This window comes from Orcinus orca, chromosome 2 (genome assembly GCF_937001465.1).
Source record: "Orcinus orca chromosome 2, mOrcOrc1.1, whole genome shotgun sequence".
Taxonomy (NCBI): Eukaryota; Metazoa; Chordata; class Mammalia; order Artiodactyla; family Delphinidae; genus Orcinus; species Orcinus orca.
In genome coordinates, this window is record NC_064560.1 from 73,357,209 (window position 1) to 73,419,153 (window position 61,945).

At 39.6% G+C, this 61,945-nt stretch overlaps 1 protein-coding gene and 1 long non-coding RNA gene across 5 annotated transcripts; one reads left to right on the plus strand and one right to left on the minus strand.

Moving 5' to 3' along the window:
* Nucleotides 1–16,454: 16,454 nt before the first annotated feature.
* LOC125963442 (uncharacterized) lies at nucleotides 16,455–34,368 on the minus strand. 2 transcript variants are annotated; one of them, XR_007475430.1, is made up of 3 exons: nucleotides 34,265–34,368; nucleotides 25,462–25,691; nucleotides 16,455–21,497 (listed from the first exon to the last, which is right to left on the minus strand). It is a non-coding gene; the product is annotated as an uncharacterized LOC125963442 (long non-coding RNA). The 2 variants fall into 2 exon arrangements; XR_007475431.1 differs by lacking the exon at nucleotides 16,455–21,497 and having other exon boundaries at nucleotides 23,910–25,691.
* ARRDC4 (arrestin domain containing 4) lies at nucleotides 34,286–47,793 on the plus strand. Of its 3 annotated transcripts, XM_049705724.1 has the most exons (9): nucleotides 34,589–34,728; nucleotides 36,577–36,794; nucleotides 38,920–38,986; nucleotides 39,231–39,378; nucleotides 41,839–41,941; nucleotides 42,944–43,200; nucleotides 43,726–43,888; nucleotides 44,498–44,652; nucleotides 45,006–47,793. In XM_049705724.1, exons 5-9 carry the CDS (start codon nucleotides 41,866–41,868, stop codon nucleotides 45,060–45,062), a joined length of 708 nt encoding a protein of 235 aa, XP_049561681.1. In that variant the 5' UTR covers nucleotides 34,589–34,728; nucleotides 36,577–36,794; nucleotides 38,920–38,986; nucleotides 39,231–39,378; nucleotides 41,839–41,865; the 3' UTR covers nucleotides 45,063–47,793. The 3 variants fall into 3 exon arrangements, with proteins under 3 accessions (XP_004271708.2, XP_049561680.1, XP_049561681.1); XM_004271660.4 differs by lacking the exon at nucleotides 36,577–36,794 and having other exon boundaries at nucleotides 34,286–34,728; XM_049705723.1 differs by lacking the exons at nucleotides 36,577–36,794; nucleotides 44,498–44,652 and having other exon boundaries at nucleotides 34,296–34,728.
* The last annotated feature ends 14,152 nt before the right edge of the window (nucleotides 47,794–61,945 follow it).

Below are 61,945 nucleotides of genomic sequence, written 5' to 3' on the forward strand. Positions count from 1 at the left end.
TTCGCTCCTGAACCAAGAAGCCGAAAGGACATTGTGATGGTGAGGCAATGAACGTGAAACAGAAATTAGTGGCTTTAGTTTCAGGAAGTCCAAAGTGGAAAGCAAGTGTTGACATTCTTTAAGACCCATTGGAGGCTGTATTTTGTGCTGTGCAAGCCAGAACTCTGCTACTTACTTGAAGTAAGACCTTGGGAAAGTCCCTTTCCTCTCTAGGCCTCAAATTCCTCATCTGTAAAGTACACGTGGGATTAGTCAAGATCCTTCTGGGCCTGACCTGATATGGCTCTAGGTGGTCCAGTAATCTATCACTCAGAGGACAAAGAGCCTGAAGAATGTGGTAGAAGTTACGCTGGGTGACTTCTGAGGCTCAGTCAGAAGCAGCTTCCACTTGGTTATCTTGGGTCACTCGATCTGAGGAAAGCCATCTGACTACCTGAGACCATCATGCTGGAGAAACCACATGTAGGCATTCCCGTTGACAGTCCCAGCTGAGGCCCACCTTCCAGCCATTTCCCTCAAGGCACCAGATACGTGGATGAAGCTACTTTTGACTCTCCAGGCCAGACTACTGACCAACCTCTCTTGATAACCACGAGGAGGAGAAGATTCACCCCACTGAGTCCTACCCAGATTTCTCATGTAGAAGAATCTACAAAATATAAGAAAATGACTGTTGTTTTAAGCCACAAACTTTGGGGTAGTTTGTTATAAAGCAAAAGGTACTGGCACAGGATGGTAGGAGATGTTTAAAAATATAAGCTCCCTTGCAATGAAAAATCCTTAAAAATGTATAAACAAGACTTTAAAGATTTCAGAGATGTGTGAAATTTCAAATTTAATTTGGAAACCAACTTTAAATTTTGCCTATTAAGGACATTACAATAAAACTACCATTTTCTGTAGGTCACCATATTATATTTTTTTTTTCTTTTTTTTTTTTTTTTTTGGAACACGGGCCTCTCACTGTTGTGGCCTCTCCCGTTGCAGAGCACAGGCTTCCGACGCGCAGGCTCGGCGGCCATGGCTCACGGGCCCAGCCGCTCCGTGGCATGTGGGATCTTCCTGGACCGGGGCACAAACCCGTGTCCCCTGCATCGGCAGGCGGACTCTCGGCCACTGCGCCACCAGGGAAGCCCAATTATATATGTTTACGTATATTTTTATCATGAAAAAGGGAGAAAAGTCACTATATCCCACCTGAATCGCTAAAAGGAAAGAGCTAAACAGTATCAAATGTTGGCAAGGATGTGGAACAACCAGGACTTTAATACATTCCTGGTGGAAATTATTATTTCCACAGTCACTTTGGAAGGAAAATAGCTTGGAAGTATAATCAGAAGCTGAACATATGCATATATTCAATTCCATTCCTATGTATATGCCGAACAGAAGTTTATGTATATTTTTACCAACAGACCTGTATATAAATGTTCATAATAGCACTATTTTTAATAGCCCAAAACTGATAATAACTTAAATCAATAACAGAATGAGTTCTAGTATCATCACACAATGGAATACTGTATAGCAGTGAAAATAAATGGATGATCGCCAGGAAAAAACAAAAAATCTGGAGCTAAAATATAGAGTGTTTTTTAAATAACAGATATTATCAAAACCTGAGTCTTGGGGAGCAGGAAGACAAACAGAAATTTTTAGAAATGCTAAAGGTTTTATTTTCTTCAGAGATTATAAATACTGATGTGACAGAAAAACATAAACTCAAAAAACTTACCAAAAATTAAGGGTAACTTTTTTGGGGAAAAAGTGACTAAAACAGAAGAAGGAACTTTCTGGATTGCTGATTACACAGGCTGCTCACTTTTTGAAAATTCATCTTGCTGTACACTTTTGATTTGAGCCATTATATATATATATATTTATAAATATATTACACTTTAATTAAAAGTTATTTTCAAAAGATTGATCTTAAACCTCAGGAACTTACAACTGATTATAACAAAGTTGCAGAATACAAGGTTAATATACAAAAATTAATTGCTTTCCTATACACCAGCAATCAATAAGTGGAATTTGAAATTAAAAATATAACACCATTTTATTAGTATACAAATAGAGAAATACCTAGGTATAAGTCTAACAAAATATGTACAAGACCCATATAAAGAAAATCACGAAACTGTGATGAACAAAATCAAAGAAGACCTACAGAAATAAAGAGATATTCCATGTTCATGGATAAGAAGACTCAATATTGCCACAAAAATTAACTCAAAAGAGATCATAGACCTAAATATGAAACATAAAACTATAAAACCTCTAGAAGATAACAGGAGAAAACCTAAATGACCTTGGATATGGTGATGATTTTTAGATATAATACCAAAAGCACAATCCATGAAAGAAGTAAGTTAGAGCACATTAAAATTTAAAACTTCTGCTCTGTCAAAGACAGTGTCAAGTGAATGAGAAGACAACTCACATGCTGGAAAAAAATATTTGTAAAAGACATATCTGATAAAGATAGTTTTCCAAAATATACAAAGAACTCTTAAAACTCAACAATAAGAAAACAAATAACCCGATTAAAAAATGGGCCAAACACCTTAACAGTAACCTCACCAAAGAAGATATACAGAGGGCAAAAAGGTATATGGAAAGACATTCTACATCATATGTCATCAGGAATATGTAAATCAAAACAACAACAAACATCTCTACACACCTGTTAGAATGACCAAAATCCAGAACACTGACAACACCAAATGCTGGCAAGGATGTGGAGGCAACAGGAACTTTCGTTCATTTCTGGTAGGAATGCAAAATGGTACAGCCACTTTGGAAGACGGTTTGGTGGTTTCTTTAAAAACTAAACATAGTATACCATTCAGCAATGCACTCCTTGGTGTTTACCCAAAGGATTTGAAAACTTTGTCCAAAAAACCTACACTTAGATGTTTTTAGCAGCCTTACTCATAATTGCCCAAACTTGCAAGAAACCAAGATATTCTTCAGTAGATTAATGAATAAATAAATTGTTGTACTTCCAGACAATGGAATATTCAGCACTAAAAAGAAATGAGCTACTGAGCCATGAAAAGACTTGGAGGAACTTTAAATGCGTATTAGTAAATGAAAGAAGCCAATCTGAGAAGGATACATAGTGTATGATTTCAAATGTACGATATTCAAATACATGATATTTTGCCTTTGTAAAAGGCAAAATTATGAAGACAGTAAAAAAGATCAGTGGTAGAAGGAGAAGGATGAAAATTTTTAGGGTAATGAACACTTTCTGCCTGATGCTATAACGGTAAATACATGTCATTATGCATTTGTCCTACAGCACCAAGAGTGAACCCTAATGTGAACTATGGACTTTGGGTGATTATGATGTGTCAATGTCAGTTCATCTTTTATAACAAATGTACTATTGGAGGGGGGTGTTGTAAATGGGGGAGACCATATGCATGTATGGGGGCATGAGAATATGGGAAATCTCTGTACCTTCCTCTCAATTTTGCTGTGAACATAGAACTGCTCTAAAAATTAAAGTCTGAAAACAATCTCAATGTCGAAACACATGTTTAGAAATTTCAAACTGCTATAGTTAAAGAGAACAAAGAAAGTGTTATCCATCAGTCAAAAGTCAAGAAAGGGACTGGAAGAAAAACAGAAATATAGTAATTAGCAGATTATAAAATAAGGTAACAAAAAACAGTGATCACAATAAATGCAAAAAGGCAACTTCACCTTTTAACAGTAAACAATCCTTTCCAATTAAGTAAAAAAGTAAAACCCAGTTCCATGCTGTTTAACAGAAAAGCACTAAAACAAGAGAGACATAACACAGGAATAGATGAAGATATGTCGGGTAAATACTAACAAAAAGAAAAAAAATGGCAGCGTCCATGTCAGACAAGTTAGAAGGCATGAAATGGCATTTTCTTCCTGTCTAACCAAGAAAATGGAAACCACTGCAAGTATTTTCAATAGAGAGAATTTAATGGAGAGAACTATTCATAGGTGTGGAATGGCTGAGATATCAAAAGGGGAGAGGGTGTGGTGGCACTAGGCTGAGGGACAAAGGAAGGAGGCAATGTTTCCAGTGTCTTGTCTCTAAAACCACTGTGAGCTGACTGGTGGAAGCTGGAGTCACCAGGAGAAGCAGCCTAAACAGAAGGCAAAAAGCAAAGGGGATAACTACCCTAATTGTTCTCTTCCTGCACACTTGCATCTCCCTCCACAGCCTCGCACTGGCCAAACCCACCTGAAAGCCAGGGAGCCTGGGAAACACAGCCTCATACATCAGTGCCCCATAATACAGTGAAGAGCAGAGTTGAGTAAGGAATGGGTATAGGGACAAAAAGGTCTAGGATGAACAAAGAATGTTGAAAGGAATGTTTTTTAATGTAGATAAAAGATATAACCCACCAAAATCATAAAATAAGCATGAATCTCTATGCCTCAAACAAGATAGCTTTAAAATATATATATAAAGTGAAAACCTCCATTGATGAAACAAGTTTGAGGAAACTTTTGGGAACAGAAATCTTTAATACAAACTAGTGTAAACGCTTCTTCCATCCCCATATGGAATCATGAGTAAAGTGCTTTTGTGTGACTGCACTCTCTAAGGGGAACTCAGAGAGATTTTTGAACTTCACATGGGGTTAATATGGTACAGTATAGAGTCATGCAGCAAAGCCACAGCACACAGAGAAGAAAGATACATGAAAGAGAGGTTCCAAAGAATTAAAAAGAATCCTGGAGAGGTTTGGGCTTCCCTAAACATTATACGATAAAATATTCAAGGTTCTGTAGATTGCATGGTGTGTGTGTCTGTATATGTGTGTGTGTTTGCATGTATGTATAATTCTAAAAGCAGGGTGAAATGTATAGAAGGATTCAGACCAACTTTTGATGGTTGTTACCTTGTAGACAAGAGTAGGAATGGATGAGAGATATCAGTCAGGGACCACTCAGAAGACAGAATCATAAAACTTATTTTAAAGAATTTAATATGAAAAAAATGTTAACTAGGTATGAGGTTGTTAACTTGGTAACTGAAAGGGCAGAAAGAGAACTCTGAGGTATCACAGAGGAGCAATTGCAGGAGACCGCTCAGAAGAGGGGTTTTGCGGGCCTGGGGCTCATATCTCAGGAGGAGGTGCTAGCCAGCTGGTGAATCTGAGGGGTGCCGTGAAGTCTGTTCTGCATATATGAGAAAATATGCAAACTTCAATCAACTGCTACAGGAGAAGAAACCAGATGCAAAACCCACAGGGACAGAAGTGAAAGAGCCTGTCAAGTCTCCCTCCATCAGCCCTGCAGGCTCTCTTCAGGGTCCTGATTGACAAAAACCTAACATGAAGGCAGCTGGCAGCAAAGGAATGTGTTTTGCAGAATCCCAGGCACATCCCGGCATCACAAAGCAGGAGTATAGGCAGGTAGATACATACAATTAAACTTAAGAAGAGTTTTCTATTTGAATATAATCACACAAAATACAGTACTAGTTATCTTTAAAGATATTTATTATATTTCCAATACCATTATTGACCCCTGCTTTTCACAGATGTAAGCTGTCTTATCTACAATTTACTTTTATCTGAATTGGCCAAATTATCACAATTTTTCCAATGAAAGTCACCTTTCATATGGTTTCTGAAAATTGTTTATACCTCTTCGAAACCTTTAAAAGCACTCTTTGCTGTTTTGAACAACAAAAATCCCAACCCACTTTGAAAACTCCCTATTCCAAAACATGAATTCAACTTCTTTCCCAGCAGCCCAGATAACATATAGTGAGAAGAGTATTAGAGCCCAAACCTGGGGCTAGGTATATAAATCACATCATTTGTTGTGAGTACAGGTGAGGTTTGAGTACACGGTGACAAAAGATAGAAATAATATGTAATTTTTAAATCAAGAGTTTAAACTAGTATTTTAAATTTACTGTTAACATTTTTGCATTATGTGCCCAACTGAATATTTAATCTTCTACCTAAACTATTCTAAATCAATAAGCCATGCAATACGCCTTTAAATAAAATCTTAATTAAAACAAATGTGAATATTTATTTATTGTTCCAACAGCAAAATATGTCTAAAACTTACCAGTGTAACACTGTGATATATAATTCTTACCACTAAAGTCTTTTGTGACAATTTTTAAATATATCTCCTAATACTTTATGATAAAATTAGTTCATTTTGCATTATTTGTAACAATTTGGATTCCAATGAACTTGCAGAAGATACATGTCTATGGTATACTTTAGCCCAGTTACTTAAGTTTAGTTTAATCAAAGCTGTTCGACTTCTAATGATGGATAGTTCTTATTTCATAATGGCATTCACTCATATTTTGTTCATTTGACAAATATTTGATATATTTATTAAAATATTGGTGATACAGTGATATAGATAGATAGATAGATAGAAAAGAAAATACAAAAATCCCTGTCCTTGAGAAAGTTAAATTAAATTATGTTTTGGAGACAGATAGCGGGAAAAAAAGTAAAATAAATAGCATGTTAGAAAACAATAAGTGCGATGGAGGAAAAATGAAGACAAATAAGGAGATATGAACTATTAAGGGATAAGTTAATATTTTAGATGGAATGACAAGGGATGATCTCTCTGAAAAGGTAAGTGGAGATCTGAATAAAGTGAGGATGGTAGCCATAAGGATACCTAGGGAAAGAGAACACCCTAGGCAAAGGCAACAAGTCCTGCAAAGACCCTGAGGTCAGCATGCCTGATGTGAGAGAAGATTGAGTTCTTCCTCTCAATTCAAAATCATGACTTCTTGGACTCACAATGATAGTTATTTTCCCTTAAGATGATAGCCTGTGAAGAATGTTACATGTAAAATACACGCTGAACACACACACTCATGCACTCACATCAAACTTTAATTTCGTGTCTTATTACTGTATGAGTACACTTTTTGGCATTTTGTCAGTTCTAACAACATAGAAGTTATATTTCTTTTTATTTATTTATTTATTTAATTTATTTATTTTTGGCTGTGTTAGGTCTTCGTCGATGTACGCAGGCTTTTTCTAGTTGCGGCAAGCGGGGGCTACTCTTTGTTGCCGTGCGCGGACTTCTCATTGTGGTGGCTTGTCTTGTTGCGGAGCACGGGCTCTAGGCACACAGGCTTCAGTAGTTGCGGTGCGTGGGCTCAGTAGTTGTGGCTTGCAGGCTCTAGAGCGCAGGGTCAGTAGTTGTGGCGCATGGGCTTAGTTGCTCTGCGGCATGTGGGATCTTCCCAGACCAGGGCTTGAACCTGTGCCCCCTGCACTGGCAGGTAGATTCTTAACCACTGCACCACCAGGGAAGCCCATATTTCTTCTTTTTTAATGTAATGTTACAGTTAAGAACAAAATTAATGGTTAAAACACAGTTTGAATCGTAATTGCATTTTAATGTTACTGTTAGGAATTTATCTTTAAATGAATAAAAATTATAACTTTCATTTTCAAAAGACATGTTAATTATTTCAAACAGGGATTTTAAAAGAAGTTGATTGTGTTTACACATTCTGCCAATGTAAGGTTAATGTTTTCAATTAAATATTTTAATTGGTTGCTCATAAGGTAACCTTTCAAAAGACAAAATTATTTTCAAGAACTTGAGACCTCCAAATACCATCTTAAAATTCAATTAGTTTATAATGCATTTGAATAAATTATGGTTTTAAGGACAGCTCTTTTAGGAGGCTGAATAAGATTGAGTTAAACAATTAAAATTCCATTACCTATATAGCTAGTATGAATGCAAAATTTATTTCGTTTATTTTATTATTATGAAATACTTTATATATCTGAAAACTAAATAATATAAAGGTATAAGGTATAAAAATAATTGTAAAATACTCAAACCTTTCACAAAGGTTAATAGAGTATTAGCAATACTTTTGAAGCCCCCCATGGGTTGTACCCTCTTTCCTCTCTATACCAACTCCCCCCTCTCTCTCTCATCACCTCTTAAGAGTAGCTAGTCTTCTAAAATTTATATGCATCATTTTCTCATTTACTGTCATAACGTGTGAATCCCTCGATAATATATTATTTATACTTTATATGCCTTTGAGCTTCATATAAATGTCTGGTTTTACTGCAACATGATTTCTTCATTTAACACTATCATGAGACTTATTCCTATTGAGATATATAGAGCTGTATTCGACTCATTTTCATTGTTGCACAGGATTCTATTATATGAATATACCACAGTCCATTCATCTTCCTATCAATGGACATTTTCTTGTTGTTAAAACTTTACTATTACAAATGATGTTGCTATGAACACTCTTGAACACATCTCAGTGCACTGCATATATCCCTAGGAATGGGTTGTAGATTATATGCATCTTCAATTTTTTTTAAATGACAAATTATTTTACAAAATGCTTGCATGAATTTACATTCTAACCAGCAAGGTGTATTATGGTTGCTTGATGGTTTTTAAAGCAACATTTTTGTCATAATTGCCCTTATTTGTACTGATAAACTTTGTCTCTCTCATTGATTTTAGAAGGCCTTTCTAAAACCTGTTTTTCATACTGACCCTTTGAAAGTTATATACTATGAAAATAGCTTCTTCCCTGTTTAAACTTTATAATGAATAGGCTTTTTCAATTTGAATTTCCCTGTTTAACTCCCCTATTTCCTTAGTTTTATTAATCCTTTCCTACACAGAGATTAGGGGTGTGTGTGTGTGTGTGTGTGTGTGTGTGTGTGTGTGTGTGTGTGATTTATAAATTTTGTCTGGTCTGAGAATCCCGGTTATTCTAGCTTCATAAAATTAGTTTTTTAGTGTCTTATATTTTCTATTTTATGGGAGAATTCGTATAAGACTACAATTATTAGCTACTTGAAGGTTTGATAGTACTCACTGGGGAATTTTTTAATATTGATTTTTTTTTATTGGTTATAGGGCTATTCATGTATTTTATTACTTCCTGAACATAGTCACTTACCAACTTGCTATTGTTATGACTCTAGTATAACTTTGATTCCAAAACTAGACACAGATTGAATACCCATGTGCTCACATGTGTATACATACATATGCTATCAGCCACTCCCACTTACATAGATTTTAAAATTGTATGTTATTGGCAAGTAAAATTTAATGATTTTTTTAAAATACAGTTTGGCCACTGATGATTTGTTCAGGAATGCAACGTTGGTTCAACATTAGGAAATACATTAATGGAATTAATTATATTAATATATTAAACAAGAAAAAAAATCACATGATCATCTGAATAGACTCCTAAAGCATTTAGAAAGATGTAATACTTATATTTTCACAAAAACATAAAAGAAAAATTCTTAACTTGTTTAGGAATGGTTGATAAATTTTAAAAAATGTACAGCAAATACCATACTTAATTATGAAAGCTTAGAAGCATTCTCATTAAAGTTTGAGAAAAGACCAACTATCCTTTTACCTCTACTATTCATTACTGAACTAAAAGTATTACCTTCTAGAAGAAGATAAGACAAAAACCAAAGTACTAAATTTAAAATGGAAAAAAAAAGTATCTCTTTTTATACTGATATGATTCTTTCCTAGAAAATCTAAGAATATCATTCAGTAAATTTTAGAAACACATAAGAGTCATGTAAGGCACTAGGTTAGAAAATAAATAAATAAAAGTCAATAGTTTTGAGGGTTTTTCAAGACAATGGACATTAGGCAATGAAGAGCAGTGGTCCCTAACAGATGGAAAAGTCACAAGGTAAGCCCTGTGATTTTTGACACTTACAGCCTGAAGAGATTTTCTAATTCAACAAGCAGGGAGAAGGGACCCACAAGAAAATAGGCAAACTTCCTAATTCAGAGATACAGCCAACAGTCTGGGGGACCAAGGTGGCTAGAGTCTGTAGAATAGAGTGACAGAGAGAAGAGAGCAGGACAGAGATGGCGCTATGGGTCTGTAGAGGTTCTCCCTTACGGATTCAGCTGAGTACCAATCAGTGCATGTGTATGAAGAAACTACTTAAGGCTGGGGGCAGAATCACCTGGAAGTATTAGAGGTAACAGGGCTCTGTACTCACATAAGACTGGAAATAATGTCTGTCCCAAGTGGTCAAACTGGAAATGCTCACAATTCTCAAGGTGCTGGGTAGAGTCCAAAGAGGGCTTTGTAGTTGGAAATGATTAACCATAGACTGATCATTGCTTTAGTTCCTCTTAACAAACCCTAAAACTGTGAGATGTGAAACTGTCAAATTCTTTCCAATTAGCTTAACTTTATCCCTGAACAGAGCTCAAGAATATCTATAGGAATACAAAAATATACAGCATCCAAAAGATATAAAATTTACATGGTCTGGCATCTAATTAAAATTACCAGGCATGCAAAGAAGCAGAAAAATACAACCCATAATAAAGAGAAAATTCAACAGAAACCAACCCAGAACTAACATGAATGTTACAGACAGACAAATACATTAAAACATTTATTATAGCTATATTCCATATATGCAAAAAGTTACAGAGACAGAAGATATAAAGAAGACCCAAATGGAAGATCAAGAGATTAAAAACTACAATGTGTTGAGCTAAAAATAAAATAAAATAAAAATATTAAAATAAAATAAACACTAGATGGGATTAATGGCAAGTTAGACATTGAAGAAGAAAAGATTAGTGAACTTAAAGAAATAACAAAAAAAACCCTAAAATGAAACATAGAAAAAAAGAAAGACTCAAAAATGAACAGAGCTTCAGAGGGCTATAGGATAACTTCAATCAGCCTAATATACATGCAGTTGTAGTGCCTGAGGGACAGGGGATAAGCAAAAAAAAAGAAAAAAGTTTGAAAAGAATAATGGTTGAAAGTCTTCCAAATTTGACGTATACTCTAAATTCACTGATCTAAGAACTCAGTAAACCCCACATCATAATCAACTCCTCAAAAACAGTGATAAAGAGAACATTTTTAAAGTAAGCAGAAGGAAAAAACATATTCTGTACAGAAGAACAAAGATAAGAATGTCAGCATATTTCTCCAAGTAACAATGCTAGAAAGAAGGCAGTGGAGTAACATCTTTAAAGTAGTGAAAGAAAAAACTGCCAACCTAGAGTTCTATAACCTGTGAAAATGGCTTTCAAAACTGAAGATGATATGGGAATATATGTATACATATAGCTGATTCACTTTGTGATACAGCAGAAACTAGCACACCATTGTAAAGCAATTATACTCCAATAAAGATGTTAAAAAAAAAACTAAAGATGACCGAAAGGGAAATGTAGGGAGGGATAAATCAGGAGCTTGGATGAACACACACACACACTACTATATATAAGATAGATAACCAACAAGGAGCTACTGTATAGCACAGGGAACTCTACTCAATATTCTGTGATAACCTATATGAGAAAAGAATCTAAAAAAGAATGAATATATGTATATGTATAACTGAATCATTTTGCTATACATCTGAAACTAACACAACATTGTAAATCAACTATACTCCAATAAAATTAAAATTAAAAAAAAAAAACGAAGGTGAAATAGAAACTTTTTCTGGCTTACAAAAGCTAAAGGAATTTATTACCAGTGACCCTAACTACAAAACATGCCAAAGGAAGTTGCTCCAAAGCAGGGAATGTGGATCTACACAAAGAAATGAAGAGCACTATAAACTGTGACTGCATGGATAAATAGAAAAGTGATTTCCACTGTTAAAAGATAATTGATTATTTAAAACAAAACTAATAACAATGTAGTATAGTTTATAATATACAAAAAAGTAAAATGTATCACAATAATAATACAAAGGCTGCAGGGAGAGAAACTGAAGTATATTAGTGTAAGTTTCTTTAACTATATATGAACTGGCATATTAGCACTTTGAAGTAGACTGTGGTCAGTAAAGATATACTCTATAAAACCATTAAGCCAGCAAAGGGGATTAAAAATAAAATCATACTGGATTACATTATATTTGCCCTTATCTCTTTATTTCCTGCTTTAATTTTACTTTGAAACTAAGGGAAGATGTATCAATCTGAATTTTTAAGATAAAACTTAAATAACTATGATTGCAAAAATTATATAGGAACCTTATAGATGAGTAATAACCACGGTAAAGAATCTGACCAAGGTAAAGAATTAAAATCTTGGAGACACTGAAGAGACATTAAAATCTTTGATTTAAAGATGGACAACATCACCTAAATATATAACTAATTTATTTACTTGCATACATGAGAAAAATTATTTTCTATTCAGTGTGTTGAAATTCCTCCAACGTACTCAGAAGTATTGTTATATAATCACTTAGTTGTCTATGTAATGCTGTCCTTTTGAGTTGCATCATAAATGCCAGAACTTCCAAAGCACCAAACACTAATTGAATTCTATTTTTAATAACTGGGGATCTGAAAGGAAGTGCATAAGCAATACCATTATTGACAGATAATGTAAATTCTCTTGTAGCTCATCACAAAACTGCTATTTTCTGAGTTAAAAATCTCTACTTGGAGTCCCTGGAGAGAGAGGCTTAAAAGTTCTTTTCAGTCAGTGTAAAAATATTTTGGTTTTAGTCCATATGCCTACGTGTGTTGTACATAATGAAAAACTAGAGATAAGACATAAATAGAAAAAGATAACTATTTAAAAATTCTGATTTTGGAACAATATAGATTTAGTGATTAATGGAGAACATTAACAACATGGTATATATTAATAAACTACTTTAAATTACACTAATATTATCAACAACTTTCTTAAATAGCAGAGACAGCCAACAAGAAGATATGGTAGAAATAAGAGAAATGCTATTCACTATGGCAAAAAAAAAGTCATCAAATACCTAGGAATAAATAAAAGTGTGGAAGACATACCTGAAATAAACAATAAAACATTAATGAAGGACATCAAAGAATACGTGAACTAATGGAAGACACACCATGTTCCAGGATGCAAAGACTTGTCATTTTAAAGATGTCAATTCTCCACAAGTTAATCAGTGCAACCCCCCAACTAAAGTCCCAACAGGACTTTTTAAATTAATAGACTTTATTTTTTAGAGCACTTTTGGTTTATAGAAAAATTGAGCAGAAAGTGGAGAGTTCCCATATACTTCCTCTCCCCCTGCCCTCAGTGTCCCCTGTGTTACCATCTTGCATTAGTGTCAACTGTTGAACCAATATTGATGAGTCACTATTAACTAAAATCCATAGTTTACTTTAAGGTTCACTCTTCATATAGTACAGGTTTTTTTCAGTGTTCATGAATGTATAATATCATAATTTGTAATGTCCACCATTACAGTATCATACAGAACAGTTTCACTGTCCTCAGAATCCCCTGTGCACAAGAGGAATTTTTAAAACTGGAACTTGATGACCCGATTGTAAAATTATTTGAAAGAAAAAAAAATGTGTGAAAAGCCAATAAGGAATTTTTGAGAAATAGAACGATAAGGGAGAATTTGTCCTATCAATGATCAAAACATAATAAAAAGCCATAGAAATTTAAACAGTGGTGAATAAATATAAAACTATGTGTACTTAGATTAATGGGACACAACACAAGTCCCCAAACTAAGCATACATTTATGAGAATAAAGGTAAGTATTTAAATTAGTGATTAAAATTGTCTAATGAAAAAAATTATAAAATTAGATTCCTACCTCATATCATATCTCAAGTTTACCTATATTTAAATGCTTAAATGAAATGAAATTATAAATAAAACTATAGAATATTTCAATAAAATATATGACAATATCTTGATAACTTTGTAGGTAAGAAAGACCATTACCTAACTCAGAGGAGTTAATTGACAATCAGGAGGGAATTAAATAATAACATTTATTGTAAACCTGTCTGCATCATTTGAGCCATCATTAGGAGCATACTCTTGTAACTAAATATTAATTAGAAAAATAAAAACAGTGAAGTTTCTCGCATGACTATTTTCTCTGATCAGAGAAAAAAATTTAGTTATTTCATGCAACTTTTAAAAATAATGGTGGTGTCATAACAGTTGTTCACTGGTGTATGCAGCAAATGAAAATTTTCAGTTCATATTAAAAATTGTTTGCATTTCTAACAGGAAACTGTAGGGAAAAAATATAATCTTGTGAAAAACAGGGTTAAGGAGACTTTTTTGAAAGTCTTGCATTGCCAATCACTCACCAAAAATAACTTTCATAATTCTTAGTTTTCTCTCCAATTTACTCTCAACTCAAAAATAAAGTTATATTTTTTCATTGTTTCATTATAGACTAAAAAGCCCAGTCATTGATTAAACTGTGAACACTGGTTCTTCTCATCATGGCATAGGACTGAGCTGACCATATAATTTTTTTTTTTTTGCCGTACCCGGGCCTCTCACTGCTGTGGCCCCTCCCGTCGCGGAGCACAGGCTCCGGACGCACAGGCCCAGTGGCCACGGCTCAGGGGCCCAGCTGCTCCGCGGCATGCAGGATCCTCCCGGACCGGGGCACGAACCCACATCCCCTGCATCGGCAGGCAGACCCTCAACCACTGCACCACCAGGGAAGCCCTGACCATATAATTTATCGTCTAAACCAGGACTTATTTTATATCAAAAGGGAGCCCTATTAATAGCATCACTAAGACTGCATGCCTCCACTAAGGCTGTCCTGGGAACCCTAAGATGAATGATCACCTACATGGTGACCTTTTGGTGGTCTGCACCTTTTCTACCTGCTTATGCTGCTTTTCAACCAGTATTTCCTTGGACCTCAAGTTCTAGGAATTCTGAACTACCTCTGGTTTCTAAACTATGCCATCCTGCTTTATACCATTAAGGCTTTGCATATTCAAACCCTTTGAATAATTCAGTAATTAAAACTGAGTACTTCAGAAATTTCTATGGAGCTTTGAAACCCTGCTCAGATGGCACCTCTTAGGAAAGGCCAAGGCTAATGTCCCTCCAGGGATGACCAGTTTCTTCTTTTAATCAAGAGTCAGTCACTTGACATACAGATGGCTAACAGGCCCATGAAAAGATGCTCAGCATTGCTAATTGTTAGAGAAATGCAAGTCAAAACTACAGTGAGGTACCACCTCACACTGGTCAGAATGGCCATCATTAAGAAGTCTACAAATAACAAATTCTGGAGAGGGTGTGGAGAAAAGGGAACCCTCTTACACTGTTGGTGGGAATGTAAATTGGTGCAGCTACTATGGAAAACAGTATGGAGGTTCCTCAAAAAACTAAAAATAGAGTTGCCATATGATCCAGCAATCCCACTCCTGGGCATATATCTGGAAAAAACTATAATTCAAAAAGAAACAGGCAATCCAATGTTCATAGCAGCACTATTCACAGTAGCCAAGGCATGGAAACAACCTAAATGTCCATCAACAGATGAATGGTTAAAGAAGATGTGGTACATATATATATACAATGGAATATTAGCCATTAAAAAAATGAAATAATGCCACTTGCAGCAACATGGATGGACCTAGAGATTATCATACTAAGTGAAGTAAGTCAGAAATACAAATACCATATGATATTACTTATATGTGGAATCTAAAATATGACACAAATGAACTTATCTACGAAAGAGAAACGGACTCACAGACATAGAGAACAGACCTGTGGTTGCCAAGAGGAAGGGGGATAGTGGAGGGATGGATTGGGAGTTTGGGATTAGCAGATGCAAACTGTTACATATAGAATGGATAAACGACAAGGTCTTTCTGGGAACTATACTCAACATAGTTATATTCAACTATATTCAATATCCTGTGATAAACCATAATGGAAAAGAATATGAAAAAGAATGTATATACATGTAAAACTGAATCACTTTGCAGTACAGCAGAAATCAGCACAACATTGTAAATCATCTATACTTCAATAAAATAAATTTTAAAAAAGAGTCAGTCACTTGGCATCCGCACTGTGATCTCCTTCACAGGGCTACTGAAGATAAACATGACAGTTTTGCTCTGGGAGCTTATAGTGTGACAGAAGTCTGGGCCTTGCAATGCTACTCCTATGATTCTTTCACTGTATGACATCTACCTGTGCCATTCCTTCACAGAACTGCCTGCTCTGTGAAAACAGGTAGGTTAGCAGATCTCTGTTTGTGTCTGACTTTCCTTTGGAGAACTAGCCCTCCCTCACAGCATGCAGTCTTAATAAGTGTACTAATTAACTATTGCTGTATAACAAACTATGCTAAAACCTTGTGGCTTAAACACACATTTTTTAACCTTATGTGTCTGCAGGTTGGCTGGGACCTTCTGCTGATGTCGGCTGACCTGGCTGATCCCAGGGGCCTATGCCTCTGTGGTCAGCTGGAGGGGTGACTGGAAGCTGGCTTTTTGTAGTGGTTTCAAGATGTGTCTGGAAATTCTTTCACATTCTTCCTTTCAAAAGGTGGACCATAATTCTCCTCCCTTTGAATACTGGCCAAAGGTAATGACTCATTTCTAATAGAATGTGGCAGAGTTAAAGTATGAAGTTTCTGAGGCGAGCACAAAAGGCATTGCTGCTTCCAACTTGCTCTCCTGGATTGCTTGCTCAGTGGGGGTGGGGCTGGGGGGCATCTTATTGTTAGGACACAAGCAGCCTGTGGAGAGGGGCCCCTGTGAGGAGTAACGGAGGCCTCCAGCCACAAGCAATGCCAACTTGCCAGCCATGTAAGGAAGTCACCTTGGAAGAGAATCTTCCAGCCTCAGATGACCACAGGCCCAGCCAACATTTGTCCAAAAACCTCATGAGAGACCCCAAGCCAGAATGCCCCATCTAAGCTGCAACTGGATTCCTGACCTTCAGAAACTGCGTGAGGTAATAAATGGGGATTGTTGAGTTGAGCTACTGAGTTTGGGGAGTAGTCTGAGGCACAGTGATAGATAATGGATACACTGGCTAAGATGACTCAGCTGGGACAGCTCATCTCCCCTCCACATGGCCTCTCATCCCCCATCATGCTGGTCTGGATTTGTTCTCATGGCTTGACAGTTTCCCAAGGAAAAAAGCAGAAGCTTATGAGCACCCCGAGGCCCAGCCTCAGAAATGGCATGCCACCTACTGTTGGCTAAAGCAAGTCCCCAGGCCAGCCAGGTTCAAGGGTGAAGAAACAATCACCTCCCCTTGACGGAAAAAGCTGTAGTCACATTACAAGGGGCATGGGTAAAGGGAGGGGAATAATTGGGGCCATTGTGACAATCAAGCTACCATAACAGAATTATCAGTCAGTCAAGGTGTTTCCCCTCCTTGGTCCCAAGAGTGGGCTCTTGACTACAGCAAGGAGAGTTTGCTCTCCACCCCAGGAATTTTGACTGTATGACTCAAGAGGAAAAATAAATGGTTTCATCCTGACAATGAGCAGTTTGAAAAGACAGAGCACTAGCTCTTGACACCTAGATTTCTGGAGATTTCCTACTTCCTGTCCCGTCTGGTTCTTCAGCTATTCCTTGTGTAAACTAGCACATGCTTTCTTATAAACGCCCATTCTTTCCTGCTTAAGTTAGTCAGAGTCCGTTTCTGCTGCTTACCATCAAAGAACCCAGCCAGAGAATCCAGTGACCTTGGAAGCACTCAGCTCATGTCCAGACAAGCTCTGGTGTTCCTTCCAAAGCTAGGGACCAGAAGATGCCATAAACAAAGCACCGAAAGATCCCTCAGATGATTACTGGCACTTAAGAAATAACTTCGGGGCTTCCCTGCTGGAGCAGTTGTTGACAGTCCGCCTGCCGATGCAGGGGACACGGGTTCGTGCCCTGGTCCGGGAAGATCCCACATGCCGTGGAGCGGCTGGGCCCGTGAGCCATGGCCACTGAGCCTGCACGTCCGGAGCCTGTGCTCCGCAACGGGAGAGGCCACAACAGTGAGAGGCCTGCGTACCACAAAAAAAAAAAAAAAAAAAAAAAAAAAAAAAAACAACTTTGAAAACTCTTTAAACATACTTAAGGACAAATGTAATAAAAATGCAAAGCAATCACAATTAATGCTATAGAAACTACCCTAAAATGGTATTTTCTGCAAAGGCTACATTGTCTGGCAGCATTTCCATGTGGCAATGCTGCTGTATGCCAGGGATATCACATACTAGGAGAGGCCAAAGTTTCTGGCACTTGGACCAAATATTCATATTCAGGCTATGAAGGTGATGGCATCACACCTCCTGCTTCCCGTGGACGTATGGCAGCTTCAGGTCGCTGCTCCATTCGCTCATCTATTTCAGGTTATTTTTACAGTCACTCCGGGCCTGACATGATTTCCACTTTCAGCTGGTCATGTTTCCTTCCTAATTCGCCATACCAATCGGGGATGACAGAAGGTATCAACTCCCTTCTCGGATATTTAAACTGCAAGCAGTCATCTGTATGCAAAAAGTGTGCCCATGAACTTTTGTGTGTGTGTGTGTGTGTGTGTGTGTGTGTGTGTGTCTGTGTGTGTGTGTGTGTGTGTGTGTGTGTGGTACGCGGGCCTCTCATTGTTGTGGCCTCTCGCGTTGCGGAGCACAGGCTCCGGACGCGCAGGCTCAGCGGCCATGGCTCACGGGCCCAGCTGCTCCGCGGCATGCGGGATCCTCCAGAACCGGGGCACGAAACCCGCGTCCCCTACATCGGCAGGCGGACCCTCAACCACTGCGCCACCAGGGAAGCCCGCCCATGAACTTTTGACAACTTTCCTTATCAGAGGCCAGAGCGTAAAGTTGCAAAATCAGATGGCTCCCGGAAATACTTCCCCCATTGATGTTCAGCAGCTTCTGAAAGAAACTCATTAGTGGTTTTTCAGGTTGAATTTCCAGCAGCTGTCAATCAGGGACAGGCTTGGGCACTTTGCGGTGGAGACACTGTGTCCTAGTGATTAGGAGCACAGACTTTAAACCTGAAAACTCTGAGTTTCAGTCTCAGCTTAACCCTTCTGGGTCCCAGTTTTCCCATTAGGAAAATTTTGCCAAAAATAGAAACTATCTCATAGGGTTCTTCTGAGAATTAAATGAAACAATATGTGTAATACACTTAGTCCATAGCTTGCAACCTAGGAAGCAATCAATAAATGCTAATTGTTACTGCTTCTATCATTATTACTATTAATAATACTACCAATAATAATTTAACATGCCAGCAGCTTCCAGGACTGGAAAAGCAAGGCCCAGTGATTCACCAAGTCGCAGCTGCAGAACTAATGCTGGGCCAGGCAGGATTGGCATCAGCCTCTAAGAGCAGCAACTGGGGAGGTGGGGCAAGATGTTGTGGCTCAGAGTCCAAGTTCCATCACTAGACACTGTCAGCATCTCACTTTCATACTCCATCGGGGTTGGACCAGCAGACAGAAGTAGAGCCAGCCCTCAGAAGAAAGGAGGTGAGAACACATGTAAGTATCAGGGCTGGGCTCCACACCCAGTAGAGAACGGAAGTGGATGCCTGGACCTGGGCAAGAAACAAGACAGTTGCAAGGGCCCTACTGACACTCTGGAACACCCAGGGCTCTGGTCACACTGCAGTACCCGGGGCAGCAGAAACTCTCCAGACCCATCCAATCAGCTGAAGGGAGTAAGTAAGTTCGCATGGTGCTACCAAGACCAGCTCTCTGGCAGACTGAAGGCAGTGCTGTAATGTGAGCTGCTCCTTGACTGTAGGGATAATATGATCTCCCTCTCTGAGCTAAAGGAAGGAATAAAATCAACAAGGAAAAGGAAAGCATGGAGCCCACAGTAATGGTACATCTGCAGCAGCCACAGAGCACTCCAGGCAGGAGCAGGGCTGCTAATCTGAACAAAGAGCTGTTATCTCATCTGTCAAATTCAGGGTACCTCAGGGCTCTGCCACCCCCTCCCCGACCCTCTGGCAATTGTGTGTGGCCAGAGGATCCCAGCCACTGAGTCATTCTCAACAGAACCCTCCAGAACCTTGCTACTCACAGTGGTTCTCAAAGGGAATCAGAATCTGCATTTTAGCAAGATGTCCACAGAATACACATGAGCGTTTCAGTTTAAGAAGTTCTGTGAGGACACTTTTTTTTTTTTTTTTTGTGGTATGCAGGCCTCTCACTGCTGCGGCCTCTCCCATTGCAGAGCACAGGCTCCGGACGCGCAGGCTCAGCGGCCATGGCTCACGGGCCCAGCCGCTCTGCAGCATGTGGGATCTTCCCGGACCGGGGCACGAACCCATGTCCCCTGCATCGGCAGGCAGACTCTCAACCACTGCGCCACCAGGGAAGCCCGAGGACACTTTTATCGATTGGTGGGATTGAGAATGTGAGTTCAAACCTATCAATATTTGCCATTCCTGCTTTGAAAACAGACTGAGATTGGGGGTGCTGAAGGCATGAAGATGTCCCTCATTTCAGAAATGATACCAGAGTCTCTAAGTGGCAATGATACCAGAGACTTTGGGCTCATGAGAAGGTTGCCGTGTAGCCAGAACTAAGACAGTCCCAGCCAAGTGGAGATGGCAGGTTCGAAAGAAGCCAGTAAAGATATCTGGGAAGTGGAACAGACATTTGGAGCTGGAGCATGATAATAATTAGAAGACGCTCCATGGGACCCTTGAGTCTGATGTATCTTGTCATGATTTCCTTCATGTTGGCTCATCTTGATTGTCTGTTCTACTTCATCGTTTGTAGTTTTGAGAAGATCAAACCCACTCAGCTATGTTGAGGTGTCCCAAAGAAAGATGGCTTTCTCTGGGTCAGGACTACAGATGGGAGCTGCTGCAGTCCCCTGGGAACCAGGAAATGGTGACCAGACCAGAGTAATCAGGGAATACGGGAGAAACAGAAGAAAAGTGAACGTTTGGGGAAGCACTCAAGACCCTCCCACCTGTAGGATGTTTTTCTTAAAAACTGTGCATCTTTGTGTGGGTATGAATTTCAGGGAGGTGGTTTTTCCCTTTGTGGCTTCTTCTGAGAATCTTCTGAAATGGATGAATCTTTACCCCTCTCTCCCCATCCACCAAATGTAGAGATAAGCTCAAAACTTGGCACAATTTCAGGGGCTTACAGAACCTGTATGATCTCAGGGACCTCAGGTTAAGAACTCATGCCTGGCACTTCCCATACATTTTTTTTTCTTCTTTGAATCCGTAACTTTAAACCCTGACACCACCATTGTTTCTAAACAAATAAGGAATACCAGGTAGTTTTCCATTTCTAGTGAGAACTAACTCACCTTTCAGACAATGAATTTTGGAGCAGCGGTCCTCACATCAGATGTGCTGCTTAAGCTGGAATTCCCAGGAGAGCTCACAATAAACACGAGTGCGCAGGCTAGAGGCTGTGATTCTATTTGTTTGGGTGGAACACAAGCATCTATGTTTTTAAAGCTCCCAGGCAATTGTAAAGTGCATCCCAAGTTCAGAACCACTGCTCTAGGGTGATTTTGCCTAAACTGGGTCTGGGATAAGCAGTAATCACTACTCTGCCTTCCCCTGCCCCTCTCAGCAAGCCCTCTGTACTGGAAGCAGACGTGCACAACCCAGGGTAAAGTGAGATGAAGAAAATCTTCTATTTGTATCCTTTTCCCTCGGGTACAATCCTGTTTACGTCCTAAACATGAAACCTGAAATAATAAAAATAAATTTTTATTGAAGTGTAGTTGGTTTATAATATTGTGTTAGTTTCAGGTATACAGCATAGTGATTCAGTATTTTTACAGATTATATTCCATTATAGGTTATTACAAGAAAATGGGTATAATCCCCTGTGCTATACAGTGAATCTTTGTTGCTTGTCTATTTTATACGTAGTAGTTTGTATCTCTTAATTCCATACTCTTAAATTGTCCTTCCTCCCTTCCTCCTCCCCTTTGGTAACCACGTTTGTTTTCTATGTCTGTGAGTCTGTTTCTGTTTCATATAGATATTCAGTGATATAAAAACCCAAGTTAACAAACACCTGTCAATAAGCCATGGATCTTCGACTCCACCCCCTCTACACCACGTACAAAAGTCTTTCACAAGCAGGGTGGGGACATGCCTCTGACTTCTCTCAGAATCACCACTTGTGGTTGTGAAATTTCAGGTGAGTCACTTGATGTTTGGTAAACAAACGTCAGTATCCCAAAGATGCCTGCCTATAAGTCTACCTCTGTCTGTATATGCATGTCATTTCCACATGCTTTTGACAAGGACGTGGATTTTCCAGTCAACCTTTCAAGTATGTTACTTCTCTGAAAATCACTGAGCAATAAATTTAAAGCTCAGGAGTATTGGCAACAAATGTGAAGAATTAATTGGCAGTCTTAAAGCTCAACTTGGAAAAAGTTCATTACTTCTAATGGCTTCTTTACAAAATTCTCTATTTGTTTCAAGGCTAGAATACATGGTTGCCACATCTTGGTGGATGGCTAGCATCTGGCTTCGCCTCTAAAATTTCAGCCACTGCCTGGCTGCAGACTCTATCCGGATAGGATACTTTGAAAAAAAACAGTGTCTCAGCAATAAGCTTTCCTTCAGTCAAGTGTTAGTTCTTACACTGCAGCCCACTGTGCCCAATTTTAAAGAACTTCTGACTCAGATGCAACATTTGTGATAATCAGTTATTCCATTTTAATAACAGTAATTGAAATGCCTCTTATGTCAGCCTACATTCAATGAATAAAAGAATGATTTCTACTCTGATGGTCATAGGGGAAGAATACTGAACCCAAGCAACTGAGATGTCTTCATTGTCACCCCCCTCCCCCGCATCAAGTAATCCATGATGGTGTGGCTTGGACATGAAACCAAGGCTGTACTCAGTGTCATTATGTCTTTGAAAAGCAGTGTCCTGTGAGGCTCAGCTTCAAGAGAGAAGTCAGACATGAGGTTTTTGAGCAAATGGCTTGGATGATTACCTTGGATCTTATTACACATCTTTATGGAAAATGGCCTAGCTGAGAACATCTTTAAAACACACACAACTCCAGTCATCCAAAACCCTAAAATTCTTCCCTGGTTACACATAGTATTTGAAGTTCCCTTTAAATATTCTAATTACAAATGTGATTTTAATGTGAGCTAGTAAAATATATTTCTTCTCTACATCTCAACAAGAGCATTTTTTTTCTTGCCTAGAGAAGGAAGACTGTCAGAAGTGACATGACTACCAGCTACTGTCACATGAAATATTACAGTTCACAAAGTACTAACACATACATTTTCTCACTGAATCCTTCAATTATGACCAGTCCAACTTTCTTAAAGAGTCTAAATAGCTCATCCAAGTTCATGCCTTCAGGAAGTGGTAGAGCCAGGGCTCAAAACCAGGACTGTCAGACTCAAAATTCATGTCCACTACCATCATCTTACCAAAGACAACAAGGGCCACCATTTTCGGGGCACTTATTGTATAGCTGGCACTTTTCATGCAGTATTTTATTTAACATGATCCACAGTGAGGAAGGCGTTAACATCTGAAGCCCAGAGAGCTTAGTCCCTTCCTCAACTTTACACAGCAAATGCTAGAAGTAAGGTTTGAATCCTGATCTTTTCACTGCCCCTGTGGCTTCACATGAGGTAGAGATCAGCTCTCCATGTGCCTTTGAACATCACACAACAAGCTCCACTCAGCAGCGAACAGCCCTGAAGCTGACGCTAAAGGCCAGGGGTCCCTCCATCCTGACATGTGACGTGGGACACTGGAAACCTTCCCTGCCTAGCCTGATAGTGTTCCCAAGTGATCAAAAGGACTCAGGGAAGCTAACATTTGACGATGTGAAAGCATCTACCGTTTTAATACCTCTATGTCTTATTTACCCCACTAGCCCGTGATCTACTCGACCCTTGAAAAAAACCTGCAAAGCTTCATGTCTGAGCCCTGTATTCTAACAGGTGGAGAGAGTCCACTGAGTGCTGAGGTGCACTGAAAACATGCCAGACATGAAAATACCAGTTTTCCTATGCACTATCAATAAGCAATCTGAAAATGTCCAGGAGGAAAAAAATCCCATCACATCAAAATAGCAGAGAAAATATATATAACAAACCTCACCAGAAATATGCAAGACACATATGAAGAAAAAGATACAATTTTATTGAAGAATACATAAGTTCCTGAATGGGAAAATTCAGTGTTTAAAACTGCTCATTCTTGACAATTTAACTGATAAATTCAATATTCTCTCAATGCTATCCCTATCAAATATCCAGGTTTTTTAAATGAAAACCTGACAAGTTGGTCCTAAAATTTCTTCAGGAAGATAAAATGTATGAAAATAGCCAAAATAAAATGTTTAAAGAATAGAAATGAAGTGATACTTTCTTTACTAGCTATCAAAGCATACTGTAGAAAAACCTGAAATAAACAAAAGTGTTGATTTGGTGCAGGAATAGACAACAGAGCAGTGCTCAATTCTCTCAGAGAGAGAATTTTTTTTTAAACAGACTGATGTACTTTTTCAATTCGACTTTGTCAATTCATTGTGTGATAAAAAGGAATATTCTATTCAGTGGAGAATAGGAATAAATCAATTACAATAAATTATGTTGGAGGAATTAACTATCTTTTGGGGAAAAAATAAGTATTTTTCCTGACAAGATACTCAGATTATTAAAGAGCTTAAGGTAAAAAATAATTAGAAAATTTTAGAAGAAAATATAGAGAAAGGCTTATAGTTATGGGAAAGGGAAGACCTTTTTATGATTAAAAAAATTGATCACATAATGTAAATGATTTATAAATCTGACTATAGTAAATGAATTTATATTAAATTGAATTTAAATTAAAAGCATTTGTAATTAAAAGACTAAAAATGCATAAGATGAGAGAAAATGTTTGCAATATATAACACCAAGTCTCAATACTCAAAATACAAAAAAAAAAAAAAAACTACAACTCAGTGAGACAAAGGACAAGGTGAATTGCCATTTTGCAGAAACAACATGCCATACGATAATATCTCAATCTCACTCATATTCACTCATACTCATAAAAAGGTAAATTTAATCCCCAGTGAAATACCATGTTTCACCCATCTGATCGGCAAATATATCAGACTGGTTATGTCCAGTGTTGGCAAGATAAAAAATGATGCCATGCACTCCTTAAGAGGATATAATTTTTTTGGAGGACATTTTGGCAGTATCTATTTACATTAAAAATGACACATCCTTTGACCCAGCAATTACACTGTAAGGTTTCTATCCTAGGGGAAATAATTACACATATATACAAAGAGACTTACACAAGATGTTCAGCACTATTATTATTAATAACCCCAAATCTAAAGCTACCTAAATGCCTATTAGTGGGGCTATGATTATACAAACAATGGCGCAGTCACGAAATGGAATCCTATGTTACATAAAGGCAGACCTTTATGTACTGATAAAACCAGCTCCAGGATACTTTGAAGAAAAACAAGGTGTAGCACCCATAAGATAATTTTATGTATGTGTGTGTAAGACAAACACATAAAACTAATGCACATATGCTTGCAAATGTACATACTAAGCTGACAACAGTGGGTATGGCTTCAGACCAGGGAGAAAGTTTCTGGCAGTGGAAGGGTCTGAATGCAACCAGAACAGGGGCATGGGACTTACCCCCATTCACATGCTCTTGGCGTAAGTCCATTGGAAAACAGTCTTGATTCTATGGACTCAGTTCATAAAGTGATTTTTAAAAGTTGTTAGAATTTACATTGCTTTTATGATAATTTTATTATTTAATTTAATTAGAATTCTTCCTGAGCCATCAAATATTTGCAAGGAGGTGTTTTGTGAAATCAATAATAGAGTCACTTATCACGTGGCCATCTCCATCGGAGCAGACCCTGTGGAGAAAAGGGAGAGTAGTGGGCAATCATGTAGAACGAATGATGTTTGGTCACAGATAAGCTTTTCCCATCGAGTCTGCATTCAATACAGACCTAATTATATTTATCTAAGACCCTTAATGGTTACTTATCTCACATGTCTTGATTTCACATCTACCTGTTCAGTTTTAGTAATGGAATGTAATCTACTATTAGTTCATCAGCAGGAAACACTTTCCTGGCTCTGCCTCTTCTGTTGTCATCACAATACAACTACATTAGGTGTGCATAAACCATGCAAGAAGGCAGGACCTTTCTGCTGTTCAGAATAAGATACCTTTAGCAAAAGAGTCCTTGTGCCCTTATATTGACTCCTGTCTCTCCATCAAAATGGAGAATCAAATAAAACTTGTTGGCAGTATTTCTTTATTGAGTTGTGTTTTGTTTTCTTTTGTTTCCCTGTTCTTAGTTGCTTTTTTCCCTCATATGCTTTCTCCCTTCCAACTTTTCTTTAAGTAAAAAAAGCTCATTTCAGTTATTTCCTCTGCTGCTGCCACAAATCATTTTTGGAAGAAAGCAGAGGGTCAATTTAGGCCTGTGGATGGAAAGCGTGCTCCAGAACGGTGTTAACTGTGTCCTAAAGAGCATCACTAACTCAGAGAGGAGCACAGCAGCGTAAACTGTGCATATACCGTGATGGTAGGGAACCCATACCCTACCAGTGGTCAACAGCTGATCTCATTACTTATCAAAATTCTTTCCTTCCTCCTTTCTTTTCCATCCTTCTTCTATTCCTTCCTTACTCTTTTCTCCTTAACTTACACTGAAGGCAGTTTAATGAAGATGGAAGGCCTTGGGTCTGACCTTGGCCCTGCCACCTGCTGGCTGTGGAATAAAGCAAGCTACTCCATCTTTCTGAACCTCAGACTCCTGATCTGTAAATTTGGACCTTATCCCAAGATGCCCCTTCACCAGGTTATTGTGAGGCTGAATGGGACCGCGTACACTGAGCATCTAGACTGGCGTTCAGTGGGTGTGCAATAAAAGTTAGGTCTTTCTCCCACTTCCTAGAGATCTTTGCTTTGTACACTTTATTTCCAACTGTCAAACAGGAATTCAGAAAGCAAACACATTTCAAATGTCAGCAACCGTACCAGTGCAACCCCCAAATTAAGATCAAGGTATGAGTGAGCATAAACTGAATTTACAAGATAAAAATGTCTAGGCAAAAACAAGATGAATGTGTGCACTATACAAGAATGAATGAGAGTTGGTACTTATGCAGTGATTCAACTACCTTTATAAGACCTGAAGGATCAGGAAAGATAAATTCTGAGCAACATGGAGTCAACATACTATAACCTTTCTCCCAGTGACTACAATTAAAACTCAGATGATGATTAAAATAACAACAACAATAATAATAACAGCAATTATCTGAGCACCAATAACTGCAAGTAGCTTAGGGAGGGAAATCAAAACTTAAAAAGCAAACCATATTAGGACTTTGCTGGTTGTCCAGTGGTTAAGACTCTGAGATTCCAGTGCAGGGGGCCTGGGTTTGATCCCTGGTCAGGGAACTAGATCCCGCATGCTGCAACTAAAGAACCCACATGCCACAACTAAAAATCCCTCACACGGCAATGAAGATCCAGCATGCAGCAACTAAGACCCAGAGCAGCCAAATAAATTAATAAATATTTTAAAAAAGAAAAAAAGCAAACCAAGTGAGCTTTACAGAGGGTTTTATTTTATCTCCTGACCTGAAACTAAGGGTGGTCCCAGGGTGGAACTACAAAAGGAGACACAGGCAGCAAAAAATCAGAAAGAACCCTTATCATTTAGTCAGAGAACCAAGAAAAGGTGTTCCTATAAGCAGGAAAGTACGGGGAAAATCCCTGTTGTTGTTGTTGTTGCTGTTTCGAGTAAACTTTCACTGTGGAATAACTTTAGGTTTATAGAAAACCTGCAAAGATAGAATCGAGTTCCTGAGCCCCCCTTACCCCATTTCCCCAACTGTTAACATCTCATATTAATATGTTCCATTTTTGAAAACTAAGAAACCAATATATTACTAAACTTCAGACTTTATTTAGATTCACTAGTTTTTCAACTAACATCATTTTACTGTCCTAGGATCCAATCCAGGACACCATATTACATCCAGTCATCATGTCTCCTTGGTCTTCTCTGGTCTGTGAGTTTCTCTGTCTTTCCTTGCTTTCATGGCCTTGAGAGTTTTGAGGTACACCCATCAGGTGTTTTGTAGAATGTCCTTCAATTTGGGCTTGCTGGATGCTTTGCTCATGCTTAGACTGGAGTTATGGGTTTTAGGGAAGAATATCAAAGAGGTGAAGTGTCCTTTTCAAGCTATCCTATCAGGGGTAACTGCTGTCAACATAACTAATGACTGGTGATGTTAACCTGGCTAAAATATGTTTGCTGGGTTGCAAACAAGTGACTAAGTCTAGTGTACACTCAACGGGAGAGAGAAGAGAATCTACATCAATAATTGGGAATCCTTCTGTAAGGAAGAGTTGGCTCTTCTCCTCCATTTTTTAATTTATGTAATCATTTACTGCATCAGTATGGATTCACATCGATTTGGGATTTTCTTTCTCTTTTTTTTCCTCCTGGCCCTTCCCTAAGGGTGGCTCTGGTCCTAGAGCTCCACAGAGGAGTCCCTGGTGGCACAGGAACCTAAAACCCAAGGAGAATACTTGTCTATCTGGCTGGAGGAAATGGGAAAAGATGACCCTGTGGCCGGGAGTGTGAAGATCCCCATTTTCTTCTCTCTTTTTCCTCACTGTTTTGCCTTGAGAGTAACCCCAGTAGCAGCAGCACTTGTAGCTATAATCCCTAGAAGAACAACAAATTTCCACCCAGTGGGTTGGAGGAAGGGGCCCTGGGGAGCTACAGGGAATGAGGGAAATAATGAAGCGGAAAGAAATATGGAAAAGTATCCCCTAATTCTGTATATGAACTGATATAGTCCCAGGCTCACTCTGAGCTGCTCACCTGGGGTAAAGACCCATAGCAGGAGAGCAAAGCCTGTAAGAACTGAACTGCCATTGGAACCTCTGCCCACAGAAGGAGGGTTCAGAACAGTCTGAACAGTGAACATTCCCAGGTTCACTGCCTGTCAAAATAAAATAGCTGGCATTCTGCAGAGGATTTTAACAGGACTCAGAGTCTTATAAGAGTCAAAATGTCTATGGTATAATCTAAAATTATTCAACATACAAAAAAAAAAGGAAAATGTAACTTCTCAAGGGAGAAGACAATCAGATTTCAAGCTGAAGATTACCCTGATATAGAAATTTTTTCCAAGATCTTTAAACAACTATTATTGTCATGCTCAATGAGATAAAGGTAGACGTTCTTGAAATGTACAAAAAGATGTTCTTAGCAGGGGAATAAAAACTATTTTTAAAATGAGTATTTTAGAACTAAAAAATACAATATATTAAATTAAAAAGTCACTGGATGATCTCAATAACACAATGAAGGTGATAGAAGAAAAGGTCAGTGAACTGGCAAACAGATCAATAGAATGTATCCAATTTCTATAACAGAAAGAAAAAAGATTGAAAAAAATCAGTCTCGAGGTCCTGTGGGACAATATCAAAAAGATCTAATATTCATGATATTTAAGTCCCAAAAGGAGGCGAGAAAAGAGATGGGTGCAGAAAAAAAGTGAAGACATTATCAAAGGAAACATAAATTTGGTGAAAGACATATACAGCTGTAAGAACCCCAAACAAAATAAACTGAAAGGAAACCAAACCCATCCACATTGTAGTCAAACTGCTGACAACTAAAGATAAAGAAAAAATCTGGAAAGCAGACAGAAGAAGATTCCCTTTATGTTTATGAATATGGAAATAACAGTTTGAAGGACTGTTTGGTTTTTCATTAGAAACCAAGGTTATCAGAAGGCAATGGAATAACATCCATAAAGTACTAAAAGAAAGAACACGATGCTGTACACCTAAAACTAATATAACATTGTAAACCAGCTATATTTGAATTTTTAAAATGCTCTTATTATTTTAGTAAAAATAAAGTATATGACAATGTAAAAAAGGAAAAAAAAAGGGAAAGAAAAGAACTGCCAGCCCAAAGGTCCATATTCAGCATATATATCCTTCAATAATGATGTCAAAATAAAACTTTCTCAAAGAAAAACTAAGGGAATTCACTGCAGCAGGCCTTCTCTAAAATACTAAAGGGCATCCTTCAACCTGAAATATTCCCTGAGGGAACTTGGAACTTCAGAATAAAGAAAGAGCAACAGAAATGATAAATATCTGGATAATTATAATAGACTACCTTCTCTTAGATTCTTTAAAATACATATAACTGGGCTTCCCTGGTGGTGAAGCAGTTAAGAATCTGCCTGTCAATGCAGGGGACACGGGTTCAAGCCCTGGTCTGGGAAGATCCCACATGCTGCGGAGCAACTAAGCCCATACACAACTACTGAGCCTGCGCTCTAGAGCCCACAAGCCACAACTACTGAAGGCTGTGAGCCTAGAGCCCATGCTCCGCAGCAAGAGAAGGCACAGCAATGAGAAGTCCGCACACCCCAACAAAGAGTAGCCCCCGCTCGCTGCAACTAAAGAAAGCACACGCGCAGCAACAAAGACCCAACACAGCCAAAAATAAATAAATAAAAAATAATAATAATAAAATAAAATACATATAACTACCTGAGGCAAGAATGTACATTGTCTGGTGGGGTTGTCAATACATGTGGATGTAATATACATGCCAATTATGGCATAAAGAGGGATACTGACCCCTAGGGCAAGTGCTTAAAAGAAAACAAAACTACAAAGCGATATAGCTCAAAATCAGTGGATACATTTAAACAGATTACTAAAAGATATGCAAACAATCGAAAAGAAGGCAGGAAAGGTGGAATAGAGAAACAAACACCACATCCACAAACCAAGCAAATAATAAAATAATACACCTAAAACCAACCATATCAATGATTGCATTATATGTAAATGGTCTAAACACACAAAGTTAAAAGACAGAGACTGTCAGATTGGACTTTTTAAAATGCTATATGCTGCTATATTAATGTTAGCGGAACTTAAATAGTCACAATAATATATGCACAATAAAAATGGAATTTTATCTGTGAACCAGGTGGGTCACTATAAACTACATTCTGCCTAGTTGTACAATATTTTTTGTTTGTTTAAATATCCTCCTTTTTTAAGGTTTGGCTGAGGCAGCTCTGCTCTATAGCAAACATGTCCAGGCCCATGTAAGCCAGTCCAACGGCCCCAGGTTAACCACTCAACAGCCATTTGTCCTCTTCCTTGTTAACAGAGCTCTGATTTTGTTCAGCGTCCAGAGGAAAAAAATCACTTGTTTGAATGAATTGTAAAAATTTTACTTCTTTTTGCCAGTTAATGACCTACTGGTGCACGTGTGACAGTTTTGGCCACATCACATAAGAAGTTTGTAGGGGGCATCTAGGAAATATATTTTCCTTCTGAGAGGAGAGAGTAGGAGAAGAAAAAATTCCCCCTTTTTGGTGGGTTTTTTCCCTTGCTTTAATTTTTGAATTCTGTTACATGAGAATGAGATACTTAGAGCTGTGGTAACCAATGGCACCAGGAAAAGTGCTGAGTGTGGCAGAAGAGAAAAATAAAGGGAGTCTGGGAATCATCCCTAAGAGTGCCTACTACTGGGCTTCTTATTAAGTAAACAAGAAATATTCTTATATTTGCAAATGAAGCAACCGACAAAGGATTAATCTCCAAAATTTACAAGCAGCTCATGCAGCTCAATAACAAGAAAACAAACAACCCAATCCAAAAATGGGCAGAAGACCTAAATAGACATTTCTCCAAAGAAGATATACAGACTGCCAACAAACACATGAAAGAATGCTCAACATCATTAATCATTAGAGAAATGCAAATCAAAACTACAATGAGATATCATCTCACACCAGTCAGAATGGCCATCATCAAAAAATCTAGAAACAATAAATGCTGGAGAGGGTGTGGAGAAAAGGGAACACTCTTGCACTGCTGGTGGGAATGTGAATTGGTTCAGCCACTATGGAGAACAGTATGGAGGTTCCTTAAAAAACTACAAATAGAACTACCATATGACCCAGCAATCCCACTACTGGGCATATACCCTGAGAAAACCAAAATTCAAAAAGAGTCATGTACCAAAATGTTCATTGCAGCTCTATTTACAATAGCCCGGAGATGGAAACAACCTAAGTGCCCGTCATCAGATGAATGGATAAAGAAGATGTGGCACATATATACAATGGAATATTACTCAGCCATAAAAAGAAACGAAATTGAGCTATTTGTAATGAGGTGGATAGACCTAGAGTCTGTCATACAGAGTGAAGTAAGTCAGAAAGAAAAAGACAAATACCGTATGCTAACACATATATATGGAATTTAAGAAAAAAATGTCATGAAGAACCTAGGGGTAAAGCAGGAATAAAGACGCAGACCTCTTAGAGAACGGACTTGAGGTTATGGGGAGGGGGAAGGGTGAGCTGTGACAGGGCGAGAGAGAGTCATGGGCATATACACACTAACAAACGCAGTAAGGTAGATAGCTAGTGGGAAGCAGCCGCATGGCACAGGGATATTGGCTCGGTGCTTTGTGACAGCCTGGAGGGGTGGGATGGGGAGGGTGGGAGGGAGGGAGACGCAACAGGGAAGACATATGGGAACATATGTTTATGTATGACTGATTCACTTTGTTATAAAGCAGAAACTAACACACCATTGTAAAGAAATTATACCCCAATAAAGATGTTAAAAAAAAAAAAAAAAAAGAAATATTCTTATCGTTTAAGCCCCTGTTGGTCATGCATTCTGCTACCTATGGTCAGAATAACATTAACTGATAAATGAGCAGATAGTCTGGTCGTTCTCAGCACAGAACGCCATCTGGGCAATTCTGCCTTCTGGGCACTATTAGGGCCATTGTCCTACCCCCTTTCCCAGCCACTTCATTTGGATGGAGAAGAACATCTGCCTCTAGAGGATTCATTTCAGAACCAATAATACTGCACAGGTTGGGACTCATAGATTCAATCAGCCAACAAACTCTTACCAAGTACTTCAGCTAATTGTGTGCTAAACTCTGAGTTCAGTACTAGAGGGACAACAATAATGAGAAAAAGTTCTGTGTTTCAAGTGGGGGTGAGGACTATATGCAAATAAGTATACATGGTCAGGTTGTGACATAAAGAACAGTGGCAGAGTAAGAGCATATTGGGGGCTAGTCTAGATAAAGTGAAAAACAGAATAGCAGCTATTTCGGAAATTTATGCAGAGCGAGATTTCTGGCCTTTTCCACTTTCTTTAGGGAGTGGTAAGAAAAAGTTGGACTTGAAAAGCCTTATTAAATTTCCACGTTAATACTCTAAACTCAGAGCAGAAAAGCAACCTTTTGTTTGGAATTATTTTAAAAAATAAAAGAAACAACTACCTCAGGAAAGATTTTTAAATCTCGATATGACATTGATCAATCCGTGATAGCTCACAACCTTGGTATTTTTATAAGGGAAGAATTTATAAGGGTTAGAATACGATGGCTAGATAGTGGCAGCGATGTTAGATGATAAAAACAAAAAATTAGAATAGAAAAGGAATGAAGGATTAAAGAAGAAAATGAAACCGAGGACAGGCGACAGGAGCTGTGGGCATGGAGAACAAGGCAACTGGAAATTTTCGTGGACTGTGACACCGAGGTCAGGAACTCCTTTTGGGTGGGGAAGAAACTTGGGTGGCAGATGTTGTTTAGAAACGAGACTGATGACCTTATTTAGAGCAGGAAGAATGACCATTCCAGCCATTCTCAGTTTAAAGAGGTTGCAAGACGAGCCGGGCAGCAGAACTCCTTAGGGTTGTTCCAGGTTGAGAACCACAGCCTTCATTCTTCCCTTCTGCAGCTCTTTCTTAGGCTGCGAACTCTGAAACCCGAGAGAGGCGGGGCTCAGGAACCTGGATGTTAGTAGATGCCAAGTTGTCCATTAAAGTTCCGAGGCGGTCGGCCCCCAAATCTCACAAGGAAATACTGCTAAATTCCTTTTTCCAGGGTATCTACTTCCTCTCGAGTATTGCAGATGTAATCATAAACACAAGCTGGTCGCAGCCACAACCTCACATTCTAGTGTGAAGCCCCCTGACTCCCGCAAACAGTTCCCAAGCTGCTAGAAACCCCGCCTCCGTTTGTAACCATAGGAACGGCTGGCACGCCGCGAGCCTGAGATTCCCGGTTCCGCCCCCTCCCTAACCAATATTGTTCCCCACTATCTGTCCACATGGGCGCACCGCCTCACTATTGGTCAGTGCCCCAGGACTGTGCCTTGCCCCAGCCAATAAACGGACTGTGCACGTGTACACCCGCGAACTCTGATTGGTCACCACTCCCTGATCACGCACTGCCTTCCTGCGCCAGCCCGTGCGCGGCGGCGCCAATGAAATGACTCAGTAGCCATTTATAACCAATCAGCACGCCGCGCGGCTCACAGCCAGCCTATGGGCGCGCGCCGGGGGTGGGTTGTCCCGGCCCTTTTCCATTCCCACCTGGGTTTGTTAAAGCGACAGGCCCTACGGCGCACCGGGGCTCCACCGGGCACCGCAAAGCGGCCGCGCTGGCCCTCGGCGTGAGCTGGCGCCCGTGACAGCGGCGCCGCTCTGCTTGCGACGCCGGCTCCGGGCCGCTGCCGACGTCCTTGGTGCGGCCGCGTCGGCCGGTAGGATGGGCGGTGAGGCGGGGTCCGCGGCGGTGGTGGGCTCCGAGGGCCGCGTGAAGAGTCTAGGTCTGGTGTTCGAGGACGAGCGCAAGGGCTGCTACTCGAGCGGCGATACGGTGGCAGGGCATGTGTTGCTGGAGGCTGCAGAGCCGGTGACCCTCCGGGCGCTGCGCCTGGAGGCCCAGGGTCGCGCCACCGCCGCCTGGGGCCCGAGCGCCGGCGCCACTGCCCCGGCAGCCGCCTCGGAGGTGGAGTACTTGAACGTGCGCCTGAGCCTGCGCGAGCCCCCGGCCGGTGAGCGCGGGCCACGGCCCGGAGAGGGGCTGGCGGGACTGGGAGAGGGCAAGCCGGCGGATGCCCACCGGCTGGGTGGGCGGGGGGTCCGCCCACGGGGTAGCCGGCCTCAGTTTGGTCGCCTTGACGGGCGGGCAACAATGCCTGCGCCCCCCATCTCACAGCACCGGGGAGATGGTGCTCACTTCTGTTGGCGCCCCGCCCCTGGCTCGCTGGGGTCTGACTGCCTCCACGGTCCCAGGACCATCTAGGACAGCTCTGGGAGTGAGCCGTTGCCATGGGAACCTGTGATGGGCAGTCAGGAATCGAGGATCTGGGGATTTAGGTTCCTTCTCTTGTGGTCTGAGGAGTGGAGGGCGGAACCAGAGTTTACGAGGTTCCATTCTCGGGTGCCCAGTTTATGGGGGCCCCATCTCCCCCGCCCCGTCTCTAGATACTAGTTCTTGGTTCGTGATGAGTTAGCAAAACCTCAGTCTTAGGAAGAGGGAAGTAGTTCCTGAGCGTTACGAGTTCAAAGGAAGTGCTTTTTGACTTGATCATCATACTTGGTTTCTCTCCTTTGGGGAGTGGGGTAACTTAAGAGTTCTACGTCTGTCTTACTTTCTTTGTATTTATTTTTCGCTTCTTTTTGTTTCCTTTGCATTCTCTTCCTCCCTCCCCTGGCCCACCCCCATAGACCTTTAGTGACAGTGGGATCTGGGCACTGTAAGAGTTTCTGGAAGATTGATGACCCTTCTTGTGAAGTCCAGTTAATAGTGTAGGCTTTTACACTATTAAAAGTGCCCATGTGGAAACTCACTACATGGGTATTCTATCAATATTAGGTGCAAAAAAATACTAGGAACGGTGAGTCTTAGGCTTCTTTCAGTTGGTAGGAGCTACTTTAAACTATTTTACTTTTCTGCCTCATCAGCTTCAGCATTTATCTGTAAAATAAATAATGGTATAGACTCTCGGCCCTTGAAGAATAAAATACGGCGTATCAGTGTTTAACCCTTGCTATGTATTATACAAAACTCAGTAGTAAGTGCAGTTTTTCCATGTCCTGCTGTGGAGAAGTAGACTATTCACAGTTAAATCCTCTAGGTATGTGAGAATCGAGTAATCCCAAAAACTGTGGTGAGGAGAACATGTATGAACCAAAGCCCTCTTTTGGATTAACAAGTATAGTATGTTAGGTGACAGTTCTTACCTGCCTTATGCCCTTTCATCAATATGGTTTCCAGAATCAACCTATACATGCCTACCCCAAGGTAACAGACAACACAGATTTTCAAGATGGCTGACTGGAGTCAAGGGCAATGGAAAAGGGAAGTAAATTGTTTTTTTGTCCAGGACTTTGGACTCTGTATTTCTGTGCCCATAACTACTCAGTAAATAGATGTAAGATAAATAGCAGTTGGACCTGGGATTCGAAGTAAAAAAACCGCTTTGGTAAAATCTGGGCTATCAAATAGTGTTTGATTCACAAGTCAGGTTTCGTCTTGTCATTCTAACGGAATAGAATGGCTAACCCTAGACAACCTGAAAATCTTAGCTTGTTTTAGAATGTACCAAAACAAACCTTTGCAAAAAGTTGATTTCATTGAGAAAAAGAATCATTCCTAATATCTGTAGCTTGGAAGAGGCTAGCAACTTTACATAGTTGTGGACTCTTAGGTTCATCTAATTCCAAAACCTAGCTGAATTTCAGCCACCTGAAGAGATTTTTAGAAATACAGATATTCAGGAAGTATGGCTGTGGGATCTATTTTCAAAAAATCTACTGGATAATTTTTCAGCATTGTTAATCTAACTACTTTCATGGTGATTGATTTTCTTCATATTTTTATTCAATAATTATGGTAGAAAGACAAGACACATCAGAGAGTTGGTTTCACTTCTTGGTCGCACACCAGGAGTATGACCTTGTGCGTGTTCCTCATCCTTCCTGAGCCCCAGTCTGCCTCTGTGATGGTCTTCTAGCTCCCACGCTCACCAGTGCTCTGAATTACGAGTTTGGGCTGAAGGACCATTAGCGAATGAAACATCTTGTGACATTGTAGTTCTCATTGCATAAGACAAAGGTAATAAACTATGAGCAGAAGCAGAAATGGGCACATGATTCAGCTTGTGGACCTACTTAATTAAAAATTAATAAATAAGAGAAAGCAAGCAAGCAAAGATTTGTTTCCAAATACTATAACCCAGGTTTATCAACTTTCTCAAAAATTTTTCCTGTTTATGTTTTGAGGTAGTTGAAAGTCTCATTTTAAATGTTCTAGTTCCTATGTTGATTTGTTTTTTCTCTGAAGAGGGAACTTCATCTCTCTCTCAACCTCTTCCAATGTCCTGTGCAACTCTGTTCTTCACACTTGCCTGTCATGCTCTGCCTCATTCCCTTCCCTTCATCTAAACCCCTTCTCACTTGTTTCCATGCCAACTCTTACTTCAACAGCAGAAGTGGTCCTCAAGATGCCCCCGCCACTGCCATGGACTCCAGCATGCTAGGGTCATTACTTGTGTACAAGTGTCTATAGCCTCCTTTCCTCCCAAGGTCTATTTGGGGATTGAAGTTATTTAGGTTTGTATCCATTTCGTATCAGCTTTGTGCTTGACATTTAAGCACTGTAAATTTTGGACATAAATGAAATCCACATTTTTAAACATTTCAAGTACTTTGTCATATTCAGTAATCTAATGATTACAAATTAGAACTTTAGCCCAGCTCTAAGGAGTGTTGGGCTTCCTTGAGCCTAGTACCTGATAGCTATAAAATGGAGAGGCTTCCCTGATTCCAGTGCTGTAGCACTGCTGGGACTTATAGGGCGGCTCTGGACACACCTGAGCTCTGGGACTCACTCTGTCACTGTCATTTAACATGGTCTCATGTCCCTTTGACTTATTCACTTAGCTTCCAAGTCACCCCCCTTTTGAGTATTTCTATTTGAATGATCTTAAGTGGCAAATACTTGTAAGGTTTTTTTTTTCTAATATATTACACATTGAAAATTGGAGATAGATTCAGGAAACTTAATGGGCCAGTAATGCATTCCTGTTTCCTAAAAGTATAAGGTTGAAATGTTAACTGAGTTGATGATGGTCTTAGAACTCTAGTATTTAAATGAAAAATTATCCCATTTCACTCGTGATTTCTGGCCTTTAAATTTTTTTAATGAATGGTTACAGTAGAAATCTCCATTTCATATCTACTGACCAGGCATATCTCAGAGAAAGTTCTCAGTCTGTTCTGCACTTTCTTCATATTAATCATCCCACCCTTGATGAGGGAATTTAGTTCTAAACTTGAATCTATGCACATAAAATGAAGGGAACATTTGTAAGTATCTCTGGGGAGCCACCCAACCAACACTGATAGCCCTGGAGTTGGCTTCAGATCTGAACGATACAGTCTCTGCACTCATCAGGGCTCCAGCACTGCCTCTGGCTTTGCTAGGTCCATCCACACGCTGCCTACTGGCCTTCTCACAGTCAAGGATAAGCCTCTGCGTGAAATGAAATGGTGCTGGCTGACCCCAGAGCAGGAGGAAGGAGTCGTGGCCATGCTTGGCCAGGCCCACTCCATATCCCAAGTTAAACAACATCCCCTATTAATCAGTAATGACTCCTGCCTAATAATTTGTTCTGTTGGTTTGGCTATTTAGTATTCAGTATTCATAATATTCCAAGTAAATTTTTCCTCTCCTTTTCCATCTCTGCCCAAAAAATACTTAGTCTGATTTTTGTGGTATACCCAAAATAAATAGATCTATTTTTTTCTAGATTAATTTTAGGTCAGTTTAATATTGGTACCTCATGTTAATATAATAGTATACTAACATTAGTGTACTCATGCTAGTATACAAGTGGGGGAAATAAATGTTTATGTATATGTAGGTATGTATGTGTATATGGTTGTATACACATGTATATGGGAGCTCTGGCATTTTATGGTAATTACTTGTGTAATTGGTCTATTTGCAGACAGAAGATACATATGTATATACATATATATGTGGTTTGAAATTGATTAAACTTGGTAAAAGTTGATTCAAAATTTAATTCTCTAAATCTCAGTTTAATGTACTTTTTGATGTATATTCAGTGTTATATATAGCTAGGAAAACCTTTTAAAAAAACTATGATTTACATTGTGAAAATTCTTGATGTAATATGAACCTTAGTAAAAATAAAATGTATTCTCTTTTTTAGGTGAAGGCATCCTCTTACTACAGCCTGGAAAACATGAATTTCCATTTAGCTTCCAACTTCCATCTGAGTAAGTGAAACTGTGTAACTGGGGATTTCCTTTCCCTGCAACCTGTCTATCCAGTTGTATGGGCACCAAGTACCTTCTGACATTCAGGTGTGCATGTTTATCCTGAATAACCACTGAGTAGACCTAACCCCGCTCACCTTTTTTTAAAAAAAACAAAACAAAACACCCAACACTTTAAGGGCTTTTCCCAGTTTCGTTAAACTGAAAAACAAAGTTAAAAAGTCATCTCTTTGGTTGATTTCAGACCTTTGGTAACCTCATTCTCCGGGAAATATGGAAGTATTCGGTACTGTGTGAGAGCAGTTTTGGAACGACCCCAGGCACCTGATCAGAGCATTAAGCGGGAACTCCAGGTCGTCAGTCACATCGATGTCAACACACCAGCATTACTAGTAAGTTCTTCCTCCTTCTCTTCCTCCTTCCCCTTTTCCTCCTTCCCTTCCATCCTCCTTCCTTTCAACTGTGGTCTCTACATTTAGCAAGTCTGGTGGCAGCCTGTCCTGTCACTTTCCGATACAATCTTATAACCCATAGGCATTCACTATAAATATGTGATTCTAAGTTGGGCAAATTACAAATTGTGTGTGTTAGTACTATTGATTGTGTCCCTGTTGTTCAGGGCTTCTTTTGCCAGAAAGTTACATGGGCTTAAAATGCATTAATAAGGCTTAATAATAATAATGCACACACACAGAGTAGTTACTTTTCCCAGAGCAGCCACATTCACAGGGCTGTGGTATTCTAAACTCTTCGCTAATAGCAGGTTGAGGAACAGTAATTATGGAAGAGTATTAATCACTCCCAGCCTGTTATTGAAGCTCAGGCCATTATGCTGTGTCTCCTTGCATTTTGCATGTCATTTTCTAACATTAAGTAAGTGCATGCAGCTGCTCTGGAGACCCTTTCACTTATCATTTCCTTATGACAGATTTGGCCACATTAAAGCATTGAACTTCTAATAATCACCAGAAATACTGTAGGCTGGTAAGAAAGATTAGGCTATAAGTAACAACAGAATAGGCAAGATGGGAGTTAATGAGCTAGATTCTTTTATCTAAACCCATATTATCAAAATAATATAAAATTATACCTTGTACTTCCATGATAGCTACTAGGACCTAATGGTTCTTCATTTAAATATGAATGAATGATTTTTTACTTCATAATTTAAACTTTCCATCATGATACTGATGTTACAGAGATATATTTTTAATATTGGAGGTTTCTCTTTCTACCCAGTGTTTTTAAAGATCAGGAAAAGAAACAGGAGTTAAAAGTTGTTTAACTCTACTTCCACACGAAAGTGAAATAGAATTTACTCTGATGTTCACCTTTAGATTATAAAAATGTAACAGATATGGCCTAGTTGCATGGTCCCTTGTGGCCAAAATCGTACAATAGCCAGACCCAGCTGACCCAGCTTATAACTATGACTTATCACCTGCTCAGCACCTATTTTGAAAATTAATGATGCTGATAACTGCTTTGTGTTTCTAAAAACTACTTGGAATTGGGTGGTTAACTAATTCTAAACTATTTATGGGGCCATTGTGGCAAATAATTTAAAGATTTTTTATTCTTTGGCAAAAAGAGATACTATTTGTCCTTTACTATCCTTTTATAATTGAAAAAAATATTGCAGCTTTGGGTTTTACAGTGAACTTTTGGTTTGTGCGTCTTGTAAACTGAGCATTTTAAACAGTATTTTATAATACTGTTTTATAAACAGTATTATATAAGCGTCTTGTATCGCTTATCTTTGCTACTGTAGAATAGAAAGTGGGGTGGTGAGTTCAATAACCCTTTAGATCCATTACACTAGGTGTGTTATTGCACTACCGTTACACAAAACCCAAAAATCATTCTAAGTTAAGGACACTTGAAATTTCTGCCTAATCATTTTGAAGTAAGGAAAAAAGGCTGTTTCCTTATTCCACATTTTAAATGCCAAGACAAAAAGAACATTCTGATTATTGATTTTTATACCATTTCTCCTTTTCCTGATCTACACATAAAGTCTTTAAAAAAAAAAAAGTAGTTCTGTCATATTAATAGGTACTACTACAGTTTTTTGGGTTTTGTTTTTGTTTTGTGTTTTTTTGCGGTACACGGGCCTCTCACTGTTGTGGCCTCTCCCGTTGTGGAGCACAGGCTCCAGACGCGCAGGCTCAGCAGCCATGGCTCACGGGCCCAGCTGCTCCATGGCATGTGGGATCTTCCCGGACCGGGGCATGAACCTGTGTCCCCTGCATCGGCGGGTGGACTCTCAACCACTGCCCCACCAGGGAAGCCCTCTACTGCAGTTTTTTTTGTTTTTTGTTTTTTTTGGTTTTTTTGGTTTTGCGGTAAGTGGGCCTCTCACTGTTGTGGCCTCTCCCATTGCGGAGCACAGGCTCCGGACGCGCAGGCTCAGCGGCCATGGCTCACGGGCCCAGCCGCTCCATGGCATGTGGGATCCTCCCGGACCGGGGCACGAACCCATGTCCCCTGCATTGGCAGGCGGACTCCCAACTACTGCGCCACCAGGGAAGCCCTCTACTGCAGTTTTTGATTGCTTTTTTAAAGGATGGTATATCACTTCCCAGAAACACAATGAAAACATAGGATAAAATAGAATGATGTCACCCTAATTTGAATCTGAAAATTCACCTTAGTTTTCCTGAAAAGGGAATGATTTTTAATGCTTTGTCTTTAACTATTGTACCTAGTTTGTCACAGGAAGATAAGAAAGGTTGATTTGTTGTTTTTTGGAAGACATTGCTGTACAACTGTTTAATAAAAAATGACATAACTTTAAGTTCTATGAGTTTTCTAGACCAGTTTAATTATTTTTATTATTTGAACTTTTCAAGACCCCTGTATTGAAAACGCAAGAGAAAATGGTTGGCTGTTGGTTTTTCACTTCTGGTCCAGTCTCACTGAGTGCCAAAATTGAAAGAAAGGGATACTGTAATGGTAAGCAAACTGTTTAAAAATCCAAATGCAAGATTCATTCATTTTATTAGCTAATTGTAAGTGATTTTTAATAGTGTTTTGTAATTTACCAAGTATATAGTATTTTAAAACATGAATAATACAGTTGTCTGGTTCTAGTATAAATAATTGATATTTAAATATTTGTAAATAGATGAGCGGATCCCAATAATCCTGGTATTTCTGACTTTAGTCCTGGTACTTTCATAGCAAAGACTAAAACCAGTAGAGTGGGAAAATGCCAGCATTTTATTTTAATGTTGCAAAAAAATGTTCCAAGCAGTGTTGCTCAGAAGAGAGCTGTTGTCATATGAAAATACTGTTAGGCATTCTGACTCCATGCTGGAAATTCAAATATATGGGAGGGGCTAGAATGTAGAGCATTGACACTCTTAACAGTCAGATTGATATCAGAACAACAATCTGTGAAGGGCCCAATTCCATCCAGTGGATTTGGCCCCCACTCCAGGGTTCTGGCTTCTTGGAAATGAATATGGAATAGAATAGTATGATGGTGGGTGTATAATGTGGGTGTAAAACTTGGCTACTCCATCCATTGCTTTATTTGTGTTTATCAGTTCCTAAAATGGGAAGACTTTGTTCTTCTGTTGGGAAGATTTTAATTTGTTAGGCACTAATGAGTATGTTAGTGATCTTCTGTACTTAACGTAGTACTGAATCATTTATTTGTATGTCTTCTCTTAACTTTTATAGATACTGGTCATTTACAGATCTTTAGAATTGGTAGCCTAATATTGCTACATTAGAAAAGTGAATCATGTGATAGTTAGAAAACAGTATCTACCACAAACTGCCATAAATTTTCACTTCTCTGACTCAGATTTGCAATGTAAGTTTTCCGTGAGGCTTCTCAACTTGTTAAAGCAGCGTTGCCACATTTCAGCTTTCATCAGTAACAGCTTTGTTCCACTGTGGAGAGAATTTCCTCAAGGGTCTCTGAAGGTGTTTCTGTTTTCTTTTTAGGAGAAGCTATTCCAATCTATGCAGAAATAGAGAATTGTTCCTCTCGTCTGATTGTTCCCAAAGCTGCCATTTTCCAGACGCAGACTTACCTGGCCAGTGGGAAAACGAAGACCGTGCGGCTCATGGTGGCCCACGTGCGCGGGAACCACATCGCCTCCGGGAGCACCGACACCTGGAACGGGAAGACCCTCAAGATCCCGCCTGTGACGCCGTCCATCCTGGACTGCTGCATCATCCGAGTGGACTACTCCTTAGCTGTGAGCATGGCGCTTGGTGAAATTAAAGACGTAGCATGGAGCCATACCTGGTGCCATGTTACTGAGAAGATGTACCTTTAATACCCAGGAAAATGTCATTTTATGTCAGCATTACAACAAATTGTGGAATATGTGAAGATTGGCCTTTGTTTTTTAATCAAAAACTATCCCCCTGAGGTATTTAATTAAATAACATGGAAGAATGAAGGTGCAGTAGGGCTGCTATATTGAAGACATAAGTAACTTTCTATGGTTCTGTGTAAGCTGTGCTCGCTTACAATGAAGTGTATTAAGGCCACACTTCCCCATCACAGAGCGTTCACTGTATTTCGTGGGCTCTTCATTTAGTTCTTCATTTTATTCGTCAGGACAATTTACAGTTGTGTTGGGGGTGGTAGCAGACAACAAAAGCATTTTTTCTATGAAAAAATAATTGGGTTATTTACTATGAGGTTTAACTTATATTTGTGCCTTTCTCTCTCTCTCTCTCTCTCTTTGTTGTTGTTTTGTTTTTTGGCATATTAGGTGTATATTCACATTCCCGGTGCTAAAAAATTGATGCTTGAGCTGCCCGTAGTGATTGGCACGGTTCCATACAATGGTTTTGGCAGCAGAAACTCCAGCATTGCCAGCCAGTTTTTTATGGATATGAGCTGGTTGACGCTGACTCTGCCAGAACAGCCTGAAGGTAAAATGTTCTGAGGTTCTTTCAGAATGCAGTTTTACACATAGAGTACTTAAGAACAGGAAGTATGAGATAGGAAATGCTCAAATGATAATTACTGCTGCCACTACAACTATTATTACTCTTTTTATTACTAAAAATCATCAAACATTATTCCCAGAGGGGACTTTGAGAGTTTAGCTTATCCAAGACAGAAAGCTCCTAATGGCAGATCCAGAAATACAATCTACATCTCCTGATTCCTATTTATAATAGTAGAAGAATGGAAAATAATCAGAGTAAGAGTATAGTGTGTTATGTTGGTGTTTTCCGTAGCCACATTTCAATGATTTTTTTTAACCTAGACTAAAACACACACGTCTCAAAGAGAATATAAATCAGTGTTAATAGTACTTTAATAAAAGCAGAATCTACTAAATATTTTTTTGTTGTAATGGGCACAAAAACTTCCTGCTTAGAGGAAAAAATACCAATGTTTTATCTTCAAATTAGGCTAAGTTTCTTGTTCCTGTAGGAGTGTTTTTGAAGAAGAGAGTTTCTGTTTCTGAAGAAGAGAGTAATGTAATTAGTTTTTGCGTGGATTTCTTAGAGCCAACTCCTTTTTTGTTTCAGCACCACCAAATTACGCAGACGTGGTGTCGGAGGAAGAATTCTCTAGACACGTTCCTCCTTACCCTCAACCCCCTAACTGTGAGGGGGAGTCGTGCTGTCCTATGTTTGCCTGCATTCAGGAATTCAGATTTCAGCCTCCGCCTCTTTATTCAGAGGTAAAGCAAAAGAAAATTAGACTTGTGTTGTGCTGTTTGTAAATAATCCTCTGTGTCTGTTTTTGACTCCCAATTAGTAGAGGATACATACAAAAAAATTTTTATGATGGTGATAGATTATCACTGATCCACTTACCACATTTTGTGGTGTTTTCTTGGTACTCTGTAGCATACATGTAGAGTACCATGGATTGCCTTTAAGGCCATGGAATACAGAGAACTTAAGTGGCCTACTGGGACTTCTTAATAACAGGCTTTAAGCAGTTTGGCTTATGACCATATAATTAGAAATAGATACTAGAATCACGTTAAAGAATGCTGCAGTAGTAATCTTGGTCTGCTCGTTTTTGCAGGTTGATCCACATCCTAGTGATGTAGAAGAGACCCAGCCTGTTTCCTTCATTCTCTGAACGTATTTCAGAAATCACTGTGTTCATCACCAAATTAGAATGTTGGTTCTTTCCCCGTCTTTTTGGGGAAGAGGGAGGGAAGATTAGCTTAAGAACATAAATAGACATCAAGACTGAAGGTGATAGAAATTAAAGAATGCATGTACTTTCCAGTGGGCCAACAGGATTGTTGCACAAGTTTGTGATGTGGTCTTGTATCCCTTTAGAACTATGGGACAAAGATGTGAAAAGTCACAGAATGTAATGGAAGTCCTGATGGTGATAGAGTAAGTGAAGAGTGCCTATGCTGACCCAAGAGAAAGGTGCCTGTAAACAGTGAAAACACTATGCGAGCATATCTTTACAAAGGTTTCTCAAAGTAGAACAGATGTATCCTCAGCTTTAAGGCAGTATGGACGCATTGGGAGGAGACTTGATTTTGGAGAACGTAGCAGCACAAGGGTGTGCATGAACAGGAAAGGGGCCCACTCTAAATTAAACATGAAGCGAGACCCTCTGGTGTCAGGGTCTTCATGATTTCTAACCATATTCCATAGGACTGAAGTCCTTAAAAGAATCCTTTTCGGAGGTCATGGTCTTATGAGGTTCTAATAAAGTAATACAGTTTTCACTCTTCTAATGGTAGTTTAAGAGGTAGTTTGTAAGTTGGCTATACAGCATTACGAAACCAAGAAAGAGTTCCTTCCTTGAAAGGCTTGTCAGTTGAAAGGGGAAAGGTGTACTTCAATATGAAAACACATTTTGTTGAAAGTTGCACTTTTTATCCCCTTTAAGTACTTCAGCAGAGTACATGTTTGATTTTCCTCATATCTTATTTACCTAGGAGCATATTAGAAAAAGACAGGGTTAAAAAAAGAAAAAGAAGAAAAAAAAGCTTGCATCCTTAGGATGCCTTGATAACTGCACAGGGGGAAAAAAGGCCTTTTTTACCTACCTCTGGTGGGGTTATCAGAATCAGATATGTTTTAAAACTCCAGGCCGGTGAAGTCTTCCTTGGAGTTTCTGCTCATTTGCAGTAGCAATCTCATCTCTCCTATCCCTAAACCTGAAACTGGACCAAGGGCAAAATCTATAAGGTTAACATCAGTTGAACGTTAATATGTGTATACCAAAGGGTATTTCAAAATAAATGCAAAATCAAGGCAGAAATACCATTTTCCCTTTTTTTGAAAAGTCATATAAACTTAATTTCTGTTAAGAGACTTAAGTCTACTGATGGCAGTCACTGTGTTGTTCATTGTTATTCCAGTTCTTTAGTAATTCTGTTTAAACTGTGATTTTTTTTATTGTTTTGGTGCAATATTTTATTATCCTTTAACCTCAGGATATTCAGACCAACAAGATTGTGTTGCTGCTAAAAGACTGAGCAGTGTTTTTACTGTCCCTCTGTCCCCTCCTAGTCACAGTCACATGTTCACTTGTTTTTACTTTAATCTGTTGGTTTTGTGAGCTGAGAGCATTTCTGTACACTAAGTAGAAGGGAGGTAGGGGTTCCCATGATAGAGATTTTGGACCAGCCCAGTACTTTGGTTTTCTCCATGTCCTGAGGGTTAGATCTGGAAACCCTGGTGCTTCCCATGCAGAATACTGTACTTCATTCAGCTGAACGATTAGCTTTTCTTTCAGTCAGTATATTCCGTTAGAAAAGTTTTAAGGTTAAATTATGTATGTAAAAATTAGCTGGACATTTGATCAGGGATTTTTATACAAACATTAGGTAAATGTACGCTTTTCACCCTTGGGTATACCTCTCTTCTCTGTAATCACATAAGCATCTTAAGCCGTTCTTTCATCTTTTAAGCCACTGAATGAAAATCACAATACAAATTGTTTTACCAATAATTGTGGTACTGAAATTGTCACAAATCTTTTTTCCCTGCTTTGGTTTTTTGGTGATCTTTTATTTTGCTTTGTTTTTGTGTGTTTGTTAGCTATGTGCTGTCTAAACAGTTTTATTTTTACTTTAAAAAAAGATCACCTTCAGCTATTTCTTGACCTCTGAGTTGCAGTTTACATGTTTTGTCAAGACATTTTCCATCTCCATGATACCAAAACAAAGTAAAAGAAACAAAACAAAATGGTATGGAGGAAGAGAAAGTTTAATTATCTATCTGGCTGCAAGTAGAAAAGCAGCTGCTTACTGGAATCCTTCAGTAGGATCGTTTTGTCACCTTTTTTAAAGAAATGAAGTGCACCTACCAAATTAAAACAAAGCTGATTTTTTAGCACTTACGAGAATAGCTAAAAGGTATGATTTGCCTTATTGAATTGATATTGGTATGTCTGACCTTAAGCAGTACGTTGAAACTGCATACCTTTCTATAATCAAATTATTTGATGAAGGTAGAAGATTCTACATTGGAACAGAGAATACTTGGGAATGAAGGTAAAAATTTAGCTGCTATTTGCTTGTTTATTCTCCTCTTGCTTAGTTTGCAAAGAAACTGTGGCCTTAGAATTTTCTTTTTGATGCAAAAATTTTGAAATTGAGAAAGTGCATCTTCTGGCACACAAAATTCTTCCATGGGCAGAACTTTACTTTCATGTTTTTGTTTTGCACAATAAACTCAATAGGCAGGGGTTATGTTTTTGATAAGTTAACTATGAAAGCTTTTTATTTTTGTTATAAAAATGTAACAATTTAACCCGGGGGGTGGGGTGGGGAGATTGTATTTTGTACTCTTGTCTGAACCCCATGGGTTCCTTTTGTTAATAAAATGATTACACTGATGCTGTGAGTTGCTAGTTTTTTTTGTTTTTGTAAGACTATGACTTAAATTGTTACAGACTTAAGGGAAGTCAATACCATGAGACAAAATGTTACTGCTGTTGAGATCCTTTTGTAAATGTGTGCTATATCATCAGACCAGGCACAGCCCTGGTGGATTCTGAGCCTGTTTTTATGATGGCCTCAGTTTCCCCCAAGGTAATCAGTTTTTAGCATTCTATGAAAAAGAGTAGTTGAGATGAGTGATTAAGCTTAAGCTATATTGGTCATTGAGAGAACATTATCTCCATTTATTCTCAAATAATAATGACCACTTCTTTAAAGCTTTCTGAGTTTTCATGTTTGTTTGACCAGAACCTTTCCAGGATTGATTTAGTAGGTCTGGTGGGCAGTCAGTGGACTCATACTGCAAAACACCTGTACGTAAGCCTCCCCTTTCCACGCACATACTCAAATGGACAAAAGTCATATATTTTGTACAGGGAATAGGTAACAATATGTCATCTCAGGAAAACTGCCTTGACCCTCTGTCCTGGAAGATTTTAAACCTTAGCTAAGTGGTAACAATTAACCCAGGTAATTTACTCTCCAGGTTTTTATAATGTGTGAGATGATGTTAAATAATTGTCTTTTCTGCATTCACATTTGCAATCAACATAAATCGAGATATTTGTCTCATGCAGTAAATATCGAGGCAAAATTTATAAGATTACCATTAAAGTTTCTGTAGTTTGTATTGCAAAGTTTCAGGACATGGCAGTCTGGGACATAGCCCTTATATTACAAATGGGGATACCAAAACCCAGAGGTGTAACCTGAAAATTTGGCCTACATTCTTTGTAAGATTCCTGCTCACTCTAAAATTTCCTGATTCTACAACTTTAATAGAAGTTATGGAAACAGGAATTGCTTTAAATTACATACCTTAAGACTTGGCAGACCTGAATACTACTAAGCATATACTAAATCAAGAGTCTTCAGCATTTATATCTAAAAGCCCTGCCTCCTAAAAGGATGCCAGTCTTTGACTAAATTGCTTCATAAGTATGTTTGATTGGTAGCTAGAATCCTTTCTTCAGCAGAGGCATTTGTTTCTAACTTTATAATTTGAAATAATTATAGGATCACAAAAAAGTTGCATCAACAGTACAGAGAGATCCTGTGTACCCATCACCCAGTCTCCCCCAACCGTAACTATAACACATTATCAATATCCAGAAATTGACACTGACACAGTAAGAATTAACTAGAGTTCAAGCCTTCCTTGGATTTCACCTGTTTCTGAATAAACTCATTGTTCTCTTGCATGTTTTCCTATATAATTCTATGGCATTTTATTACATGTCTAGGTTCACATCACCACCACAATCAAGATAAAGAACTGTTCCATCACCACAAAGAAACTCCCTTGGGTTACCCCTAGGCAATCACACCCTCCCCTTCCCTAACCTCTGACTGAACTGTTCTCTATCTCTGTAATCTTCTCATTTTGAGAATGCTTAGATAAATGGGATCATTAGGTATGTACCTTTTGCAATTGCCTTTTTCACACTGCATAACACCATTAAGATCCATGCAAGTTGTACATATTGATAGTTTTTTCCTTTGTGTTTCAGCTGCAACATTTCAAAAGAAATATATCGGCTATTACTTAAAATGCCTTCTTGCAATTTTCAAAGAAAATATGTAACACGTGCACATGATACCTTTGTAAATATTGTTTTTACATTTGAGAACTACCTTTTATGTAGAAAATATTTAAATGCAGGTTTCCACAAACTTAGGGGTCATTTTCAGCTTGCCAAAGTCCGTGAAGTCTTTGAAGATAAATACAAAAAAATGCAAGGGCATTTGCTGCCCTCGGTTTACTCATTTAATAATATTTCCCTAATACCTCTCTACTAGTCTTGTCTAGGGGAAGACTTTTTCTTTAAAAAGTTACTTCCTGGTACTATAGCCATTTCCCACTGGGACCCCAGTACCATATCTATTTAATGACTAAAGGACATAAAGTGTTCCAAAACAAAATGCTAACTTTACATATAGGAACTCCTTATAATAACAAAGATGTCCATGTTTTTTTATTTTGTCTTTTAGATGCCAAAATCCATCTGAGTCCCTGAGATAAGCATTCTGTATATGAAAGCTTATCTGTATTAGCTTTCACTCCAAATATTCAGTTTTGACTGGACTGGTTTATTGAGTTGATTCAAGTAAAGTATAAAGGTTTATGATCTATAGTTAATTAGCTTCAAAATACGGTGCGCGCATGTGCGCGCACACAGAACAGTTTCTTGCCTGGAAACTTCCCTCTGCAGGCAAGATGGGTATCAAAAGTTATATTTATGTATCTGGGAACTCAAAAGAGAGCACATTACCATCTCCAAGTATCCCACTACTAGAAGACAAAGGGTGAGCCTTCTTTTTGGTAGCTGATATACTGGTGGGCAGTAAACAGATAAGGGTTAAAGAAGCTTTCAACTAAACAATTCTATGTTTCATAACACACCCTGAGTCACTACAGTTCGGGAAGTTGAAAGCAAAACCCTACTATTGAACCATAATAGTCCCTGGCATAATTCAGAAGGATCCAGGAGCCCATGTGAGAAAATGTAAGAAGCTATACTGAATATTCACTATCTGAGAGCTTCACTGCAGATTAATTTTAATAGTTTCAAGAGAGTTAAGATTATGGAAAAACAGCTTAGGAACCTAAGCACTTTTACAATTTTTTTCCCTTGCGTAAATTAAAACATAAGTACATGTATGTGTATATATAGGAGGAGTATAATACCAAGCAAAATCTCTAGTTCATCTTCTTTAGGAGAGGACGAACTCAAAGATTCCTTGTAAATCTCTTAAGAGAACATACTTCTACAGAGGTGGATTTCAAAGCAAATCTCTGTTTATTATTCCATCCTCAATTCAACATCTGGCTCTTTTAGATAAATGCAGAATTCTAGGTACTAAGGGAAACTGTAGCAACAAACACCTACTTTTATCTTATCTGACATAACAAAAAAACCTCCGTAACATGTCAAAAAGATAAACGCATAGGGCTGCAAACACCAACAGCTGCTCCTCTAAGAGAGTGGCAGGATCACATCTGATAAGTGTGATGTTTTTATGAAAATTAATTGCATTGTACTTGAAACTATTTTAAAACAACCAGCTCCAGAATTGTCCTCCCAGAAATAAAACAAGAATAATCCCTGATGCCAATGGGAAGATGTTTTAAATGGTATCTGCATTGAACAGAGGGATTTCTTAAGGTCTCAGATTTGCTTCTGACCACAATACAGAAGTCTTACAGGGGAGAACTGAGTTGGTGGTAGCCAGGCAAGCTGCATGTTTTTCCAGCCTCGCCCAGTCATAGATACCAGGTCTTTGACCCTTCAGCCTTAGCCTGGCTGGTTCCAAGATAAACTGTCCCTCAGCAGGCTCCAAGGCAGATGCTGGGAGCTGGGACGTGTCTCATTGCCCCAAGTCTGCTATGACCTGGCTCACCCACCTGGCTCAGCCATCGCCTCTTGCTGACTGTGTAACAACTCACACGTAGAAATTTACAAGTGCTCGGAGGGAACACTTCCCCAGGCAGCAGCCTGCAGAGTTGAGACCCAGAACCTAAATTCCAACACCAGGACCCCCACAGGGAGAGGAAGGTACAAGAAATTCCTTAAAACAAATAATCAGGAGTGGCTGCCATCAGCAAAAGTGACGGCTCCCCATATCAGATAAGTTCACTGAGAGGAAATTGTCTCTTTTGGTGTTTGGTTTTGGTTTGGGGTTTGGGTTTTGGTTTTGCACCTGATTTTTGTGAAGGAAGTTTATACTTCGGGAGCTTCTCCTCCCACCTAGCCAGAGCCTCAATGCCCTGCCCAGTGATTGCTTGTCCTCGCCCAGGGGGAACAGGTTCTCCTGTTTGCCCAGGACTTTCCCCACGTCCCAGGACCCCCTTCAATCGCAAACTGGCACAGTTGGTCACTGTAGCCCTGCCCCACTATCGGGGGAAACCTGCTCTACCCCCCACTCCCGGACACACTACTGCAGGCCTTCACTGTGTCTTTGTCACTGTCTCTGCCCCTCCAGCACCAAAACCCTCCTACTGTCACCCAACAGCCCCGTGCAGCAGAGTGCCTACCCCAAATGAACAAGGTCAAAGAAGCTCAAGACCTTTAAGCCATTGGGATTTGGACCGGGACCCCATTTGAGGCCAGCCAGATAGCTGATCCAGACTCCACCTCTCCCATCTCCTTCTTCTTTCTGCTGTGGAGGCCCCAGCTAGCCCAGGGCCAGCCTCTGGGCTCCCAGGGACCAGGGCCTGGCTCTGAACCATAGGTCACACCTCTGCAAGGCAAGTCACTTCCTCCCAGGCTTTGAGCCCTGTGCACAGACCCACATGGTCAGAGGCCACAGAGGTGCCCCTCATGCTGTCTTCTCGTTCTCTCTCTCTCTCTGTCTCTCTCTCTGTGTGTGTCTCTCTCTGTCTCTCTCTCTCTGTCTCTCTCTCTCTCTCTCTCTCTCTCTTCAGAAAGGAGGACCTGATTTCCCAAGAGCTTTGGGTCCCTTTCTTCCTCTTGCAGCTCTCCCGACAGCGACCTGGGTCTGGGGTGAGCTGGGGAAGCTGTTGCACAGGAGGAATGATCACTAAGTGCCATGGCATAATTATGCTCACAGGACATTTGGAACTCCTCTCTGGAACTTGCTCTCAGAGCCTGTGACACAGTCTTCTTAATATCTTTATGGTGAAAAGTCTTTATCTTTTGAGATTTGAACTGATGTTGTGAGACTGTCCAAAGACCATCCAGAAAGTAGCCTGGAGTGTGAAGCTGAGTGCTGGGTTTGGGGGCACTGATTAAATGGGCTGGAGCAGAGGTGAGGGACAGCAGTGAGCAGGGTGTCCTTTTGGGGTTTGACCAGCCGACTCTGAAAAATATGTCCAAATGTAATACCTTATTCATGTTTCACCTTACCTGGGTGTTCCCAGGTCCCATTAGCCTGTAGAGGAGAACTAAGTCTCATGAAAAATAATATTCCCGTGTCACTGACTCTTACCCCAACTGGCTCTTCAAAAACCTTAGATTCTTGCCAAGTCCCTCTCTTACTCCTAGGAATTTCCCAAAGTCCCCATGAGTAAGTACCTTCCCACAACCCTGGTGTCACCTGTGATGCTCTGAAGGCTTCTGAGGTTGATTTTTACCAAGTGGAGAAGAACGATTTCTGCCATTTTGTAATTTGTTTTGTAAGAAGCCACCCCCAAAACAGCTTCTTGGGCCCCAACCTATGGCCAAGTTTCCATCAAAGCTGCAGTTTTAGTTTTTGATTGGCATATGTCCCTCTCTGTAACACCTGGATGTGCAATGTTGGGACCAGGCTGCTGGCACAGTCAGGAGACCCATACGCCTCACAGTCTCGACTTCCTCTGAAGACTAAAGCTCTGACATTGGGCCAAATCTCTCTTCCCTGGTGCCCTCTTAACCGAGGATGGGTCTTTCTCCGCCCCCAGAAGTTCCCCAACCATGTCCCAGGCATCTGCTTCCACCAGTGAGCTCTGGCTCGGTGTCAAGCTGGGTCCCTCCATCTGCACCACAATAGGCAAACAGTCACAGAAAAGCAGGGTGAGCCAGAGCATGGCTGCAGGAGGGACTTAACACCCAGCCCCCGGAGGTGCCACCTGCCCCAGAGCCACAGACAACCAGTGGCCCCTTTCAATGAGAGACCGGGCAGAGGGACACACCAGACTATCCATAGGTTCTCTATCTGAAACACCTGGAGCCCACAGGTAAGCAGGGGACAGAGGACAGACGTATCTTTTGGAGGGGGAAGGGTTTCTGAACACGTGGGTGACTGCCCGGTGAGGGCAGGTCCAGGGGTCCCCAGGCCACTAAGGGAAAGCACAGGGTCACTTGCCAAGTGCTGTCAACAGGAGGGAACCAGGTACTGACGTGCCCACAGGCTTGCTTTACACCTCATCCCAATCCCCACTGCCCTTCCCACAGTGATGTGGGCTCATCAGGAAGCCTCCAATTCCCAGCTTGGACAGAACTGTGATAGAAATGCGGCACTTGTAATAAATCTCTCTGATGTAACTTTTTCCCTGTCTCCTTTTCACCTATTTGGTTGGGGTTGAGGGCCTTAATCTCTCCAATGAGCTTCTCCTATAAAAGGCCTCCATGTGTGCTCAGCACAGACTTAGAAGCCCAGGGAATTTTTACATTTATTACAGAAGGAGGCAAGCATCCATTCTGCCTGTTTCCATTACACACACTGGCAATTAATGTGTTTGGTTCAAAAGCCTTCAAACATTTTTACATCCATTTGCACATTTAAATGGCTCTATATAACAGTCAAGCAGGTGGTTAACTATATGTATATTAAATTCATAGAGAAACTGGTAATTTTCAATTATAAATGTCAGTTCACAGTTTACATGATAAGAATTTTTTGAATAGACCCATTAGCTGATTTAGTTAGCCAGGGTTTTTATAAATCATGGTTTATTTGCTTATTCTACTTATAAAGGAGGAATTTTCAGTGTTCTCCCATGAATCAATAAATATTTACTTTGGTCTTTATTCTGCCCAAATGCCAAATTTCACAATGGATGAAATATCATTGGGGTTTCTTAAACAGCTGTTGGAATGCGGCTGTTTTATTAGTTGTTTTGTTTAGTATTATTACACAGAAAATGGTTTAAAAGTTTTATTCATTTGCTATTAATTTGTTTTTTATGAATAAAGTCAAAATAGGGCTGAATCGCAGTTCCTTGTAATTTTACAACGTATTGTACTTCCCTAGTAATATGTCTTGACGATAGAAATTTCCAAGCCCATGAAAAGCTGTCCCATTTCTCTAAATTGTATCCTTTAAAGCAAAACTCTGAAATATATAGCACTGGCTTGCACATAATAAAATTTGATGATTTTGTTACCAGGGATAATATTTCTCTTTTCTAAGCAACAGAAATAATTTAAAAGCCTCTCATTTGGCTTTTACAGCACAAAAGGCAATGTGAGACACCAGATCTGGGGGACGGGTGGTGTGGGTAGATAATGAACTAGAGCTGAGATGCCCAAGGCCACACTGAGAAATACCCTTAACACTCTCTATCCTTGTGATTCCCTCAAGTCATTCCTGGATCTCTCCTTTAAAAGCATGATCAGGCAGAAACTTTTCAGCCCCCAAACAGGTAAAGGGGACTACTGGAGGATTTTCAGGTAGTTTCCAAAAACTTGGAACCCCAGTTTACATGAACTCCCATCGAATCCCATGAACTCCTTAAACAATGTAAGAAATAGGAAAGCCCCAACTTGCTTCCTGTGAGTCCAGCCCTCTCCCTCTCTCCATCCAAGAGGAAACCAGGTCACCAGTGTTGTATGAATATCTTGTCTACATTTTCATAATCTTACTACACCTCCCCCTCCAAAAACAGCATAGTGAATGGCTGTGTGTATGTGTGTGTGGATGTTACACATAAATGCAGTCAAACTATTTTAGACCTCTGCAAGCAGCCTTTGTCAGTCTTTATCATTATCTGTTCTGTTTTCAGTATCTATGCTTGATGAAACATGTGGAGCAGGCGCATCGTTTTCACACGTTTATATTTCACTGCAGGAATATGCCATGATCAAATTGAAACATACATTTTAAAAAAATTTTATTGAAATATAGTTGATTTACAGTGTTGTGTTAGTTTCAGGTGTACAGCAAAGTGATTCATTATACTGAATATATAAAATTTTATATATATATATATATATATATATATATATATTCTTTTTAAGATTCTTTTCCATTATAGGTATTGCAAGATATTGAGTAGAGTTCCCTGTGCTATACAGTAGGTCCTTGTTGGTTATCTATTTTATATATAGTAGTGTGTATATTTTAATCCCAAACTCCTAATTTATCCCTTCCCCCCTTTCCCCTTTGGTAACCATAAGTTTGTTTTCTATGTCTATGAGTCTATTTCTGTTTTGTAAATAAGTTCATTTGTATCATTTTTTTAGATTCCACACATAAGTGATATCATATATTTGTCTTTCTCTCTGTCTGACTTACTTCACTTAGTATGATAATCTCTAGGTCCATCCATGTGTTGCTGCAAATGGCATTATTTCATTCTTTTTTGTGGCTGACTAATATTCCATTATATACATATATTTATATATTTCACATCTTCTTTATCCATTCATCTGTTGATGGACATTTAGTTTGCTTCCATGTCTTGGCTATTGTAAATACTGCTGCTATGAACATTGAGGTAAAACATGCATTTTTTTGAGACTCCACATTTCCTACAGCCTCACCAATACTTATTACTTCCAAAGTTTCCACTTTATGAAACAGTCCCTCATTATTTTAATTTTCAGTTTTATAATTACTCATAAGGTCCAACAACATTTCATATGTTTATTGCCCATTTGGGTTTTTATCTTCTCTGACATCTCCTGTTCTTATTCTTTGTCCATTTTTATAATTAGTTCTTTTTTCTTATTGAGTCATAGAATTCCTTATATATTTTACATCCTAAACTTGTTATCAGTTATATATGCTCAAGTATTTTGCTGGAAGATCATTGTCAAATCTTTTATTTCAGATAGATACATCAACTAAAATACCCCTTTGAGCTTCTTACACGTAGAAATTTCTCTTACTACCATATTCATTTTATGAATTGATAAAATAATTCATTTTATGTTCACTTGCTAAGTCATTTTGCAGGGTTTTTTGAGTGCTATATCTCATGGGAAATCAACTGTGCTAGCTTTGGGGCAAAATAAGGATAAATAAGATGTTTACTTTCTAGTTGGGAACGTGACAACACCACAAATACCTAACATGCATGGTAAAATGTAATTTGAGCCATAAAAGAATCCAGCTGAGAGAGAAAGTACTTCTGGCATTTCATGGTAAAAGTGGCAGGAGAATCTAACTTTGAAATGTGGTAGAAATTAGACGTGCGAGGATAGGGTTCAGGACATGGAGCTGGAGATTTCATGAGCAAATATCAATCCATTTTTTGAACAAATGTTTTCCATATTTTATCTCATTTTAGCTTTAAGGTAATTCTGCAAAATAGTTATGATCGTTGTCTTTTTCATGTGTGAGGAGCCGGGGTTTAGAGAGCTTAGGAAGGAAATTTGGCAAAGTTCTCAAAACTAGTTCACGTTGGAATTTCATTCAAAACCCAGGTTTCCTTGACTTCATAGCCTTTGCTCTTGCCACACGACTATACTGAATGGCTTGAGGGGCAGCAAGCCAGCTGGTAGATTCCACAGGCCACTTGCCTCCTGGGCATGGGGGAGCTACAACTGGACAGGGGGAGGCAGGTGAGACAGCAAAGGGCTAGGCCACCCCAAGTGTGTGGACTGGTGGTATCCAGGGAGCTGTTCCTCAGCCCTCTGGAGAGCGAGCAAAGGCTGGTCAGAGTAACGTCTGACAGAGTTTTAACAGTCTGTCATTGTGAGATGCAGAGCAGAAAAACAAGAACAATTGCTCTTTCGCCCGAGAAAATGAAAGTTTAGCAACAGGAAAACACAAAGCCTGGGTCCATGATTGCACAGATGAGAGAGACAATAGAACCCCACCTTCTCAATCAATGTTTGTTGAATGAGTGTAGAAATGAAAGAGGAAAAGAATAAAAATACATATACAACATGGAGAAGCAACCCAGGTAAGGTCACTGTAGCAGAGAGAAGAAACAGATCAGGTCACCATTGTTTTCTTTCACAACATCTTTCTTTCTTAGGACTGCTTACCTTTCCATATTTGCACCATAGAAAGAGGTTAAAGGGCCATAACTTTCATTTTCTTTCTATTATTATACATGTGGGCCTCTTCCCATGTATCCTCCATACATAGAACAGAGCTACCCTTCATCTCCTGGCAGGGGGCTTCCAAGTTGACACAGAAGGGACCAAACAGATGATGGAAACAGGTTACCCATTCTATAGGGGAGGGTACTAAGACCCAGAAAGGATGAAGAATTTGCCCAAGGTCAAGGAACACATCCTCCTCTCTGGCCATCCTCTACTGCTAATACTATAGTTTTCCTTTAGTTTTCTAGACTTGAGATATACTGAGTGTCCATATATTGAGAAAAAGAAGCAAATATGCACCAGTGTCTCACAGATCTTGGGCACTGACTCTCAAAGATCTCCCTCTGGAAGATGAAACTGAGGGGTAATGATGGTGTCACATGGGGCAGAGAATTGGAGGCATTTAAGTAGAGGAAACATACAATAGTCCTTCACAACGGTTCAGGAGTTGGGTGGTAACAAAGCCCTTTGAGCCCATTGTCTCAACTGGCCCCCACCCAATGTCCTGGAGAAAGCTCTCCACTTTAACTGTAAAGCTCAGAAAGCCCACAGATAGTGAATGTCTGTCCCACATAGAGTGAACTCGGAGTCAAAGTTTACTCTCCACTCTTTTGATTTCAGCTAAATTCTTCCCAGCATCACACAGAAGGGAAGACAGAAATATACAGACAGGAGGAAGGAGCTCTGCCACAGTCACATTCATGGAATGAATGCAATGTTCAATCACTCATTCATTCATTCATCCACTTTCTTGTTTTATTGAGAGCCTACTGTGTGCCAGACACCATAAGAAGCATGTAGCAGTCCCTACGCTCATGAAGCTTAATTATTTTGATGGGTTCCAGGCAGTTTTTTATACAAACAAGGGGAAAAAAACCTTGAACATAAATCTCTCCCAAGGTGACTAAATTGCCACCAATGAAAGCTCATGCTCATAGCTTCAAGAGCACCAAAACATGTTTCATAAGACCTGGTTGAAGTCTGGGATATGTCAGCATCCAGCCTCCTTTCTTAATTTCCTATGCACAGCATTTTCTTTTCACTACGTTAGGGCCACTCCATGCTGGTGAGATCATCCATACGGCCAACCATTCAGCAATATGGAGACTGTTAGGATAAAAAAAAAATGTACTTGAAGAAGTAAACCTAACTATTATCAACTCTTGTCACTCCAACGAAAATCCAAGCTGTTTCTCAAACTTGCTTTATCATAAGAATCCCCTAAAATACATGTTAAAATGCAGATTTCTGGACACGCATGCATCACCTGATTTAGACCTGCCAAAGGGGAAATCTCGTCCACACCTTTCTTTCCATAAGTCCAGTAATTTGGGAAATCTCTGCTTTTGACTACTTCCGCCATTATAGAAAGCAGAAAAAAAGAACTCTAGATATCTCACCTAGGCTTTGCATTTTCGAAGAATTCTAGGAAGCAGGAACACCAAAAGGTGTTCAAAATCTGTAAGTCAGGGGACTAGATGGGTTGTCTATTCAAAGCGAGGCAGGCGAGAGATGAGCACGGAAGATCGTGGGGTGGGGGGAAGGGAAAAGGAGAACTCAGATGAGGACTCAGGGTACAGAAACGTTAACAGATCAACAGCTCTGCAGATAAGCAGCTCAGCTTGGCCAAATATATGTAACTGGCACAAAGTAAGCCAGTTAGACCAAACCCACCTGACTGAGTTGCTCATAAACAGAAGGACTTGCTTAATGCCTACTGCTGACACCGCTGGGAACTGAGTCAGCCCTTGACAATCCATGGGAGGCCGTTCAGTGCCTTTCAGCAAACCTAAGCCCCTCTGTGGCCCTTTTACACAAGCCTGTTCCTGTTTTGACAAGCGTGAGGAAATTGGTCGGAAGGTGCTTAAAAAGGATTTTGTCCCTAATCCTGAAGCTCCCTTGCTTCTTGCTTGCTCCTTGCAAGGATGAAGCTATCAAAAATCCCCATTGTCTCGGGTCTGAAATGCCGTTTTAGGTCTAACCTAAAGGTTAGCACTAAATGTTTGGATGATAAGCACTAAATGCTTAGATGATAAGCACTAAATGCTTATCATCCAAGATCTGTAACTGACATAAGAATTCCCAAGCTTGACAACTCTGAGAAATTAATAAAAATGGAGTTTGTATTATTTTAGGAACAGAAGCAGGAGATAACTTCAATTCATCAACTTTTTAAAAAAACAAGGCTGCTAAGTGAGATCTTGGAACACGGAAGGCAGAGGGAAATCTGTTCATAGAGCTCAAAAAATACACCCAATTTATTCCCTGTCTTTTACATTCAATCACCTGCAGCTTACTTTCACACAAAGACTCTCAATCCTCAGGATGATACAATGAGGTAGAAATGATTATTCCCAATTCACAGAAGAGAAAACTGAGGTTCAGAGTGGTTATGTGACTAGAGTGGGAGACGAGGCTCTTACCTGAACTCAAGTTTGTTATTCTGATTCCAAAGAAAGAGATACATCATGTAACATCACTTGGATTTCCCAGGAAACCTAAGGAGAGTGTTCTGATAAGTAGTATCTCCCAACTAGATCATGAAAGTAGGCAACTTCTCTTACCCATCTTTGCCTCCCTAGAGCCCAGCACAAAACTCAGAAAACATTTGATGACTGAATGAATGATTTAGCATAAGTTTGAACTTTTAATGATTGCAGTCCTTGCAGATCTCTAAGAGAGATTCCTTTTGTTTTAAGCCATTCCTTTGTTTTAAAGCTTGATTCTCCTAGAGAATCTCTTCTCCGTGTTTGTCTTCCACCTAATCATTTGCCATCAGGGCTGGGATCCAGAGAACGCCTTCCCAAATGCAGTCCAGTTCAGCACTACCTAATCTCTCAAAACACCTTGCACTGCATCTCAGAGACATGTCCCTCGAGACATGAACAGACAACTAAGTCAGACCACCAGAATGTTCAAAGTCTATGGCATTGACAGGCAGACAATTAGATGAGTCACTGGGCTATGGGGTGATGTCTAAGCACCTCTGTCAGATCACCAAATCCTGGGGAGGTGGTGGTTATGTATAACTGAGAGTCAGCTGCAAGGTTACGCCTCAGCTTGCCTGCAAGAAATGCCATCCTGTGGGACGGGTCCAGGAAGTTGCTTCTTCACTTGAAACCTGGAGAGAGAGCCATCGCCTCAGTTCCCCCTTCACGGGGCTCACAGAGACAATTCTTGGAGGCAGGCAAGCTGCTCCTATGAGTTTCCCTCCCTAGGACACAACAGCTGCAGCCCAACACCTGGGTTTGAGCCTTGGTTCTGCCAATTTCCAGCTTTAGCACTTTTGGCTGGCAGTATCACTTTTCTGAGCCTCCGTTTCTATGGATGTGGAAAAATAGATCATAGTGCTACTTTTGCCATTGGGCTGTCATGAAATTTAAAGAAAGACTCAATATGGAAAAGCGTAAAGCCCAACTCATTGTAAACTTTTGACATATGTCAGTTATTAGTATGATATTCTTCCACTCTTACAACTATTTTTTTAAAAAACTCAAATGGATTGTCTCATAAATATCTGCTACTTGTCACTCAAACGACATCAAATAGTGTGTGTGAGACATGTTTGTCCTTCATGGGCTCACAGACTTGGTAATCTCAGAGGACCCCCAGATAACACCTCTCACTTTAGACAAAGCAAAGGCTGGGAGAAGCAGACTATCCAGGCTCACGTCAGAGTTCAGGTTTCCTCTTGTCTCATCCATGCTGGCTCTGCTGCACCATTTTCTCCTCTCACCGTTCACACCATCTCTTTAGTGTCCAAATAAATCCCTCTCTGGAGTCTGAAAATGTTGTTGCTAGCGGTGGGAACTGCCAAAGTATCATTTCTATGGCTCTTCAGTCCTTGCATTTAAAAATGTCTCTCACACTTATAATCTAAGATGTAAACTCTTTAAAAGTTCAGCATAAGTTTCCAGTAGACGAAGCATAAGAAATCATAAAAGAGAGGCAGTTTCAGGAAGGTTTGAAGCTAGAGAATGCTCCCATGTCTTAACAGCCCATTGAGAGATCTTGTTTCCTGAGATTCTAATCCAATATTTCAGACCAAAGAGCTTCATGACTTGATGACTTCCTGGAGGCAGGGGGAGGGGTAGGGCGTGGAATTCCTCTGTAGAGATCCTTTACTGAGATCAACATAAGCACTAGAACTTTTAGAGGCTAGGCTCTCTTTTCTTATATTTCAGTGTAATCAGAAGCACCACTGTCCTCAATTTACAGACCTCAAGATTGGAGGCGCTCTGTCCTTGTATGGAGATGGTGTCTCCATGAAGACAGAACTAGGTCTGGCTCCCACTGCTGCATTTCCTCAGTCTAGAGCAGCAACTATCAGATGG

Coding starts and splice junctions, on each gene's coding strand:
- ARRDC4 (XM_004271660.4), top strand. CDS start 34,440: ATGGGCGGTGAGGCGGGGTCCGCGGCGGTGGTGGGCTCCGAGGGCCGC. Junction 39,379..41,838: donor TCAACACACCAGCATTACTA/GTAAGTTCTTCC, acceptor GAACTTTTCAAG/ACCCCTGTATTGAAAACGCA. Junction 43,889..44,497: donor TCTGCCAGAACAGCCTGAAG/GTAAAATGTTCT, acceptor TTTTTGTTTCAG/CACCACCAAATTACGCAGAC.